The sequence below is a fragment of the Papaver somniferum genome, chromosome 2 (assembly GCF_003573695.1).
Source record: "Papaver somniferum cultivar HN1 chromosome 2, ASM357369v1, whole genome shotgun sequence".
Taxonomy (NCBI): Eukaryota; Viridiplantae; Streptophyta; class Magnoliopsida; order Ranunculales; family Papaveraceae; genus Papaver; species Papaver somniferum.
The window spans coordinates 185,938,012-186,010,100 of NC_039359.1; the positions used below are offsets into that span (position 1 = coordinate 185,938,012).

A 72,089-nucleotide genomic window follows, 5' to 3' on the forward strand; every position below is an offset into this window, starting at 1 on the left:
TTTCAATTGAATCTTCCAGATATCCGTCGCCCGATCCCAGAGGAATGAAGTTTTCATCTTGATTTGGTGAAGACAAGATATGATTAAAAATATCCCTAAGTAATCCCGAATTCCTAATTTTGTAATCTAATTCAGAGATGTCTTGGTATTGATTTGAAGAGAAAGTAAGAGGAGGCGGAGGGGATTCATAGATCCTAAGGCGTTTACCTAATACTGAATTGGTTGGATTAGGTGATTGAAAGGCTGCATCGAGCATAAATGGATCTTCATAAGATTTGTTAGAAGAGACATCAATAGGAATGGGTTGAGAAGGTATTACTGAGGAAGGAGATATAGAAGAATCATAAAATTCATTTCCAGCATCAGAAACTGTTTCTCTGTCTATCTGTTCATTAATAAGGACTTTGAACTCCGATGCCCAGCTCTGCGATTCAACCTCCGATTCCGATTCAGGACTTTCGTCATAAATATACTCTAAGCCAAAGTTGTACTTGACTGCACAAATTTCTTCTACATGTCCAAGACGTTTGCAGTGATTACACACACGGTAAGGCGGATCCATGTAAGTAAACGCAATGATATATTCAGGGTGGTTGCCAACTTTAACTCTTGCGGAAGTTACTAGTTGTTTTTCGATATTAATGTCTATTCTAGCAAAGACATATTGACCATGTTCTGGGTGAGCATTAGTTGGATGAATCTTAGTTACGAAACCCAAGTGTGTGCCTATCTGTGCTATGATAAATTCTTCATAATGAAATGGTTGAAGATTAAGCAGTTTAACCCAAACCACAATAGTTTTCAGAATATTTTTTTCAATTATCATTCCCGGAAACCATCTTGCCAAAGGAAAGGCATCCCCATACAAATGCCATGGTGCATTGACAAGTATGTTGAACATGGCCTCTTTGTCCGAGAATGAAATTATGAAAACGTTGCAACCTATTTGTTTAGTTTTAAAAACGTTTTTCTTTCCCTATCTCCACTTTAGAGCTCTTGCATTGTTAGTTTTTGAAAATGAGGTTGTCGAAAATATCCTAGCAACGATTGAATTTTCATGGTTAAACCCTTTTAAACTAGGCACGGGAAAAGGTAGAACTTGAGTTTTAAGACTTTTCCTTTTAGTCGTTTCTTTACCCATCTTAATGGGTTGCGAACTCGTTTGTCCAAACAGAATAAGTTGCTGCAGAGACACCATATTTAGAGTGAAAAACAAAAATGGATAAGAAGATTAAAGATGAAAAAGACTCTGCCTAGAAGAACCTTCTTTAAAAGTGAAGACCACTTAAACTCACTACTTCTTGAAAAACAGACCACTTTAAGACTCGGGTTGAACTGAAAGAGACCTCACAGAGGCAAAAGAAGTTTTAAGAAGAAAAAGACAGAGAATGAGAATGTCCCCTTTACTTCTCAGTGTTGAAAGCTCTGTTCCTTTTTTTTCTTTAATTTTTTTAAAAAAAGAAAGATAACCTCGTAGGCTAGGAAAAGAAAACGTATCAGCTATCTAGGATGATGTACACCAGCCAAAGCCTAACACGTGTTTTGCAAGGCTGTCATTTGAAGTTTTATATTTTATTTGTTAATAGAGACTTAAATTTCTTTTTTAAAAAAGTCTTTAGATGATAAATGAACGAATTATATTTTTCCACGTATTGTACTCCCCATTTATTAGGAGTCTCTTCGACAAGTACGTGTATGAAAGATGTTCTGCCCATAACCATAGGTGCAAGCTTGCGAACGTTTAACCTCTACTTGGGACTCTCCTTTAGATAAGGGTTGTTCTTTGCCAAGTAAGTTTTTGAACAGCCGTAAAAGTTGAAAGTAATTTTTCTTCTTTCATTTTGAAATGGTTTATCAAATTTGAAATGTATCCGTTAGAGAATATTTTCATTCGAATTTCTTAATGAGCCCCAAACTTTTAATAAGCCCTTGCAAAATTTAAAATTCCTAAACCAAGAACATTCAAACAGTGATGAAGACATTGTTTCTACCCAATACTCAAGGCTAGAAGAAATTTTCTAAGATTTTCTTTTGTTGCTAGGCTTTTCGAATTTCTAGATTGATTTAAACTTGTCTACACTAGCAATTAAATGTGGAAGACTAAAATGTTTTTCAAAATAATTAACCCAATTTAAAGCAAGAATACGAAGTGTTGGTAATTCATAACTAGATTCATCCCCTCTCATCCTATGATCGTATGATATAAATAGTTAGTTCCCTAGTAATCAACTTACCCCAATTTCAGAATCCCTACCTTCATATTCTCTTATTCAAAATCATGGCGCAACTTGTTTTCCATTTTCAGTTTACCTTACCATCCGGCGGAATCGTATACTGTGAAGTACCATCGGCAGAGATCGAATAAAAGATTCAAGATTATTATGATCAAGTAGGCCAACCAGAAATTATTGCCTAACCAGTGCCTGTTATTGAACCAGTTTCTCTAAGGGCTTATGTTATCAATGATCATGAAGATGGTTTTATCATGTCTTTGGATGTATGAAGATTCCATAAATATTCTAACTTATATGAATTCTCTATTATGTTTCCTATGATGATGAAGTAATGATTATGCAGAAAGTTAATGAAAGATTGAGTAAGTTTCTTTTTATGAAATCATCTTCAAATAGTGCACTTACAAAATTATGAATTTTTGTATGTGTTTTAATTCTTTATAAAATTGATGAGCGAATCAGTATGAGATTTTTTGAAAAATAGATTCCGCACCGAAGAGGAACTACATATCTTCCCATCTTTCAATTTAAGATTAGAGATCCGGGTTGCTTATTTCTGAGATTAAACAGAAAAAACCCAGGTAATCTGAAATTTACTCCTTAAGTAGCCGAGAGAAAGTTAAAGAGAGAAAGTTGAAATGTGACACTAGGAGGTGATATTTCTAATTGTCAAGCTGAAGACGGCAGAGACATACGAGGTTTGTGTATTCATCCACCTACCTCTCCACCCACTTGCCTTTACCAGCATAAATAAACCTATTCTTGCCAGCATCATGCATGCCAATATGCCATGTTCTGTATGGTTCCGTCGACCACTGCGTACAAAATTCAAAGAATCTTTGACCATTTCCATAACTAACCATTATTGTTTTATTCATTGCTAGTTGCGTTAACGTCTTGATTCTATTTTGGGCTGTTTTAACAAAGAGTTGTTTTTTCCTTTGTTCTTATTGGTCGAAATGCCACCAAAGAAAATAGCCGTGCTGCACAACTAGTTGTTTGCAAGCTAGTTATAATGGTCACCATAAAATTTGCAGGCTTACTCCCAAATAATCAGTAACTCTTATGGAAAAAGAGAGTAAGAGACCTATCTACAAATCTGCAAAGTCTTTACACAATATGTAAGTAAAAATTCATGGGCCTAATTAACCTTGAAAACCCGTATGCAAGGTTAGGGTTGGCGAGGCATATACAATTTTCATAAATTCAGAGAATCTAGGCAATGCAGGATTTTACTTAATACCCTTTTTACACAGAGTCGGGGCCAAACAAGACCTTACTGACACACGAACAAAGAAGAAGAAAATAAACAAAACCCTTATCGGGCTAAACAGTTAAACAATGTCGACACACCATCCAAACATCTGCTTCGGTGCCATGTTAAAGTGTATGAGCCTAACTAACTTTGAAAACCAGCTTATAAGGTTAGGGTTGCCCGAAACATATACACTTCACAAATCTAGGGAGTCTAAGAGATGTCAGACTATACTTAACACAACAATATGCAAATAATAAATGCTCACTATCTATATTGCGAATAACCATCGGAAACCGAATCAAATCAAGAAAGAACCCTCGTATTTGATAAGGTCCCTCTAGATTGGTAGGTCTACAAAGACATGTGTGGAGGTTTATGGAAACGAAAATGATAGTCCACGAAGAAAAAGCATCGAGAGTACATCGTGGGAGAGGGTGGTGGGACCACTCCAGCCCCATCCCTATCCCAATGTAAAGAAGGGATATTTGAGACTGTGAGATCCCCCTCAGTACACTTCTCGTGCAACCCTTCGGTGTACACTTCTCGTGCAACCCTTCGGTGTACCTAGAATCACCCTTATAGGATAATTCCCATAGTAAGAAAAGTCTTCATGTATATCTTTCAACATGTAACCTCGTCATCTGCCAGTTTGAACTTTCTTAAACAAATGATTGTTAGACATAAGGTGTACATACTACTGTTGCGAAGGTTTAGTATTTCATAAGAGAATTAATCACCGAAAAAATCAAGTTAATTTTATCCGGTTATTTTGGAGCTTATCACTACATGACAAAATAAAACATTATAAGGTAAAATAAAAACTCTTTAGCCAAATATTTTATTTAATGGCTAATTTATCTCTGATTAATTAGTGTTAATTCGGATGAGTAATAGAAATTTAATCAAGTTAACCCTGAAATCAACTAACGTTAATTCATCATCAAAACATGAAAGTTTTGATATTTTCTTTTGGCAAAAATCAATCGAGAATCGGTGGATGTTCGTGCACTCATGTACCGATTTTATGTTGATGTTTTAATTCATGAAGAAAACCAAGAATCGGTGCATATTACTTACTGCATAGTACGATTGTAGGAATCCGTAAGAACGATATATGCACATATACCGATTCCAAAAATGCAAAAAAAAATAATCGGTTTATTCCATGTTAAAAAGTATACAGAAAAATTTGATATTTTTTCCACTAAGAATCAATCTATGTACACATTTACATGAAATTATTCTAGCAAAAAACTAAAAAGAAAAAAAAAACCTAAAAACTTGGTATAAAACCCAATTTTAATCCATACTCGAACTGAAAATGAGTATAAATCATAGTACTAAATTGGGATATAAAAATTTAGTAGTAAAAATTTCATTAAGAAAATTGGGTATTTTCTATAACCAGAATTGGTCTATGTGGGAAAGAACTAGAATCGGTATACGTTAATGCATATATAAATCGATTATGGTTGATTTTCAGAAAATTTTTGATGAGGAATTTTCAGATATTCATAGTTAATTTATTGTTGAATCTCAATTAAAAGGAACTGGTTCAAGGGATTAACTCAATAACCCGAATTTTTTTTGTCTGATTTTTTCCTTTTGAGAACCTAAAAAAAGAAGAAATTGAATTGTTGCTTGGGATTAGGTTTTAGTTTTTAATTTTGATGGAATTGAGAAATATTATGTTTTGGTTGAAGATTTTGATCAAAGATTAACATAAATGATTTTGGTTTTTATTTGTTTTATTAGTGTAGAGGGTAGTTTAGTATTTTCAGACACTTTAGACACCCACTATAATCTTTTTAGTTGCGATCAAAATTTTGATAGGCCCCAAATCAAATGGTTAGGCCCGAAAATAGCCACGTAATTTTAACTTAGGTTCGGAAAAGACAGTAGCGAAGTGATAAAATATAACAATGTTAATGGATCACACCTCATAGGAAGTTATTTATTTGAAAATTTGGTGTGTATTACAAAAGCAGAATCACCGTACAATTTACGAACAAGCAATTGCGGTGTACAGAAAATAATTGGGAGATATTTTCATGCCAGCAGTGAGAAACCATGCCGATTTATATTGCCGGCATGAACAGGTAAAATATCCCCAAATAATTTCCAGTAGACCCCAATTGCTAGTTTCAATTTACAAGTTACAAAAATTAGAAAGGGATCCTAGACATTAACAATAAGACCGTCAATGGGTTTAGTTTCGCCCGATTACCACTTGATTTACACCTATTTATAAAAGTTCCAAGGAAGGGTCGAAGGTATAAAAAAGTCGGCCATCGGGTCTGGATACTCATTGGGTCCTTAACAAACTAATTTCATTTATAAAAAGTTCGTTTATCTTCTTTACTCTTGATTTAAATCTAATACTCCATCCGTTTCACTTTAGAAGAGGGTTCAAGAATATATTTTTGTTCCATAGTACTCTTGGTAGTTTCTCATAAAGCCACCAACAATACCCTGCATTTTATCATGGAACTATAAGTTTATTTTTAATGGTTGAAGACTTTTCTCAACTGCATAGTATAAAATGTTTCATATTTCTCTCCATTTTTTAGTCTTTGTTAAACTTCCAAACCATCATCTAAAGTGAAATATAAGGAGTATATTTTTATGTTTTTTATTGTTATTCCACCGTTAAAACAATGGAAAATATAAAATCTAAAGTCAAAACTAGTCGAATCTTTATACGATAGAACTTTGTTAAATTCATCCGCGATAAATTAATAATTTCGCTAAAATAATATTTTTTACCAGTCCCAACTTGAATATTTTTTGTCAGTCCCAACTTGATATTTTTTGCCAGTCCCAACTTGAATATGCTAAATTAATAATCCCGCTAAATTTATAAGATAATAAAAAAAATTAAGTTTCCAATAGGGCACAACTAATATATAAATTCATAACCATGGTAACTTATCTTGTCTCTCATTTTCTCTCTCCAAAACAAAAAAAAAAAACTCTATCCTTCATACACCTCTTAGTCAGATTTGGTCCTTTTTGGACCAGATCTGAGCAAGGTTACTTTTCCTTTTTTAGTTTTAATAAAAAAAAAAAACATGTTTTTTTAATGTTTTTATGTATTTTGGTGTACTTCTTCGCCATTTGGGGCGATTTCTTCAAATCTTCATGGCTGGATCCTGGCTTGTTATTCTCGATTCAAAAACATCAATCATTCAACACGATATCGCTTTGAATCTTTCTTTAATCTAAGATGTTAGAGCACTGCTCGGTCGAACTCGCATGCGTTGCTATCTCAAGCATGTTTGCCGATGTTAGTGATCAAAACTATAAGTCTTGATTTCTAGTCTAATATTAGCTAAGGTCTCGGACTAGGATAAAAAATGTAGTTGAGCTCAAGACTCCATGGCGATCATCATACAAAGACGAAGAACTACTCAAGGAACTGGTGGAACTTCATCGACTAAAAGGTATATCGAGACTTGAACTTATCTATCACTCAAAAGTCTATCTACTATATCTCCTATCTTGAGACAAAAGTCGTTTTTCTATATAGACTTTGATTATACACATTTGCTATTTCGAGCCGAGTTTATCTCGCTTATATATTTCTCGAAATATGTGTTGGTAAGCTTTCTCTTTGGTTAAGTTCATCTTTACTAGTGACGAAAGTCATGTTAAGTTTCAATCACTTGAAAATGGCTTTGACGAAAAATGGTTAGTGAACAACAACTATATAACGTTCTCTAAGAATGTTTCAATGATTGAAATGAGAGTTTAGATTATATAACCATTGTTGGATATAAGCATTATGTGGTAACTCATACATGTATAGGTCCTTATTCCTTGAACCAAAGTATGCATACTTTGCTGCTCAGGAAAACCGGAACAGAGTCCGCGAACCTAGTACGCGTACTGTCGGGGTTCTCTTCCCGAGAAAATCTGCTGGAGTTTGTGAACTATTTACAAACTTATTCCGGGTATTTAAGTCCGCGTACTTAAGTTGGTTATTTTATAAAAACGATTATTCGTGAACTTAAACTTATATAAACTAAAGAATGCAAGTTTGCAAACTGTGGCTATAAAGTTCATGAATCAATTCGAGTGAATCAAAATCATTTTTATTTTAATTGTGTCTATTATAAAGATCTAAGCAATTGAACAACTCTCTAACTAGTTCATTCGAGTCATTTGAACTAGTTGAGGTAAAGAAGAATATGGTTGATATGAAAGTGCTCATATGGCTAACCATTTGGTTAACTACTGTTGAACCAACTAGATGTACATGTTTGGGTATGGTTACACGAACCTATATAAACGTGCATTTCATTTGTGTGTAACAAGCTAAGTTTCGATCTAACGGTTGAAAGATATTAGCTTGAATCTAATCAGGTTTTCATCTAACGGTGAATATTGAATGCTTTGTTATTAAGCTAACTTTGATTGCAAACCCTGATTTGAAAGAGTATATAAGGGAGAACTCTAGCAACTGGGAAACCTAATCCCCACACCTCATGTGTGATACTAGTTGTATTATCTAGAGTCGATTCTCCTTTAACCTTAGGTTTCTACCGAGACCCTGTAGGTTAACGACTTGAAGACTTCATTGGGATTGTGATGCCAGACTGATACTACTTTCTCGTAGTTGTGTGATCTGATCTTGATGTTTCTATTGTACTAAGTACAATCGTAAGGATTGGCTTGAGATTGATTTCTCCGATAGGAAAGATATAAAAGTAGTCATAAACATCTTCGTCTCGTCGTTTGTGATTCCACAATATCTAGTTTATCCATCATACGATTTAGATTATTGTGAGGTGATTGATAATACTGAGTTGTTCTTCGGGAATATAAGTCTGGTTTATCAATTGGTTCATGTTCACCTTGATTTATCAAAAGACGGAACAAAAACTCGTAGGTATTTCTGTGGGAGACGGATTTATCTATTACCGTAGACTTTTCTGTGTGATACATATTTGTTTATTAAAGTCTTAGACTTTGGGTCGTAGCAACTCTTAGTTGTGGGTGAGATCAGTTAAGGGAATCAAGTGTGTAGTATCCTGCTGGGATCAGAGACGTAGGAGCGCAACTGTACCTTGAATCAGCGTGAGATTGATTGGGGTTCAACTACAGTCCAGACTGAAGTTAGTTTGTAGTAGGCTAGTGTCTGTAGCGGCTTAATACATTGTGTTCAATCTGGATTAGGTCCCGGGGTTTTTCTGCATTTACGGTTTCCTCGTTAACAAAACTTCAGGTATCTGTGTTATTTCTTTTCCGCATTATATTATGTTATATAATTGAAATATCACAGGTTGTGCGTTTGGATCAATCAATTGGGAAATCCAACATTTGGTTGTTGATTGAAATTGATTGATACTTGAACATTGGTCTTTGGTACCGTTCAAGTGATTTCTCTTGTATTCAATTAGACTCGCAGATTTCTATTTGCTTGAGTAAGTATTGAATTGAGATAGAGAGATATAACTCCTTGATATACTTTTATTAAGATTGAGTCTGACTGTCTAGTTGATTCTCTTAAAAGTATATTGGAGCTAGTCCATACAGATTGCTAATCGAAATATTAGGTGTAGTTGTTAGACCCCCGTTTTTCATAAGAGATTTATGGCATCTGGGTTCGTTTGATTATACAAGATTACGGGCAAAGTACTCCTTTCTTTCAGGAGCATCTCTTATCGAAGAAGAAAAAAATCAGATTAAATGGTCGGAATTGATTCCGGATAACACCATCATTCTTCCCTACTACATAAACAAAAATTGGGTATATTTACGGTTTATAGCTCTTTATCTTTGCGATATACTTGTAATTGGTATCTTTAATTGTATTAGGGCATAATTATCTTGTATTTTGATGTTTTTGTTATTCTTGTAAGCGATCATGTAACCAGTATTTTGATTTGAATGAATTGAAATATGTTGATTGACAAAAAAAATATATATATATATATAAATTCATAATCAACGTGATAACATTAGTAGGAAATACCATATGGTCCTAGGAATAATATATTAGAGAGAGTCTAGTCCAGTTGACTCAGTCATGTGTCTGTTTGGTCCTATTAGGGAAAATATATTATAGTTTGGTCCTAGAAATTATGGTTTGGTCCTATGGTGATGTCATGGATGATGTAATTTTCATTGTGTGGTGGCAGAAATACCCTTATAATATTGTTTGGTCCTATAAAATAATGGTTTGGTCCTAGGGTGACCACATATATACCAAAATTACTAGAAAATATCTCATTCTCAGATTTACTTTCTCTCTCATCTTTTTTTCTTTTTCAGATCTACTTTTCTCTTTTTTTTTCCTTGATGATTTGATTAGATTTGATGTTGAAGACGATGACGAACCCGATCTACTTGATGAAGACAACGACGATCTCATGTTGTTGCTGCTGCTTGTGTTGAAGATGAAGATGAACTCTGTTTATAGGGTTTTTTCTGTTGTTGTCTTGATAAAGAAGAAGATGAAGACGATGATGTTGTTTGTTTTTGTTGAAGACGACGTTGAAGATGATGAAATCGATGAAGATGATGTTGAAGACGACGATGAATATGATGTTGTTGAAATCGATGAAGAAGATGAAGATTTGGGTGTTTTTTGTTGCTATTGTTGTTGAAGATGAATGACGACGATGAATTTTGATGAAGTTCTTTGCTGCTGCTGTTGTTGAAGATGAAGATGATGCTGCTAATGTTTTTATATGGAGTTCATTCCAGAAATGAAGTCTAGTTTATACAGGTTTTTATATGGACTTCATTTCTGGAATGAAATCTGTTTTTTAAAGTTTTTATATGGACTTCATTTCTGGAATGAACTCTGGTTTCTATAGGTTTTTATATGGACTTCATTTCTGGAATGAAGTCTGTTTTTTTAGGTTTTTATATGGACTTCATTTTTAGATTGAACTCTGGTTTGCATAGGTTTTTATATGGACTTCATTTCTGGAATGAAGTCTGCTTTTTTAGGTTTTTATATGGACTTCATTTCTGAAATGAACTCTGGTTTGTATAGGCTTTTACATGGACTTCATTTCTGGAATGAAGTCTGTTTTTTTAGATTTTTATACGGACTTCATTTCAGGAATGAACTCTGGTTTGTATAGGTTTTTATATGGACTTCATTTCTGGAATGAACTGCTACAAGAAAATAAGTAAAAATTAACATGGAAGGGTACTTTTGTCAGTTTAATATTTTTAAATAATTATGGACCAAAGAGTAAAGGCGTTTTCCTAAAGAACCAAACAGACATGGGCCCGCCTAAAAAAAGACCAAACGATATTTTTCCCATAACATTATAGTATGGTGCTTATTAACATATGCATCTACCATAACGTTATCACGCTGATTATGAATTTATATATATATATATATATATATATATATATATATATATATATCTTTTAAAAACAAATAACAGTATGGTGCTTATTAAAATATGTATCTACCGTTTTTTTTCACATTTATATTACATTGGACTTCATATTTATTTTTATGTACTCCTTTGAGAAGTTCTGAAATGTTTTTATTGTGTTTTCTTTTTCTTATTTTAATTTTAACATTAAAACATATACATTTATACACATAATATGTCATAAAATATTTAAAAAATAATTTGAATTAGAAATTTAAAGTTAAATTTAGTATGTTTCGATATAATAATAACTCATTAATTTATCGATATTTTTTTTTTCTTATTTTGAGGGACGAATTGGTGCAGCATGGGGTTGAATTTCAATGGATCGTGACAACAAGTTTTAGTGATAAATTAATACTTTGCTAAATTAGATAGAATTTAACAGTCCCAAAATTGTTAATTTGTCGACATTTGACTTTATTGTTGTTTTCATATTTCAGAAAATATAAACTTCATCAGTAAAATTATTAAAAAAGTATATGAAAGTAATGTCCATGAATTTGTAGATTTTAAAATGCTATTCGGCTCCGTATTTTGTACCTCCCTACAATCTAAACCACACATCTGCATCGGGATCCGCATTCAGGTTAAGGTGAGGTTCACCATTCCCCTAATGTGGGGTTTCGAATCGCTGCCGCCGTTTATTCCACCCAAGCCAAACTTTTAAGTGATCAATCGGGCCCGCAAATAATCTCGGTTCCCCAAATCGACTGCTGGAAATCACTCATTACGGAACGTAAAATTCACATTTCCTATCGTTCGGGTACCCTCGTTCTTTATGCACATAAGAAACACGTAATGCACAAACAACACATCGCTCACACAGTTAAAACGCACTAACACAATAACATAACATATACTATTTCCATCATATCATCATCATCTGATTCATCTCCCATACATCTCCATCACCATCATCATTCCAAATTCACCCTTTAGGACAAACTTCAAAAGGATAATAAAATAATAACAGATATTTTCAATTAAATTCTTCTTTCTTTCTTTCTTTCTTTCTTCATATCACAAAAATATAGGCTTTCTTTCAACTTCCTAAATCAACAAATGCATAATAGTTATAATCTGATCAAACGAAGAAGATTAAGAAAACCCTAGAATTTTATATCTGGGCAAAGTATTGTTTGGTTGTTCTTGATGAAGCAGAGTGTTAGATATCAGAGGATGTTAATCCTCTGTTTACTTTCAATCTCGGTTTTAGCTCCTATCTTTTTAGTTTCAAATAAACTCTCAAATTTCTCATCTTCTTCTGGTAAGAACAAATCAAAATCTCAGATTTTTTTCATACTGCTCCACATTTTAGGTTCTTTAATTAATTTGGGTATTAATTGATTTCTTTCTTCTGTTTCAGGAGATAAAGAATTTGTTGGGGATTTACCTGGAATTGTATGAATCTTCAACCTTATTCGATTCTTTGTGTGTATTTTTTTTGTGAATTTTATTATAGTTTTGAAGATGTTTTTTTGTTGTCTAAATCTATGCAGAAATTCAAGACAGATAGTCCTAAACTAAATGCTGTACAACAGGAATCAGGGGAAGGTTTGAAAGAGCCTGTTTTAGTTGTGTATAAAGATGGTGATTCTATTAATTCTTTAGCTGATAGCAATACAGAAGGAGGTACTTCAAATCGTGTAATAGAACGTAAAGGTTTGTATTCATTTGTTTTTTGTTCTTTTCTGAAGGTTTTTGATTCCATTATTCCAAGTTTTCTACTGAAAATTACTCATCTTACATTCTTACTTGGATTTTATTGTTTAAAAGTTTCAGAGACTGATTATGATGTAGATGGAGGAAACCAACTGATTCAGATGAAAAATGTATCTGCTCCTTATGAAAGAAAGGTATGATCTTTTGTAAACTGAATCAGAGTCTTCCTTGCCTTTGCAAATTTAGCATGAATCATGAGCTCGATATGTTTATGGTGGAATCTTTTTACCGATAGGTTTAGAGGGTGGCTGGTGGCATTGATCTCTGGCAGTAAATTTTTTTTTTTTTTTTTTTTGGATTAGAGTATCGGGTAGATATTAGGCTCGAAAAGGTGTTGTTAAGATCCAGATGAAATTGGGTTCAGGATCTCTTGTGTTTTTCTATGAGTGAAGGAAATATTGGTATTAAATTCCCAGAGTAGAAACCCCAATTCACCTACTCATAGTTGCTTGATTGACTTGCAATGCCTTTTGCGTTTCTGGCTCATGACTTAACAGTGTCCACGAGACAGTAATAACATTTAAATGTTTGGACTTTTCGTGGTAATAACTTGTGTGCAATTGATTGATTGGTGTTGCTCATGTCCTAAACAATTTTTTTAATCCCAATCAGGAGCAATTGCAGCAACCAACTGAGAAAAGAGAAGCTCGGAGAGGGACTGATGAGAAGGTAAAAGAGGGTAAAGATCAGGTGATCAGAGCCAAGGCATACTTGACTTTTGCACCACCAGGTAGCAACTCCCACTTGGTAAAAGAACTGAAGTTGAGGATAAAAGAGCTAGAACGATCGCTGGGCGATGCAACAAAGGATGCAGATTTACCAAGAAGGTATAACCTCACTTAGATAGTTTGATTCTCCTTTCCCTTTGAAAAGTAATGCAGAACATTGAAGTTAAGCCGACTAGTCGAGGGGGAAAGGTGATAGTACGAATGCTATCCAAGAATAAGGTTAACATATGCGGTAAACATGAGTCAATAAGAGATTAATTATGTTTTGCATCTGAGACAAAATACTTTGCAGTGCTTTGCAGAGGATGAAATCCATGGAAGCTACTTTGGGTAAAGCCAGCCGTGTTTACCACGATTGCTCTTCCATGGCAACCAAGCTCCGCGCAATGACATACAATACTGAAGAACAAGTTCGGGCACAGAAAAATCAAGCTATATATCTTGTTGAGCTTGCTTCCAGGACTACACCGAAAGGTCTTCACTGCCTTTCCATGAGGCTCACCGATAGTTACTTCTCACTGCAGCCTGAAAAGCGAGAGTTCCCAAACCAGCACAAGTTAAATGACCCTGATCTCTATCACTTTGTTGTATTTTCTGACAACATTCTTGCAAGCGCAGTGGTTGTGAATTCCACCATCTTTTCTTCTTCGGTAAGATCATTGATCCTTTCATATGCCGTTCTTTTTGTTGTTTATACCTAGTGTTCCCTTCCCATCCCTCTTATGGGGCAGCACATTGTAGTGAAAAAGTTTAGAAGCACCAGGATAGCAGTGAAGTGTTTGCTTCTCTTTCTTCGTAAGTAGAATATCAACCCATTTCTCTTGTCCTATAATCGGGCGCAACTAGATGCACCAGATAGCAAGGAAGTGTCTCACTTTTCCATTTCCTAAAGTAGAAAATTTCCCTGCTTCTCTGTTTGCATGTGTCTCTAGTAGCTCCATATGTGTCACTTCCATATGTAAGCTCGCATGTAGTGAATACTGTGTTATCAAAGACTCTAACCCTGCTCGAATCTTTTTCAGGAAAAGGAGAAACTTGTCTTCCACGTGATTTCTGATGCTATCAACCTCCCTGCAATAAGAATGTGGTTCTTGCTAAACCCACCTGATCAAGCTACTATCAATATCCAGAGCATTGAGGATTTTGAATTGCTAGCTACCATGTATGGCTCAGCGTTAAATATGCAAAACTCTCGGGACCGTAGATACTCTTCACCATTGAATCATCTCCGGTTCTATCTGCCAGAGATGTTCCCAGCTCTAAATAAAGTTGTGCTCCTTGACCATGACGTGGTTGTACAGAGAGATCTCAAGGGATTGTGGCAAGTAGATATGAAGGGGAAAGTCAATGGAGCAGTGGAGACCTGTCGAGAGGGTGATACCTCATTTCGTAAGATGAATACGCTTATTAATTTCTCAGACCCAATTGTGGCGGAAAGATTTGATCCTGAAGCATGCACATGGGCATTTGGGATGAACGTGTTTGATCTACGGGAGTGGAGGAGAAAAGATTTGACAGCAGTCTACACTAATTACTTAGAAATGGTAAGCAAGCTCTCGCCTCTGTTTTCGTATTCATGGTATTGGAATTGACATCTGGGATACAATTTCTTGTATTCTGCCTATTTGGGGGGATTTATAAAGCTTGTAAAAACTAATCGAGTGAGGAATTTGCAGGGGATGAAGAGGGAGTTGTGGAAAGGTGGGACCTTACCGTTGGGTCTGGTTACCTTCTATAACCAAACGGTAGCTCTCGACCGCAGATGGCATATCCTAGGTCTTGGATATGAGTCAGGATTAGGACGTGGAGAGATCGAAAGGGGAGCTGTAATTCACTACGATGGTGTTATGAAGCCATGGCTGGAAATTGGAATTGGGAAATACAAGGGATACTGGAACAGATATGTCAAATACGATCACCCTTACTTGCAACAATGTAACATTCATGAATAGATAAATAGGTTTAAAGGGTAGAAAATAATTCTTAATCCGTTTACATATAATTGCTTCATTTTTCAGAAGCTGCACAAGTGTCACTTGATTTTTCCTCTGTCCTATTATAATGTAAATTCAACTTCTTTCACTACTTGTTGTTACCCCCGCCCCCGGCCACAATCCTTAGAGCTGAGTCTTTTTTTTTTTTTGGTAAACTATAGCCGGGTCGATTACTATTAGTGGATGAGATTGAATTTGCAAGTCTTCCACATTTTCTTCCTTCTTTTCCTTTTTCATTTCTGTGAATCTAAATCCTGGTACATAATGTGACACGTGGAGAATATTAATTGGGTGAATGAAGATGAGAGAATTTGAATGTGATGGAGAGAACTCATCTGTATATCCAGTTGTCAGGTTCGCACTGCAGGACAGTTTCTCATAATCAATTCTTAAGGGCAACTCCTCTTGATCACGAAAAAGAACAAACACTAGCAAAACATTGAGGAACAGTCGAGCGGTTTTCTTCTATCTTTGACGCCCTCCATCACTTCTCTTTGATATTCTAAGAGAAAATGGCCACCATCACTGCAGCCACACCAACTTGCTTATCAGTGGTAGTCAGTGCTGGCGTTGTGCAAAAGCGTAGCCTTAGGACCGTAACCCCATCGGTTCTTGGTAAGAGGTTTTTTGGAATCACATAACCTACCTTAATCATTAGTTAATAGCACTTTTGCATGACAGTTGTGATTACAGCATACGTTTTTTGTATTGACGATTAAGTGTGATTAAATGGACGTCAGGATTGCCAGCCATGGGGAGGAGAGGACGCATGAGATGTTGTTCAACAGTAGAGAACAACTCATCTGCGAGCAAGAAGAGCTCACATGTCAGCCTAACTGCAGCCTTAATGGCAGCGACAAGCGCGGTATCAGCAGTGACAAGCCCAGCTGTAGCTCTGGTTGATGAGCGGATGAGTACCGAAGGGACTGGTCTCCCCTTTGGTTTGAGTAACAACCTTCTTGGATGGATTTTATTTGGAATTTTTGGTCTGATTTGGACTCTTTACTTTGTTTATACTTCTACCCTGGATGAGGATGAGGATTCAGGTTTGTCCCTCTAGGGTAATATGATACACCCTTTATTAAGACATGGAAACCCCTAAGTAATAATGTGTTGAATTTTGGTTACTTGTTTGTTCTATTCATCCACATATAACAGAGTTGTAGGCTTGGAAAAGAATTTTGTTAAAAGTTTATAAACGACACATTGGAATAGACAATAGTGTATATGGTCAAGAGAAGGAGCCTGAATTGTAGTCATGGAATGATAAACTGGAATGAAGGAAATCTAGAAAAATTGCTTAGTATTTGTCTCTTAAAATATGTTCTCAAACTCCCTCTTTAGCCGGAACATTGCATATCTTCCGACCTTCATCAATTCTGCCCCATAAAACAAACCATTTGATGAATATGAGGAAGCAACTACTAAAAGGCCGAAGAAGAAAAACGTTCATAGCAGCTTTCATGACTAATCACACGATTATTTTATACATATATATGGATAGTACTTTATCTGAATCAATCATTCCTATTGGTACCAGAATATATGATTTAAAAAGCCCGAGTTTATGTCCTACAGAACAACTATTGATCACTGGTAGAAGACGGGGTTAAACCTAGTTCTTTGAGATGTTGTGGTGTTTCAGGTGGATGATCTTCGTGGTTTGGTCTATCTTGTTGAACCCAACGGCCGTCATGACTCCTCACCATCCCTTTGTTTTCATCTTGCCTCCAATGAGGTGGAACCAAGTAATGATCTTTGAGAAAATCCGAGGCCTTGTTTACCAAAGCTGGATCTCTTCCACCTGCAAGTACAAATCTCTTTCCCTTTCCATGGTACCTGCAATCAATTACATTATTATTATTCCCTTCCCTGATGTATGGTTTTCCGTGAATGAATTGATGTTAATAAATGGAAAAAAAAAAAATAACACTAACCCGTCCAGCAGATGCAAGTGAGCTTCCAAATTATGAAAACAAGAAGGATCATTAGTATCTTCCAAGAATGGAGAGTTCTTATGATCAAGAAGAAGCTCGACTCCCACATGCGAATAATTCCATGGAAGTCCCTCGGCAAGCTTTTGAACAAGTGGCGGCACTTTTTCGTTAAAAAATATACCGGGTACTTTGGGTACGGTATCGTGAATGTTTACAACTCTCAACACTTTAACTCCTAACCCTTCTAACCTTTCTTTAAATCTCTTATTTCCAACTCTAGGTCCAGAAAATGAAAAAACAGACACGGGGACGGCTTTTCCGGTGTCAGTCACATTGACACCGGTTTCAGCTATGTCATACGCACTTAAAACCGCCAAGGCTGCACCTAAACTGTGCCCTGTGATAGAGATACTCAGTTCTTCACCTGGATACATTTTTATTAACCTTCTGATTTCAGTCAAGATTTGTTCTCTTGCTGAGTACTTGCAAAACCTACAATTCTCTTCTTTATCAGTGTAAACATCTAAGAATCCTGATTCAACTTTAACCATTGGATCCGGACACGGAATTTTATCTGATTTGACGGACCGTAAGAAGTCCATCAAATCGGCTATCCATTCTAGCCGTGTCACCGTACCCCTCCAAGCAATTGTTATATCACGACGTCCTAAACGGTTGGATGTTTCATCGTTGGATACAGCTACATACCCCATCCAGTTCGCATTTCTACTCCATATCTTAGACCATCTTGATTTCTTGAAGAAATTCGGAAGATTGATATTAGTTGTTGCATAAAGATACCGCGTCACGTCATATCCACGGTCTGCTAAGCCTAGACAGTCGAAGAATTTGCGACGTATATATCTACAACTACCACAGTATTTCGAATATGGATCGTAATCAAAAGCATCGTAGCAAGCTTGAGCCATTTCTCCGTACCTTATTAACTCTGACCGTAAAATTGAATCCATTGGATCAAGTAATCCGACCCAATCATCTTGACCATGAATCTCCTCCCAACGATCTCGCAGTTGTTTTTCTTGTTTCTCAATTGTACTAATATCTGAAGTTTGATCTTCTTCTTCCCCGAGCTCGATAATAGCCGATTTTAAGCTGTTATCTTCGGTAACTGCCGACACTTTTTGTAACGGATTTTGTGTAACGTTAATGCCTTGATAGAGCAAATTGGTACCGGAAACAGTAGAGGAATTGGGTCTTGGCTTGAATGAAGAAGGGGATGGTGATGGAAACGTATCGTACCCGTGTCTTACTGTTAAAGAAGAGCTCAACTTTGACAAAGAGACGGCCATTTTCTTGTTCTTGAGAAGTTGAAGGTGTGAATGTACTTAAGATCAATGAATAATGAGAAGCTGCATGGTAGATTCAACTTAAAGCGACGGTGAGATTATAAAAAGAGAATGTGATGCACATTTATATCATTTCCTGTAGGTGGTTGCACATGCAAGTGTTGGACCAATGGACCGTGCACAGCGAGGTTATGAGAGTTTTGGTGACACGTCAAATCTCTTAGTTTTGCTATTGTTGACTGCGATTTTCTGAATAATTGCTAGGGGAAAGCTATTTTTACTAAGAGGCAAGGGAAGAAATTTTGCTCTCGCACCAAGAGTATATTTGAATTAGTAACTTTAAAACCGTTTGATACACAAGATATGATATCAGCAAATTGTGGATTTTAACCACAATTATCTCTTTCGTTTTATTTAGCAATAGATATACGTGTTACGTTATCTCTTCCATTATGTTTAAGATGAGCTTAAAATAGCATTTTTTTTGAGATGCATCATATATACATTATAATCTAAGTTTATTCGTTTTCAAGATTCATATCAGTTTACTCATATACTAGTATTCCAAGAAACACATCTTTTAATTTCAGCAAGTTCAGAAACAAGTTATAAATTATAAGCTTGATTCAAATTCTCATATGCAACATAAAAATGAATCAAGAATTAGGACATTGATGATGCTGGAAATCTTCGCAATCTTCTTTGATACATGCGATGGTGCATTTAGATTTTGATCTAACAATCATGAAAACTATTTACAAATTTTGCTCTCACAATTAAATTTTATTTACAACTCTTGGCTTGAGAACATTATCGATCAAGGAGCAGTAGAGTACCCTCGTAACCGTTATGTTTATCCATATGAAATAACCATATAGAATCCAATCAGGGAAATCGGAATTTTAAGTATCACAGTTATAGTATATCGTTTAATTAAGTATGATATAACCATATGTAAGCATCACAAATCCACAGTAAGATATAGTATTTCATTTAACTAGATTAGAGAAAATTTTAAAACACGAGGAAGATAACTAGCGTTAAGTCACAGTTTGTATATGTCACGTCTTGTGCATCTAACGGTGGAAATGCTACTAGTTCAAGATATGCTCTCGTAGTGAGGGAGCGAATCTTTTTCTGAGGAAAAGTAGATTTCAGAACGGATTTAAAATAAGCTTTTCCCTTATCTTTGTGTTCTTTAATTAAGCTTCTAATGTTTCTTGATGCTTTTCAGAACTATATCTTATGAAAGCAATACTATAAAATCTCATACATACAATATTCTTTTGGGAAATGGGTGATTGAATGCAGACTGGAATGTGCACAAACAAGTTCCAACACTTGCACAATATTGGATTTTATAGTATTCTCCCACGAAGGACTACTAATTATGTTTCTCAAAAGGATTCCCAACGAAAAAGTATTCTGCTACTGCTTAGGAATACTCTTGGAGTTGGAGCACAAAAATAATGTGAAATTCCACTTAACATAAACCTAGTAATGTTCAGGTTTCAAGTTTCAGCTTAATGAAAGAAAACTTTGATTAAAATTAAACTTTTTGACTGAAAATCACCTCAAATAATCAGTTTGCTTTGCTTCCAAATAGATGGTAGGATAACTGAAGAAATTGACACGTTTTGGACAGTGATATTTATTATCATTTCGGTGTAAAGCTTTGTCCCTCGTGCAAGTGATGTTATGAATGGCAATGGATGGCCATGTATTATTCTAACAAGTAGAGATCAAAGTAATATACTAACAGTTATTTGTTGCAACCTGGTTTCATATATGGAGCTGAGGTCCTCCCACATTTTGTGTCGTATATTATCAGTGATAATTGTGATCATTATGCTTATGAAATATTTGATGAAAAATCAAAATCACAAATGATTATCGATACGAGGAAAGTTTTTTCATCCCAAAATCGGTTTTCCTTCTCGCAAAAGTGTTTCCCCCTAACAATTATCCTTATCACAAATGTTTATATAGATTATGTGATATTTTGTTCATTTTTTATGACTTTTAAGTCGCAAAATGGTCGTCATAATTGTCTTCTCGCGCCTATAAAAGGATATTAGTCACAATAATGAAAAATCTTACTCAAAGTGCTACCATAACATTAATAGTGCGTCCAAAATATAAGGACTCTGTGAGGGTATCAACACTTCTTAGTGGTGAATTTCATTTCTACTCGGGTGTTGTTAGTTTTTTTAGCAATTACAAAACTAGTTATTGAGTCATCACTCGATTAATTTAATTGTGTTCTTAAATAATCTAAAAATCAATCATGAACTTTATAAATAATAAAGACATGTGATGTCATGATTAAAAATCCAAATAAATTTGTATTAGTAATAAAAGTTCATGTTCAGAACTTCGTATTCATCCTTCATTAACAACGAATAATTTACTCATTTGTTTTACTAAAACCCGTGGAAATTATATAAAGAAATAAGAAGAAAAAAAGCAATAGAGTTATCGCAGTTTCCTACTTTCAGGAGGAACCCCTAATAATCATGTGTTATGTGACGAACCGGAAAATTTACGCCTAGCGCACCTGGGCTCGCAGGCCGTACCTTTCCCGATGCGCCATGATGATCCTACGATCCAGGTCTTTAATCTTGGAAAACGCACGTCCATTTGCCCATGCAAGCATGCTCGTGGAGCATGATGCGGCTAACTTAGCTTCCACACCGCTCCAAACTTACCCTTGTCCGCAAAGGGGTATAAGGCCTTGAAGGTTATGGCCGATACACCTAGCATGCATCACTGGCTTCTCTTACCAACTCTGTGTAGATTGATAGGAATTATGAGCATCCCTTTGCTGGCATGCAACTAAGTCTCATCAAGCTTGGTCACAATCATCTCTTGCATCGAGCTACCGAGCTTAGATGATATGAGAGGCCAACGTGCTGGACCGGCAATGCTGCAACTCATTGCGACTGCCTGGACGCACTATAAAGGGATCAAGCATAGACCGTAGTTCATCCACGAAGGGGCGGAAACTTAAGCAAACTCATCTGCAAGGCTGTGGCATAGAAAAACTATCAATGGCCTAGTCCGTATAGGCTATTACGTCATAATGCATAATGATTATGCATTATCGGGTCCGAAATATGGCATAGTGATGCCTAAGCATCAAATGCCCTCTTCGCAAGTCTACGCAGCTATAAATGAGGCTTACGCATCATTTATACTCTTCCAACTAAGCTATGAAGCTTACTTGGTACATGGTCTGCATATGCACCTTCAACCGACTACCCTTTCCTATATATGTTAACTTGCAATTTCTACAAGTTAGAATTAGGGCCAAATTGACATGCTTGTTCACTATTCATGTACAATGATTGCGCGCAATATTTGCATACAATTATTATGTACAATGATTGCGCGCAATATTTGCGTACAATGATTATGTACAATGATTGCGCAACATTCGTTCGTCCAGATCTCTCTGGCCCGATGCACAATGATTATGCGATATTGGCTCTAGGCCAATAGCCTTCATAATGCAATGATTACGCTACAAGCTCAAGTCCACCTACCCAACTGGCTTAATGCATCATGATGATGCAACATTGGCTTTGGGACAATATTCCTCTTAACGCGACAGAAACTTGAGATGAGGCTTCATCTCATGCCATGGCGCATCTTTTAGCATGCGCCGTGCTAAAAACACGGGGTGTTACAATATTCACCCCTTTAAAGGATTTCGTCCCCGAAATTGAAAACAAAAACTATTGTGAAAAATCTCTTCGGTTTGGATTTCCTGAGAAAAAGCCTCATACCAGATGCTCAGAAATCACGTGTTTCTTCAGTTTGTCGTCGAGCACCAATTAGGACCTTCTGAGCAAACGTCATATACCGCCTGCCCAGGAATCCAAAAAGAGTCCACAACTTTATCAAGAATCTCAAGTGGCCAATGCCAAAAAGGATATCTCAACAAGGTATCCTAAATGTGCATCCCATATTACACACTCAGGGATCCCTAAAGTTCACAAAGTTGGTGCCAACAAACTGTAGTACTGTGTGGAACAAAATCTAGTTACCCACCTTCCCTGACGGTCATCCAGGTTGCCACTCGTAAGTGGGATGCTAGCCGGGCCTGAAAACGCACACCGTTGGACAGTTTCCAACGTGTGGGGATGATCAGTCCCATTGCCTACCAACCGTCCCAGACGGTCTTCCGGATATCCACTTGTAAGTGGGGTGCCACTTAGGCCAGGCAAACACATAGTACGTAAACAAGCTCAACTCGATTTGCAAAGTAACTGGCATAACAGTTACCAACTCTTTCGCGAAAAAGTTGGCCTACTCTCCAACTTAAAGTTTTCCATTAAGGAAAATACTCGCCGACAAGCCATTCCCGCACAGTCCCTAGAGTTATCTCAGAACTTGGTCTGATACCAACTGTGACGGACCGGAAAATTACGCCTGGCGCTTCTGGGCTCGCAGGCCGTACCTTCCCCGATGCGCCATGATGATCCTACTGTTGATGGTGGATTTTCAACAAAGGGCAAAACCGTAAAATCATGAGGCATGTTTTTGACAAGTCTTTCAAGCATGCAACGATTCATATTTTACGAAGCCATGATGAGTATGTTTTCGAAAAGCCTCCACTATCTGAGCGTTTCGATTCCTGGCATTTCATCGTGACCTCTGTGCAGAATAACATAATTGGGCGGTTCTCCGTAGATTGAGAGCTTAACGCCTTCAGGACGTCGGTGATACTCACTGTTCCCTGACTGCAGGAGAGAGACCCACCTCCACATAGAAGAATAGTTGGGCGGCGGATGCCTTCAGGACGTCGGTGACACTCACTGTTCCCTGATTATGTGGAGAGACTGTGCATAGATTCAGGAGGTTCTCCGTAGATTGAGAGCATTAACGCCTTCAGGTCGTAAACAACATCGTGACTCCCTGACTATGCACCATTCAGAATAGATGTGACGCTTTAACTGGATAATATCTTTTCTGCAATAGATTAATTCTGCTGTGACATTCACCACTGAATTCCCAGAATAATCTATTATTGCTCATATTCCATGGTCGAATCCACGGCCTGATCCCATGAAATGGTAATAACAATTTCTCTTATTCCATGGTCGAATCCACGGCCTGATCCCATGGAATTACAATAACAATTGCTTCAATTCTATGATCGAATCCACGGCTTGATCTCGTAGAATGGAAATAAAACAACTGTGTTATCTCATTACTCCGATTTCATGATCGAATTCACTGATCTCATGAAATGGTAATGGATAATCTTAATTACTCCAATTCTATGGTCGAATCCACGATCCCATAGGCTGGTAATGCTTGTTTTATTATTCTGAATTCGTAGTCGAATCCATAGCTGATCATGCGAATTAATAATGAACAACTATTCACTTTTATTACTCAGTTTCATGAATTATTCTCCACTGAATTCATAGATTAGTAATAAATACTCAACAACCGGGCATCTGGACCATCACTGAGTAAGACCCACAAAAATGGTGCGAGTGTACTCGACAATGATGCACGACTGAGCACCCGGATGCACGACCGAGTGTCCAAAAATATGAAATAATGAGGAATCCTTCGCAAAACAGGAGAAAACAATAAATATTAATAAAATAATAAGAGACGCCCAAGGCCGGGCCTACCAGCCGGTCGTACGGCTGTTCCCTAGCCATTGTCGGTCCGTGCCTCTCCCATTATTTTTTGTTATTTCGTGAACTCACGAAAACTCCTTGGTTTTAGCAACTTTCCTTGTTTTTGCAAAACCCGTGAATTCTCCATAACTTCGTGGATTCACGAAATAATAAGGAGAGGTGTGCGGGACCGGGCAACCTAACCGGCCGGCCATGCCTAAGTCGTGGCCGGTCCCACACCTCACAATCCTTAGAATTTTATAATTATTATTCCCTAATCTCACGAAACTCCTTCGTTTCAAAAAAAAACTCGTGGATTCTCCATATCTTCAAGGATTCTCCATAACTTCAAGGATTCATGAAAAATAATAAAATAGGGAAAGGTGTGCGAGACCGGGTAACCTAGCCGGCTGGCCATGCCCGGTCCCACACCTTGCAATCCCTAATCTTGCATAATTATTATTTTCCTCAATTCATGAAATTCCTGGGTTTGAGCAAAATTCAGGATTTCTCCATATTTTCTCAAATATTGCTCAAATCACGAAAAACCAAAAGCCAACATAGTCACACGACTTGCTAGCGTCTCACGGCTATTTTAATATTTTTAAAATATTGATGAATTGAGCATACATGCTCATTCCAACAAAAATCGAGAATTCTCAGTCAAGATGAAACTCTTCTGAAAATTCACGATATTGCTCGAACGCGCATCAGAAAATACTGAAACCCTCAGTATGGAAACACGGACACCACGGAAACACGTGCACGCCTTCATGACCGACCAGGGTCATTCCTAGGGCTTGCACAAGTCCGGTCCCACACGTTTTCATAATTCTGACCTAATTTGCTCAAATGCTCATACTGGGCCCGAACTCTCTCCAACCAACTGGGGGATTCTCCAAATGACCAATAACTGGTCCCGTGACCACTAAGAGTCGGTCCCTTGATCTCTTGGTCGGTCCTCATATCTCATACCTAGGTTTTATCACCTAATGCTGAATCCAGCAATATTTCAATAAATGATGAAACCTGCATTTAATCATCGTTCTTTCACCAACTCTCAAACTGAGAACCCTGGTGCATGCTCACTCGAGCACCGGGCACCCATGGACGCTCATCATCCCATGTGGTCGGTCCCTCCTCACTCATGACCAATTTTCAGCAATTCGCCAATTGATGAAGGATTGATAAAAAAAATTAGGGTTTCGAACAAACGCTCCACGAATCACCATTCTGAGCAAGTTCAAACACAAAATAATGTTGATTCATCAATCAACATCCAAATTAATAATATTCGATAATTCACCAATATTTTTGATTAATATTTTATTGGGTTACGACACCAGTAAATAATTCGTCGAGTTGAGCAATACTTGCTCAGTTGCTCGAATATTTATCCAACCATCAATGTTCAGTAATTCATCAGTAGTTTGTCGAATTGAGCAATACTTGCTCAATTGCACGTCAAATTACCAATATTCAGTATTTTGTTGAATTCAACACTTGCTCAGTTGCACGCTAAAATTATCAAATTCGTCGAATTGAGCAATACTTGCTCAATTGCTTGACAAACTCTCAACATTCGGCAATTCGTCGAGTTGACCAATACTTGCTCAGTCGCTCTAGTCAGTAATTCATTGACATCTCAGAGAACTACGTGTTCAATCCATGAATCGATGAGCATTCACCACTTATGCTCGATTCAACTAAACTAGACTCACAGTCTAAATCAGTCAACAACTGACTAACTAATACACGTCTGCCTTACAGACTCCACGATTCGTGAAAAATCAATCACGTCACAAATGGGGGATATCACTTAGGGTTTTGGTCAGGCGGTCTACGGCACGTGGATTCATCCACAACGCGAAATATGCGTAAGTCATATAAACGGTTGAAGGGGTTAGCAAAGTAGTGGGTGCACGATCAGTCAAGTCTCCGCACGATATGGAACTGACTTTACCACGATCTCCCATTTTCCCACTCTTTCACTCAAGAAACCGTCACACTTACAGGGATCAGTGGTACATCATTCTTCCAATATAAATAAGTCTAAATCGAGGACATCAGGATATCATCAATCATCGATTATCATCATTATCCGTCAACAACTCGATATAAACTTATTCACAGAACTCAACTTCAGCAGTTCAGCAATATTGCATAAACCTTCAACACACCCACAATCCTTGATCATCACTGATCCCACACAACTCTCAGCTTCCCTCTTACAGATTAACCCATCTTCCTCTTTGCGACCGAATTGACTCTGGAACGTCCATTGTCTTGGTTTAGGCCGGAGTCATACAGATTGATTTCCCGAATCTAAGCACCCCCTTTGCAGCGGTGCATCTGTGTGAGGATTAACATTTTGCCCGGCTGAGGAGTCTCGACAGCACGCTCGACTCTTCACTTTCCCTAGCTGCGTGCGCATCTCAGAAGCCTGACTTTTATCCTAGTTTGACGTGCTCGTATTTTTTCTAAAGGGTCATGAACTTTCAAAGTGTTACAAGTACAAACACCAATTGAGGCACGTCAACAAACTTCAACGAAGAGCAAATCAGTTAGCAAGTAAGCTTAAACTTGCTCCGAAGACCGCTGAGGTATGTAGGATTTTATATTCTTCTAAGAAGTTAGTTTCCAAGGATAAACCAAGACCATTAGAGAAGAAATTACGGTCGAGTCGTTTTGATAGACAGAGGTCTGTGGATTCCTCTCAAAAGGAAAATGGTGGATAAATCGTTGTTCACCGCAACACAACTTGACTGTGTTGAATTGAAAATTTTGTCTCATGTGCCTGATCAAAAGAGACAAGATTTTGTACCTCTTAGGATTTAGGAAAAGTTTTTTTTTTTTCTTTTCTTAGTTTTTTTTTAGAATTCATTGTCTATCAATAAAGGAGGGTTATTATCGATAATTTTACTCTTTATAGGGTTAAGAGTTGGAAGTGTACAAACCTGTTTAAAGGTTTCGAAACCCTACATTCCTTTTTCCTTCCTTGAAGCTTCTTTTTATCTCAATACTACTTATTGAGATTGTGATTTCCTCTCACAAACCCATACGCCTATGGATGCTCCAAGTACCATGTCTTCTGATGGAAAGGATGTTAATATGATTTTCAAGCCATCAATCATGAAGGAAAAAGATAAATCTCCTTTAGCTCCGACATTGAAAATAAAAAGGAGGAATCTGAGGTAGCCAATAGCCATTCCTTCAAACTCTCAGAAGTTTTCTGATGTTCTTGAAGTGATGAAGGAGATGCAAAAGGAGATTCAACAAATAAAGGCTTTTGTGTATAAGACTCATGAGATTCAGAAGGCCCTTATTCGACATCAGCCAAGAAGGTTTATTGATATAAACTCCTACCTTAATGAACCTTATGTCCCAATGGATGTTGACGACAAGGAGTTCGGGGACGATAAAGAATTTTTGAAAGGTCTTATTTCCTAGTAAGTCTTCTATTTTCTTGTTTCTTTTAGAAGAATAACTAGAGTTTGGAATAGCCATTATTGTGTTTACACATATCTATGTCCAACGTTTTCATCTTCATGTTTTTAGATTTATTGGTTTAAATTCTAAATTTGTTTGGAAGATGATTTTTGCAGTATTAATCTTTATGATTTTGTATATTGCAATTTCTTATGGGATATGTGTGTTTGCGTGTGTGAACTGTGATTGTCCCATACCTTGTCGAAAGTTAAGTCCTTTATATGTCAATATGCATGTGTTGATAAAAGAAGGAATGAACTTTTGACAAATACAAAAGTTAAGCCTATTATGTCAATTATTGATGGAAGATAGGTTAAAATCTTTTGTTTACAAGGATTATGTCTATTGTATGTCATTGTGCAAATGGTGATGGAAAATAGAATGAGTCCTTGCTTATTCCACGGTATTAGGTCGATCTCCGATCCACGGTTTTTGTGTATATACTGTGTTGTTCCATAAGGTGTATTATGTTGAGCACTATCGACTGAGTTGATTATTTTATGATTAACTTAGTTATTCCTCCATATATTCTCTTATGTCGAGTATGACCAATTAAATTGATTATTTTTTGTGGTTAATTTGGTTGTGTATTCCGATTAGATTAATTATGGGTTCTCTTGTGGTTAATTTAATTGGGTATTTTTTGAGTCTCCATAAGTACACTTATGTTGAGCATTTTCGATTAAATTAATCATGAGTTCTCTTGTGGTTAATTTAATTGAGTATTTAGATTCAAATTCATACTTTTATGTGATTTGTTGTGTCCAAAGAAATCTTTCTTTTCTTTTAAAATTAAGGTCGCTCTTGTTGTTCTTTCGGGAATGACATTTAATGGAGGAGAGTTCTTAATTGAACTTGTGCTTAATCGCCAAATCTTTATGGGGAGTGCGGTTGTGGAATATTATAGGGGTTATCTTGTATCTTTAAACTCCTTGATGAATGCATTTAGCTTCAGATTTATGATTGCATCTAAACAAGATGATATATGCTTACTTTTAGTCATGAAACATCTCTTTAGTAAATTTCATTAGGACCCCGTTCTTGTACCTTTGCCAATTTTATTGACAAAAGGGGGAGAATTAATAAGTAGTTCACACTATAAATACATATGGTTTTCGGATCATTATGTAAGGGGTGGTGGTTTCCATGTGAGATGGAGTATTGACTAAGGGGGAGTGATACATATCACCATAGTATTGTTGTTGAAGTTGTGATACAATTGAACTTTGATGCTGTATAATAATACTATGACACTGTATAACAATGATTGAGAATTCTTGTTTTCTCATTGTTATGACTACGGATTTTTAACAATGGTGATACTAAACTTACAACCTTTGGGATCATTGGAGCACTTGGAAGTGATGAAGATTTCGAGTAATGTTGAAGATTAGACATGTGGAATAGGAGCTACAAAAGTTAATTCATTTATTCTTGTATTTCATATGTATTGATAGTTTTGTCACTAAAATTGACAAAGGGGGAGATTGTTAGAGCATTGCTCGGTCGAACTCGCATGCGCTGCTATCTCAAGCATGTTTGTAAATGTTAGTGATTAAAACTATAAGTCTTGATTTATAGTCTACTATAGCTAAGGTCTCGGACTAGGATAGAAAATGTAGTTGAGCTCAAGATCTCCATGGCAATCATCATACATGACGAAGAACCACTCAAGGAACTGATGGAACTTCATCGACTAAAAGGTATGTGGAGACTTGAACTTATCTATCACTCAAAAGTCTATTTATCTCCTATCCTGAGACAAAAGTCGTTTTGCTATATAGAATTTGATTATATACATTTGGTATTCCGAACCGAGTTTATCTCGCCTATCTATTTCTCGAAATATGTGTTGGTAAGCTTTCGCTTTAGCCAAGTTCATCTTTACCTAGTGACGAAAGTCATGTCATGTTTTAATCACTTTGAAAATTGCTCTGATGAAAAATGGTTTGTGAATAACAACTATATAACGTCCTCTAAGAATGTTTCAACGATTGAAATGAGAGTTTAGATTATATAACCATTGGTGGATACAAGCATTGTCGTGGAAACACATATATGTATAAGTCATTCCTTGAACCGAAGTTTACGAACTTTGTTGATCAAGAAAACCGGAATAGTGGCGTGAGCTAAGTCCACAAACCCAGTCTGTGAACTGGCGGAAGTTCTCGACCCGAGAAAATCTGTTGGAGTTTGTGAACTCCTTCCGGGAACTTAAGTCCGAGAACTTGAGTTGGTTATATCTAAAAACTATTGTTCTTGAACTCATGTTTATATTAACTAAGGAATGCAATTGTAAACCGTGGCTATAAAGTTCATGAAACGATTCGAGTGAATCAAATTGTTTTTGCTTCGATTGTGTCTTGTATAGTTACATAAGATCTGAGCAATTGAACAACTCTCTAACTAGTTCATTTGAGTCATTTGAACTAGTTATAGTGAAGAAGAATATGGTTGATATGAAATTGCTCATATGGATAACCATTTGGTTAACTATTGTTGAACCAACAAATGTACAAGTTTGGGCACGGTTACACAAACTTAAAACGTGCATTTTATTTGTATGTAACAAGCTAAGTTTTCGATCCAATGGTTGAAAGATATTAGCTTGAATCTAATCAGGTTTTTCATCTAATGGTGAATATTGAATGCTTTGTTACCAAGCTAACATTGATTGCAAACCCTGATTTGAAAGAATATATAAAGGAAAACTCTAGCAACTGGGAAACCTAATCCCCACACTTTACATGTGATACTAGTTGTGCTAAGCTAGAGTCGATTCTCCTTTAACCTTTGGTTTTTTCTTCTAAACCAGGTTAACGACTTAAAGACTTCATTGGGATTGTGAAGCCAGACCGATACTACTTTCTCGTAGTTGTGTGATCTGATCTTGCCATTATCTATCGTACGAGTTCAATTGAAAGAATGGGCTTGAGATTATATCTCCGATAGGGCAAGATAAAAAGTAATCACAAACATCTTCGTCTCATCGTTTGTGAATCCACAATATCTTCTTTCGCCGCGCCGATTAACATTATTGTGAGGTAATTGATAATACTAGGTTGTTCTTCGGGAATATAAGTCTGGGTTATCAATTGGTTCATGTTCACCTTGATTTATCAAAAGACGAAACAAAACTCGTAGGTATATTCTTGGGAGACGGATTTATCTATTACCGAAGACTTTTCTGTGTGATACAGATTTGTTTATTAAACTGTTCGACTTTGGGTCGTAGAAACTCTTAGTTGTGGGTCAGATCAGCTAAGGGAATCAAGTGCGTAGTATCCTGCTGGGATCAGAGACGTAGGAGCATAACTATACCTTGGATCAGTGTGAGATTGATTGGGGTTCAACTACAGTCCAGACCGAAGTTAGTTTGGACTAGGATAGTGTCTGTAGCGGCTTAATACAGTGTGTGTTCAATCTGGACTAGGTCCCGAGGTTTTTCTGCATTTGCGGTTTCCTCGTTAACAAAATTCTGGTGTTTGTGTTATTTCTATTCCGCATTATATTTTGTTATATAATTGAAATATCACAGGTTGTGCGTTGTTCAATCAATTAGAATATCCGACCTTTTGGTTGTTGATTTAAATTGATTAACACTTGGATATTGGTCTTTGGTACCATCCAAGTTATATCTCTAGTATTTGATAAAGACTCGCAGATTTCTATTTGCTTGAATATATATCAATTCGAGAGATTGAGATATAAACTCTTTGACATACTTTTTATCTAGATTGAGTCTGACTATTTAGTTGATTATCTAGAAAGTATATTGGAGTTTTTCCATACAGATTGCTAAGCGAAATATTGGGTGTGGTTGTTGTACCCGCACATTTTCAGCTTAAATTGATGATCCTTTGGCTGCAATTGGAAAAAAGCGTAATGCAGACTTAATGATGTTTGCCATGAATGGTTCGGGTCCTGAATTTGATGTGTTTGTTATATCCTCACAGAACAGAGAAACACCATATAGTTTTGGTGAACTAAAAGCAAAACTCTTGTCCCATGAACAGTTTTTGAGTGAAAGACATCATCATACTATTGTCTATGATGCACAAAATGATATTGCTATGTATGCAAGAAATAATTCAAATGTTCATAACATAAGAAATGGTAATGGAAATGGTGGAAACTATAGGCCTAGTCAGTATCAACATGGTTCTAGTTCAAATGGATCTACTGGTTCAAGCTTTAATTCTAATGGAAGACCTTACATTGACTACTCAAAAATGTTCTGTCAGATATGTAAGAAAAAGGGTCACTTGGCTACCAAATGTTTCTTTAGGTATCATCCACCACCAACTGGAGCTTCATATACTTATAATAAAGCACATTATGCAAATTCTGATACTGGTGCAAGTGGTTTAATTAATGTTGTTAGTAACTCAAGTTCTACTCAGCAAGCTTTTACATGCCTTCATGTTAATACTACTGCACTTAATGATGAGCCATCTACTTCTAATATTGTGCGGATTACTGATAGTGGTGCTTCAACTCATATGACTGGAGACAGGGCTTTGCTTCAAAATACTTCTGATTACAAAGGCAATGAGCATGTTCAGATTGGCAATGGTAGGAAACTGTCTATTTCTCTTACTGGTAGTACAGTTTTTAATACTTCAAAGACTAGTTTTAGGCTAGACGATGTTTTACATGTTCCTGAGATGAGACACAATTTATTATCAGCAGATAAATTTACCAGAGATAATGATTGCTATATTACTTTTGATCCTTATGGTTATGAAATAAGAAGCTTGAAGGATCATGTTCTGTTAGCACAAGAGAAGATGATAAATAATTTGTATCCCATTACATCTACTATGATGCAGTTTGGTTTTTCATCTCTTGTAGCTTCTTTAGATACTTGTCATAGTAGGCTTGGTCATCCATCTTTAAAAATTATTCAAAGTCTTAATTCCCGTAAAAACATGGTTCTTAAAAATTCTAATTCTTCTTCTTCCTTGTGTCATCCTTGTCAACTTGCAAAAAGCAAGAGATTTCCTTTTCAATTATCTTTATCACATGTTTCTTCTCCACTTGCTTTAGTTCATTATGATGAGTGGGGTCCTGCTCCTGTCACCTCATTGGAAGGATATAAATACTATATTCTTTTTGTTGATGATTTTAGCAGATTTCATTGGATTTATCCAATGCAGCTTAAAAATGAGTCTTTACAATGCTTTCAACATTTCAAAAACTTAACTGAGAATCTTTTTAAAACAAAAATAGTTGCTTTTCAAACTGATGGTGCTAGTGAGCTAGTTAAAGTCCTTTTTTAAACTTTTTTGGAAACATCTGGCATTCAAATAAGAATCTCTTGTCCTAAAACTCCAGAACAGAATGGTCTTGCCGAGAGAAAGCATAGAAACGTTACTGAAATGGGTAATACTTTGCTTTTTACTGCTTCTTGTCCTAAAGAATACTGGTATGATGCATTCTTAGCAGCTACTTATTTGACAAAAAGAACTCCTACTCCAATTCATAATAATCAATCTCCTTATCAAGTTTTGTACAATGAATGCCCAGATTGTTCTTTTTTAAGAGTTTTTGGATGTATTTGCTATCCTTTTTTGGGTCATTATAGAACTGACAAATTGTCTCCTAAATCTGTGAAGTGCATCTTTATAGGATATAGTACTTTGCATAAAGGGTACAAGTGTTATAATCCTGATAATAAGAAAACTTATATTTCAAGATATGTTGTTTTTGCAGAAAATGAATTTTATTTTTCTCCTGCTCTTGAATCATCTTCTTCTTATTCTCCAATCATATCTGACATTTCTTCTTCATCTTGTCTTAAGCCTCTTCCTTCTTTTACTATAGTCACAAGATCAAAAAGTGGTATTTCAAAACCCACATCTTTTCCTGATCATGTTTTACATCATTTTATTACTCATCCACTTCCTACTGCTTTTTCATCTTTACTCCAAACTCCTTCTGCTCCAACAAGTTTTAAAACTGCTATTCAAATACCTGATTGGCAAGTTTCTATGAAAGATGAAAATGAGGCACTGCAAAGAAATGGTACATGGGATTTAGTTGATCCAGAACCACACATAAATATTTTAGGTTGTAAATGGGTATACATGGTTAAATTTAATTTAGATGGTACTGTCGATAAATTAAAATCTAGATTGGTGGCACAAGGTTATAATCAGTAGGATGGTATAGACTATGGTGGAACATTTAGGCCTGTAGTTAAGTCAACAAAAGTCAGAGTTGTTTTGTGTATTGTTGTTAATAAGGACTGGCCAATAAGGCAATTGGATGTGTCTAATGCATTTTTGCATGGTGATTTAACTGAAAATGTATACATGAAGCAGCCACCTGGATTTTTCAGTAAAGAATTTCCTCATAAAGTTTGTCATTTAAAGAAAAGCTTGTATGGACTGAAACAAGCACCAAGAGCTTGGTTTCAAAAATTTAGTTCTGCTTTGATTTCTTTTGGATTTGTTAGAACTGTGTCAGATTTCTCTATGTTTGTTTATTTTACTGGATCAGAAATGATGGTGCTCTTATTATATGTTGATGACATTATATTAACTGGTTCATCAAATGCTCTTCTTGATAAATTGGTTCAGTTTTTGGGTTCATCTTTTGCAATGAAGCAATAAGGTGATTTGCACTATTTCTTAGGCCTATAAGCTATAAGAACATCAGATGCTATTAAGCTGACACAGAAGAAATACACAATTGAGTTGTTATCCAAGGATAAAATGACAGAATGTAATCCATGCACTACTCCTGTGGCTAAAGGTCCTATAATTTCAATTACAGATGGTACTCTTTTGGCAGATGTTTCAGAATATAGGACTATAGTAGGAATGCTTCATTGTTCTGGAACAACTAAACTTTATCTTTTGAAGATATACTATAATTGACTGATTACCCTTTCTAATTCCATGTCATTGTGTTCTTAACATGTTTTTCCTAGCAAGATACCGAGTTCTAAAGCTAGTATGCAAGAAATCCCATATCCCTTTTGAAGTGCCAAGACCAAGAACATCACCACTAATAGTTTCAGTAAATGTTGCTTTAAGACATGTGGAAACAAACCTGTCTAAATTTCTCCAATAAACCCATGGTGGATTAATGGTTTCAACCCCATCAACAATTAACTTTTGTGGTGCTTCAACTAACTCACCATTAACATATCTAAAAAGATCGGTGGAGATCAAAACTCCTTCAAATTGGTCACGCCATACTAAGTAATCGATCCATCTAATTTCATGGGCACAAAATTGGTGATGTTGTTAAAAGGTAGAGAACTAGAACTACCAGTTCCAACGGAAGTCGACATAATTCCTTGATTTGAAAATTTTTCTTGATGCAGATTTTGAATTACTAAGTTGTTGTTGTTTTTCTTGCTGTTGTTGTTAAATTGGGTGTTATGAATTTTCCGTTTATTTGTATGATTTCCAGATCCTGTTGAGACCATAAAATTTTGATTGAAACCCTAAAAAGAACTTGGGAGAAACTTATTGAATGATTATTACCCAGAAGCTAAAAATTGTTGAGCTTAAGTTTGATGAGGATCGATTACCAGTCTGATACCATGAGAATTGATATACTTCTCATGATATTGAAGAATGTTTTCAGAGAAGAAATAGATGAGAGAAAACAATTATTGTTGTATTGAATGTGTAAGAAGAATACAAGATAATCTCCTACAGAAGTTATTCAAACATATTTAATGTGCCTTAGACAAAGACAATTTGACCTCTATAGTCAAAGTCAATTGAATTGACTTGACTTTAACAATACTGAATATTCCTAATAATAACCTCCAACAACAACCATCTCCATTGATTCATAACCCAGGTACATCTCCCATCGTCTACAACCACAAAATGAATACCAATGACCACCGTTGTTTCTCCTTCGCTGTTAACCAACTCCATTATTTTATCGTTACTGGTTTCTTGAGCAGCAACTAATCGACCCCAACTCCATCATCTTCTATGTTGCTGATTATATCGAGATGAAATCACAACTACAAGTTCCATTCTCTTACATTAACAGCACCACAACGTCATCATCATTGCCTTTTAATTAATCTCAGTAGCATCATCATCACTTCCATGTTCTTCCATCGAGCAACAGACTCCTCCTCGATCTCCATTTCAGATGCAAGCAGAGACCACATATTCCTCCATTTTCCATAAACCAATCATCACTCCCATGACATCATTCTCGTAAACTCCCATCAATAATGGCAACAACCATTCACAGCTCCACCGTAACCATGAACTGGTCGTATGGGTTGCATGGGAAAGATGATGGCGCCCGGAGTAACAATACAAGGCGCCTTTATAATACAATAATACCCTTGTCAGTCTTGGAGACTTGACAGACTAACTTTGAACCTTGGTTGCCCCAAATAATTCAAGCGAGTGCCTTTAAAAAATTTGTACTTCATCGCAACTTTGCTTTGCTTCAAACACCCATAAAATCTTCATGCTACATCGGATTGACCTCATTATTTTGCCGTTTTTGTCTTTTCGTACTCTTCGAGATGATAACAAGAACTCCTAGAGTTGAACGAGTTACATATGGTCTTTGGCCCTTCTCCGCTTGCGGATAACTTCTTTTATTGCACAATAAAGTGCAAATTCGCTTTTTTTTGATGATTCACCTAGCAAAACATAAATAAGACAAAACAAACGTAACACACAAATAATTTACAAGAAAATAGCAAATACTAGCATGGAATCGACACTAAATATATGAAAAATATGCACTTAACCATTAACATCTGATTTTGTTTAGAGTTTGCGAACTATTTTCTCTTGTTCGTGAATTGTGCAATTTTAGACAAGCTATGTTGACACCAAGAGTACTGGCGTTCGTGAACCATGTCTTTCATTTTGAAAAATGTAAGAAATTTCGACTTTGCTGAACTGTAACTTGCTTCAGTGATTCACGAACTGTTTGGTTAAATCTTGAGCTTATAGTACACGGTCCTTATTGACAAAAATGTGTATACATCATTCTTCTTTGTATTACAAAGCAAATTTCACACACGTTTATTGTTTTCCATTGTTGGTACGATGCTATTGTGAGTAAGTTAATTATTTCCCTAATTGTGTAAAATCTGAACTTTAAAAGCATATTTTTTTTGGAAGTAATTGGTTACCATTCTTATGGCTTATATCAAGGAAAAGAAACTATATTGCTAGAATATTCCAAACTATGAAAACTAGTTTACTTGAGACCATAGTAAAAAAGCGGGTTTAAACATAATTGAGATTACTTGGGATCAAGATAATTCGTAAACATGGAACTAGTTCAGGAACTTATTTATAAATGCATGTAATCATTGCTTGAACTTTAAGTAAATTAACTTTATTCATAATCAGAAACAGAGGATTCTATGCAACTAAGATTCTCAATCCCTGTAGTTGTTACTCCAAGATTCATCCTCCATAAACCTAGGTTTCCTCAGGAAATATAATTAGGTAATGAGTTTTAAAGTCTTCACTAGGGATTTTTAAAGCCCGGTCAGATTAACTTTTACGTAATAGATTTTTGTTATCCAAAATCTTATCTTGATCATCGTTGTTCTTGTTTATTTTAAAGGTTACACTCTTTGTTGTATGGATATTCAATGACAATATTGAAAAGGAACGAGTAATAAGTGCACCCCCAACTTTTTCATTTGTGAAAATGTGTTGTCAATCATTATAGAATCTATGTTAGGACACGTAAGTTTGTACTCAAGATTTTAAGACGAGAAATCCATATGATGATTAAGTGATATACAAATCTACAAGATCGACCTAATATGTACTTAAACCTTCAAGATATAAGTTCAATCAAGAGAATGTCTTTTATGATATGTATTTAAAGATCCAAGTTCAACAAAGAAAATCTTATAATATCTTTACAATCAAGATAAAAAAATATATAGGTTGATTAACATTCTACTTATAATTATCTCGATTATAATGATAACATAATATAAAGTGGAAAACAAATAGCAAAAGACACTACAAATTTTGTTAACGATGAAAGTTGCAATATAGCAATAAACCCGCGAGACCTCATCCAGTTTGAGCATCTTAATGTACTAAGCTGATACAAAAACTAAGATATTATTAGACTTCGGACTGGAATGTAGTTGAGACCTAATCAACCCTCCGGGCAAACCAGCTTCAGTCATGCTCCTTGATTCCCTTGGATATCGCAAGATCATATGCACTTGATTCCCTTAGATGACGTACTTTACATACCTATACGTTGTTCCATATTTTTTCATGAAGATTTCTACCCTACATCCAACATCAGATATGTTATAATCAAAGTAATGATTTTTATTTTTTTTGCATTCATGAATCTCCAGTTAAAAAAGATATCAAGCAAGCCTCAACAATTAGGGTAACTTACTCTATTCAAAAATTATAGAGATATCTAACTAATTCCACCTCACAAGGTCTATCTAAATCAAGTTTATATGTTACTCTTATGGAACTACAAGATCAAAGACGAATAACTTCTTGTAGTTTCTATCAATATTATTCCTCAATCGGTAGTTCCTGAATGGTCGTATAGCATAAAATATAAACCTTTAAGATATACAAGAACTATGATGATCAAGATAAGACTCCATAAAAATATAAAAGATAGTATGACCGGACTTCTTGATTACCATTGAAGTATTCTAAGTCGTAAACCTAATTGTTAGAGCACTGCTCGATTGAACCCACAAGTTTTGCTATCTCAAGCTTGTTGTCAATGTTAGATGAACAAAAATGTATCTTGATTTCTACTTTACAAATCAAGTCTCGAATTAGGTATAAAATTGGTAGTTGAGTATCAGACATCACCCTCGAAGACTGAAGATCGACGAGAAAATGTGGAGAACTTCATCAACAAGGTATGTGAAGAATGAACCATTCTATTTACTCACAAGCTTTACCATTCTATCTTTTTGAGATTATGTTGTATGACTTCTAGTAGATTAATTGCAAGAAGAAATTTTGAGTCAAGTTTATCTTGTTAAACATCTCGAAATATGATTTAAACAATGGACGTTCATTGGTCCTTAGTAATATTAATTCGAAATAATTTATTGTTCAAGAATTAACTTTTTGGATCATTTGAAAATTGCCCAAGTAATGATTTTATCATTTGGGGAGGTTTCGAACATCACAAAGATAAATTCAGAACTTCTATAATTTTGTCTCAGGGTAGGTTGGGTAACAATCTCGCAAACCATAGATATATGACTTTCTGGAATACTATAAGGTTTGCGAACTTTACCAACCCGGTTAACGAACCATGGTGATCTGAATTGGTGAAACTCTAACGGTTGGCGAAACTAGTTCACGAACCGTAGTGCTATGAGTTCACGAGTCATTAACGGTTGGCAAACCCGTTTCACGAAATGTAGTACCCGGATTCATGAATCCTTGGATTTTTAGCAGAGGCTCAAAGACTTATTTTTTAAATATGTTCAACATTGCTATGAATCTAATAGACACCTCTAAGACATCTATGATCATTAAAACACTTTTTGCACGTGCATCAAGATTAAATTCTTAAATGTTTAAATGAACACGATATTTCTTATTAGTTCGAACGACATACTTTCCAAGAAATATCATTATACACGGTTCACGTACCTAGACCACTATGTATGTTCTTCTATGTGATTTCAAGAAAAACTTCTCACATGCTTACTGGAAACACTAATTTAGAGTTTCGTCTAAAAATTTAAATGTTTGCTTGAATATCAAGTTATCTTATCTTGAATTCTAATCAACCCTCAGCCTTGAACATCTACAAATAGAGACACTCACTCAACTAGGAAAATCAATCCCTGGCACTTTGTTTGGTCGTCAATTGCTAGATCGTCATCTGTTGAACTAGAATTTCTCTGAGAAACATAATTAGGTCTACGACTTAAAGACTTCACTTGGGGATTCTTGAATCCATGTCCGACTATTTTTACCTTGATAGTTCGTGTATCTTGATCTTTATTTTCTTGTTATCGAGGTTCTCGTAATCTCTTTCAAGTAAGATAAATAGAAATCACAAAGTTCTCTCCGTCTCAGACTTTTTAATTCCTAAAAATAGATATCTAAAAACTATTGATTAGTTTGCTAGATTTTTCTATGGAATATTAATTGACACGTTTTAGACAATGATGTTTATTATCATTTCGGTGTAGTACGTGTCAATTTCTTCGGATATCCTACCATCTGTTTGGAAGCCAAGCAAACTGATTATTTGAGGTGATTTTCAGTCAAAAAGTTTAATTTAATCAAAGTTTTATTTCATCGAGCCGAAACTTGAAACCTGAACATTATTAGGTTTATTTTTGTGCTTCAACTCCAAGAATACTCCTAAGAAGTAGCAGAATACTTCATCGTTGTGAGCAACATGATTAGTAGTCCTTCGCGGGAGAATACTGCAAAATCCAATGTTGTGCAAGTGTTGGATCTTATGTATAATTATAACTATGTTATTTTATTTGTTTGAAAAAAACCTTAAGCTATAGGTGCTTGTTTGTGCACATTGCAATCTGCATTCAATCACTCATTCCCCAAAAGAAATTATTGTATGCATGAGATTTTATGATATTGCATTCATTAGTTATAGTTCTGATAAGCATCAAGAAGCATTAGAAACATAATTAACGAACACAAAGATCTCCGAATATAATTGAGGCGACCGACCGGAGGGCCCGGAGGGAGGGAGTCCCTTTTATGGCCAATCTTTTGTAAGATGACGCCTAACAAAAATGTGCAATTTGATAAAAAGATTGGAAATTGTTACCGTTAAAGAACCGAAAATTCCCTCCCTTCTAATCCAATTATTAGAACTCCTTATGTATCTTATTTTCACGGATATAATTGGCAAGTAAACTAGAATATGATATATCCAAAAATTTGTGGGTTGGAATTTTACAAATTTTATCTTGTTGGAAAGATTTTAAAAAGATCTACATAATGAGTACAAACAACAATATCTAGTTTAGAGTTTTTAAGAAAAATTCAGAGGTGTTTATACTTTTAGACAGAATCAAGTAAACCACCACAAAGGATGCGTAACACACTATGCAACCATATTTTGGTTTATGCATCAATTAATTTTCCGCTGCAACTGATAGAATGATGTATATTCCTAAAAGTATCGTCACTTCAATAAAACAAAGATGTATAACGCGTTATGCAACCAACGATCTTTCACTTTTCTTCGGCCATCCCTCCCCATTGTGACATCGGTGTTCTAGTAATTATACAAACAATATACACATCATTTTGGGAAATGATTATTGACAGGGGAAAAGCTTGTTTTAGATTCACCCTAAAATTGGTTTCCCCTCTAATAAATGTGATTTCCCCCTAACAATTACCATAAATTTTCAACGCAGTAAATGGGCTATATAGCCAAAAGGGTACTTTTTCTGGGTCAAATGACCAAAAGAATCTTTTAATGGGGAGAGACGTTACTACTATTTTGTAACCGTCACGATCTTCTTTTCTCCCACATAAAAAATCACGATCTCTCTCTTTTGAAAAGAAACCACCAACGTTCGTCATCTTCTCAATATCAGTAACAACAACTTCCTCCACCGTCTCCCCACCATCAACACTACCTGAAAACGTTATCATCCACTGTTTCCTCACCATCATTACTAGCAGAAGTTGGTTATCATCCATCGTCTCCTTACTAACATCAACAACAACTTCCTCAACCGTCTCCCCACCATCAACACTACCAGAAATTGGTTTCATCCACCGTCTGTAAAACACCATCAAATAGGGTTTCATCAACACTACCAGAGAGGTTTCATCTACCAGAGAATTAGGGTTTCTATCATTTCAGTGTATTGGAAGAGTTAGGGTTTCAATTGATCCATATAATGTCTCCTAAAACTAGTAAGTTTTCAAACCCTAACTCTGTTTTCTTCTTATTTTCAGAATTGCATGATTAATTTGTTGAATTGGTTGTTCTTATTTTCATTTCAGTAGATTAATGTGTTGAATTGCTTGTTTTATTTTCATTTCAATTAGTATGTTTTAGATGAAATTGGTTTGTATCTGGTTATTTAAGTATTTTCAATGTTAAATTGATTGAAGTGAATTTGGGTGAATTTGGTTTTCAACTGGGTATCTAAATTGTTTCAGCAGGTTTAAAGCAGGATGAAACTGGTTTCATCCGTTGTTAATCTGCAGTGTATATTGTTTTAGCAGATTAAAGCTGGATGAAAACAATTTCATTCAGGTTTAAAGATACATCTGCAGTGAACATGAGACTACTGTTGTGGATTTTGGTCATAATTTTAACAAGATTTAATTTGGTTGTTGTATGAAATTGTATGTTATGGATTGCATCTGGTTATGTATTGGATTGATTGCATGAAATTGGTTTGCATTTGATTACATAATAGGCATAATCGAAGTGATGCTCAGCAGGTGTTTGAAACTGGTTTTCATCTAACTTTTAGTTAGGATGTAACTGGTTTGCATCTACTGGTGGTCTTAAATTTAATGATTATGTGACTAATAACATCATACTGTAATGGAGTATTTAGGACATAGACTAAATTCAGATGATGGATGAAATCTGTATAGTTAGGATGTAGACAATATGAGTTGATTCATTTTGGAAAAACTAAACTATACATCTCAGTTTAAGTTAGGATGTAACTGGGTAAACACGATAGAATCTGTGTAGTTTTTTGTTACTGGGTAAACAAGATGAAACTGAACTAATCACAGCATTAATATGTGTAGTTCTTTGTTCTGGTTAGTTCTTTGTTCTAGATATAATTGATTTATTATGTTATATTCATGGATGAGATTATTGTCAGACAAGCCAAACAATAGTTTGTATGTTATATTCATGGATGTAACTGGGTTTCATCTAATACCTGCAGAAACTGGTTTTCACCTAGCATTAAAGATGGGATATAATTGAGTTTCATCCATATGATTTAACTAGTTTTATCCAAATTGTTGCAGGAAGCAGCAGCAAGAAGAGTAAGAAGAGTGTTAGAGCTGAAAGAATAACCAAGAATAAGCATGATGTGAACGTGGGTGGTGAATCAATCACAAGGAATATGGATGATGTGGATGCCGCAATTGTTGAACACAAGTCAGAGAAAATGGAAGGAAAGAAAACGTTCCGATCAAACATGAAACCGATAGTTGAAGTTTTGGGTTCACTGCAATTTACTGAAAGACAAGAGGTTGTATTAAGGAAGACTAAGTTTTGGAACTTTATTGAGGCGATCAAACAAGGAAAAGTGGGCAAGGTCGAACGTAGCAAAGCTCCAAGGGCGTTAGAGTTCATCATAAGAATTTTTGACCCGAATGAGTTGGCATTCAAGATTGGTGATCAAGTTTTCAAGACCGATGCAAACCATCATGCTGTTGTTTTCAAAATGCAGAGAATACGTATGATTGAAGAAGATAATAAACTTTATGGACCAAAAGAAGACCCTAGTTTGAAAACTTCTGAATTTAACACAAAGTACTTTCTGGAGCCAAAGAGAAGGGATGATGAGAAGAAAAGGGAAGGTGAAAAGAAGAAAGATGGAGCCAAAGAGAATAAAAGGAAAGAGAAGAATACTGGGGACAAATTGGATAAGAAATACATCACTAAAGGAATAAAGACTGTTATTAATCAAGGAGGCAAAGAAGAAGACTTGGCGATACTTTTGTTGTTGTTCATGTTCTGTACAGTCTTCTTCATAAACACCGGAGGTATGTATATCCACTACAAGAATTTGAACTGCCTATAGTCAATCGACACCATTAACAGAGTCTCGTGGATGGATCTCATCCATGAACATCTAATGCAAAGCGTTAAAGCCGTACACAAGACACCTTACTCTATCAATGGTTGCAGCTTCTATTTTCCGATGAGTATCATCTTCCATCTTTTAAATATATTTTTTCTTACATTAAATGAATCATGTGGTGAGTATCATCTTCTATCTTTTGTTGTTGCAGTTATGGATTTTTGGGCAAATGAAAGACAATGATGCATGGCCAAGGTTAGCAAGATGGGACTTGTATAAAGTATCTTGCAAAATTGAGGGGAAGCTTGAAACTCTTTCAAGCAATCAGGTAAAAATCTATCCCTATTATAACTAGATGAAACCAGTTACATCTTATGTTGATTTAGTTTAGATTCATTTTTAAAAATCTATCCCTATTATAACTGGATAAAACCAGTTACATCTTATGTTATTAATGGATGAAAACCATAAAACCAAGTTACATCCTGTGTTATCTGTGGATGAAACCCAGTTACATCATGTGTTATCATATGATGAAATCATTCACATCCTGTGTTAACTGAAATGTAAAATATATTTATATGTGTTTGCAGGTTGATGATTTTGTTGGCAGCTGGAGTGAAGAGAAGAAACAGTTATGCTTGTTTAATGAGGAAAAATAAAACAAAGATGAAGATGATGTTTCCAAGTTGAAGAATGAACTAGATGAGAAGGACAACATTATCCGTCACTTTAATGCCGAGTTGGGAGCAAGGAATGCTGAGTTGGAAGCAAAGGATGTTGAGTCTGATGCAAAGGATAAGATAATCTCGGACTTGCAAAGTCAAGTGGAAGCCTTGAAAGCGCAACTCAAGCCTTAGCCGGAAACTCCCAAGCTTCACCTCTTGATATTGTTGTTCACTCTACAACTGAGAACTTTTTCAATCTTAAAATCACTCAAGAGATAAATAAACCAGCGGAGGGTGATGTTCCTGAAGACGCTAGCAAGGCAGGTGAAACCAGTGGAGTCGTAAATCAAGATGCTGACAATATTCCTGAAGCACAAATTGTAGCAGCAGAACCTCCAGCAGAAATCATCGAAGAAGAAATTGTCGCAGTAGAACCTCTGGCAGTTATGAATCAGATTGGATCGATTGAGAAAAACGTGAAGCATACATATAAAAGGACTAGAAAGAATTATGGTTCGGACTTTGTAACAGCTGAGGATGAGCGTGCAGAGAAGAAGAAGGAAGATAAGTTGAAGAAGTTAACGAAGAACAACAAGTTGTGGAAAAATTACTTGAGTAACAGAGAAAGAGAAGCTGAAGAAAAGTTAATAAAAGAGTACTTTGGAATTGGAAATATAAGGTACGTACACGCATTCTTTCGTTGTTTTTTTTCTTTTCATTCTACCGCAAGCGTTTTTGTAAAAGGACTGCTAAGTTTAAAATATGATGTAACTGGTTTCATCCAGTTAAAAAATGAAACCCATGTGCTTGTCTGAAATTGGCTGAACTTGTTTAAATGCAGCGACTGCGTTTGCAAAAGCAATATAGGTGTATGTATTACTGGAGAACACATCCAGCAACTTGTTTTCAATCAACCATTGGTGAACACTATTATGGAGTTCAAAATCACAAAATGGAGACAAATGTTTGAACCTGGCGGTGATACCAAAGGATACTTCAAGTCGATCTTTCTCAACGCGCTTGCATGGATAAAACCTGATATAAACATTTGAATCCTACATTTTAAAATGAATGAACTAAGGTCTGCAAATTTTTTTCAGCTTGATGTCATTGCTTGCGGGAGATGAGTTGAAGGCGGCAGAGATGATAAATGCTGAACGAGAGAATATTGATGTCGATACGCATCACTTGTTCACCCCGATGGTGAACGTGAATGAACATTTCACATTGCTTCACCGTGACATCCATGACAGATCTTGGACACACTACAACTCACTCCTTGGTTCTTCAAACTATTTATACGACGCTAAAATAATGGCGCAAAGAGTAAGTCAGCTTCTTAACCTTCGTCTTGAAAGTACTAGTATGGATGACATTGATGTGGTCGTGAAATCGGATTGTCACAACATGGCGAAAGGTAGGTCGTTAACTCTTTGAACTGAAATTATAACATACAAACTGAAACGAAGTTTGAACTGACATCACATTTTCATTTGTCTTGCAGTCCCGATTCTTTAGTGTATGTTATCTACTTCATGGAATGGGCAATGACAAACGGTTACTCCTTTAAAGACAAAGATACTGTAGGAGAGGAGACGAGCGCAAAACGAATCGATCTCGCATATGAAATCCTCAGTGATGAGAATAATTGCTGGAAAGATTAATGTATTTAGGTTGTTTAGAATTTTTTTATCAATGTAGTTCATTAGGAAATACTTTTTTTTTGTTGAACTATGTCTTCGCGTACATTTATGAATTTGCAGGTTAATTAAATACGAATTTCTTTTCTGAAAATTGCATGCACTTCAATTTTCTGATAGTTTGAATATAATGTTCAGATGGAATATGCAGGATGAAACCAGAAATGATTACATTTTTTTGTCATAATATACAGGATGTAACTGGTTTCATCCTGTATAAAACTATTCTCAGAGTTGCAGGTTGAATTTTTGTTTTTTGTCAGAATGTAACCAGGCTAGGATGAAACTGGTTACATCCTAGCCTGTATAAAACTATTTTCAGAGTGTGCAGGTTGAATTTTTTTTTTTTGTCAGAATGTGAAGGATGAAACCAGTTTCACCCTGGCCAAAAATCTCATTTTTTTCCAAAATAGGCAGGATGAAACTGGTTACATCCTGTACAATTAAATTTGAATCTTCGCAATCATTCAAATTTTACAGTGAAAACTGAAGGGAATGTACAATTTAAAAAACAACAGAAGACTATACAATATATACTATAAACTGAAGAGAAATACTTGAAAAAATAATTCCACAAGATATGTTTTTATGAGACAAAAAAACAATTCAAGGTAAATACTAGTTGCAAAAATATAATTCCAGGTAAATAAGTCTTAAATGTGCAATAAGAGGCTGCAGAGAAGAATAAACTAATAAAAAATAAACTAATGAGTCTTAAGACGCTGCACAGAAGAAAGAAGATGTTCTTAATCAGCTTCTTAACGTTGCTTTTTTGCGGGAGGATAAGGACATGTCGTCTTATTATAACGTGCCTGAGTATGGCAGTTACCGCATGTAATTGGTCTCTTGAAACTTGCGCTACCAGTGTTAGGAATCCACTTCGTCTTCGGCCTACCAGGTTTTTTTCCTAAGACAGTTGGTGGGTACACGAGCTGTCCAGTAGCAACATCAATATGCTTGTCGTGATCGGGAATGGGCTTGATAGGACGATCATACGAATCACGGAAGCTTAGAATGCTGAAATACGGATTAATGTACTCGTAAACATTGATGTTAGCTGAAACCATACACGCAATAGCGTGATCTCAAGGGAACTGCTCCGTAAACCAAACCCTACAACTGCAGGAAAACTTCGCAATATTAACAGCAAAAGTGTACTTGTCGGCCTATACTTCCCACTCCATGTCACCAGACTTGGTTATTATACACTGAGCACCAACACAAATGGAAGCCTGCACCTTTTTCTCTAGCCTGGGTCAAATGAATCCTTTATACTTCGCCCCCTTCGACTTCCTTTTACTCATCTGATCCATTATCTCAAGTTTAATCCAGTTAACTAGTGTTGGAATAGGCACACCTTCACATTCCTAATCCAAAAACTGAATGACTCTGCAATGTTTGAACACATGTCGCCATAACGAAAACCTTCACAATGTGCATTGGACCAACATTCCACTGGAAGTTCACTCAATAATTTGTGAAGACCATCACATCCCATATCTTTTAACTTTTGCATACCTTCATGAAATCCTTAATGCGTTGATGAATAGAAATGTTGTTTGAACAAATCCATTGCAGCACCATGCTCTCCCTTTTTATTATTGGTCTTGCTGCGGACATTGTTCTTCAAATGCTGGTAACACCAACCATGATGGAAAGTTGGAAAAACATCAGAATCCCTTGGATCAAACCCTCATGGCGATCCGAAATAATAGTTAGTACACGAGGACCCAAGATAGATTTTCATTTCTCCAAGAACCAATGTCAATTGTCAATAGTTTCACTTGAAACGATATCGTATGCCACATGAAATATTCCTACATAAACAAAACAAACAAAAAATAAATAAAAATCATTAAACTGATTGAAACTGCTATTGTACAGAATGAAAACCAGTTTCATTCTCTAATCTGACTTCACCGATTAAGGATGAAACTGGTTTCATCTATAATCTGACATCAAAACAAGTTCTGAATTTCTTTCAAATTTATAATTTGACATCAAAAATGAATCTAAACTAGAAGACATACCATTATTTGCATTTTTCGCGGTAGCCGCCATAAGACAACCTCTAAATTTTTCAGTTAGGAAAGTAACATCCAAGAACAATACCGGGTGATAATACTCGAAACCCGAGATGTAAGCATCAAAGTCTAAGAACAAACACTTAAACTCGTCCACTTCAATAACTAAATCAGCCCGACTTCCTGGATCGTTTTTCTTCACGGCTTCACACCACCAAACCAAGTCAGTGTATGATTTAGTGTCCTCGCCATACAATTCCTTGAAACATAATTCTCTCCCGGCATGCGCCTGATCATAGCTCAATGTTAACCCATAATCACTTTTAAAACCATTAAAAATATCCCTGCATTTCTTGTTGGGATTCTGTTTGATCTGGTCAAATATTGAGCTATTGACAAGTTCGCGCGTAACTGGGTCATCCTTTGTTCCGTCACTATAACCAGCACAACATGTATGTTCACCATTATAGATTTTGAGGAATAAATGACCCTTCACATTGGAAGTCTTCGGAGCTTCATGGGACTTCCAGTCGCATTTCAATTTCTCCTTGTGAAAACATTCCACCGTATACCGTTCTGGATTGCTCTTGATGACTCTAACCTTGCGACCAAAAAAATGGTTATATTTCTCAACAACAAGACTAGCTTCATCTCGTCCTCCATAAAAATCTTGACCAACACCTTTTATAATAAACTCCCATTCACCTGTCTTGCAAGATCTTTTAACTGACATCTTTTCATTGAATGTACGTTCTTGAGACATGGGGATATCTTGAGATGAGGCAAGTTCTTGAGAGGAAGGAATAAGTGACTGATCTGAGCTATTGTCTTTACCTAAAAGCAACCCCGTCATTGTAGGTTTACGAGTAGCTTTACTGCTATTCGGAAGATGACGAGGAATAACCAACTGATATGTGCTAGGGTCTGATGCTAAACGAAACTCGCTCATTGTAGGTTCACGAACAAAACCAGGAACACGAAGAGGAACACGTTCAAATAAACGAAGCTCCAAGAAAGACAACTGCTTAACAATACACAATGATAAGAAAGACTAAAGCTTCACATCACTGTCAACAACATTGCTTCTCCCCTCATGGTCAAATACAAACTGAATTGAGTCCGTGAAATGTTATTCCAATAAGAACAAACATGCGACTTCAACTCATCAACTGTTGACTTCACATTAACATGGTATGGACATGCATCAGTATCCCGGATAACCACACAAAGAAAATGAGACCATCTACAAGGAATATATAAACAACATTTATGAATCTGGATGTATTCAATTGAAAATAAAAAACAAAGACAAAAACCAAATTAAACAAACAGGTTGACTAAAAATAAAGGAAAATAAATCAACTAGCCTAGCCTTCACCATCAGGTGCATTCACTATTGGTGTAAGACGAGCTAAACTATTACACTAACCTAGTAGTTATAATAGTTCATTCGAGGATTCCAGACATCGTGCTGAGTTCGTAGAATTGTGACACTCATACTCATCATACCAGTTAGAGCTTTCTTCTATGCAAAAAAAGTAAGCCAATGCAGTGACTGATGCTAGGACAATTCCTTACCCACAAAAGCAGTACATAAAAAATAATAATTCAGTTCACATCAAAATTGAACAGACAAACTAATCACTGGAAATTCTAATATGAAACTGATCTCAGGAAACTAAATACATGATGATATTATACCAAATTGAATACAATAACATAAGAAACACACATGATGATATTATACCAATTCAGTTCACATCCAAACAATGAAAAACTAAAATCCTTAACTTTCAGGTAATCAATTTGGTTTGCATCTGTGTATACTGCATTGAAAAAAAGATTATTACCCTAGAAAACATGATTCGAGACATAACAAATAATATCATCACGTTTATAAGCACCAACTAAACCCAAACTTGGTTATTAGTAAAACCCTGGATAATCGAAATCAACAACTAAAACCAAAAGTTAACAAAAATCCCATAATAAAAATTGATAGAGAAACTTCAAAATCGACAAACACAGAAACGCGTTACAACAATTAGACAAAAACCAAACCAAAATTGGATCAGTTGAAACTTCAAACTTGCTGATTTGATGATATTAGATGATTTGAAAGTAGAGTATTATAAACTTTGATTCAACAATCGTTAATCACCATGATTGAGCTCCCAGATCTGAAAAGAAGCTTGCAGGTGAGGAGAGAAAAAAAAGAAACGAAGCTCAGCTCGTTATTTTGCTTCACGAAGAGAAGAGAAAAAAAAATATGTTTAAAAAACGTTGTTTAAAAGGTTGAGGGTTATTTTAGGTAGGACACATTTTTTTTTCTTTTTTCCTGGGTGAAATATCCAAATTGGCTAATTGAACAATATTTTTCCAATTTTTGTCCATGTAAACAGTATCAAAAGGTAGAAATCTATTTCATCCAAGAATTATTGCTTTTGATCTTTTTAACCAATTTAGTGTTTTCAATGACACACTGAATCTCTTATATAATTGTGAGATTTGCAATTCAATAAATAAACAAATTTCCCCATTCTCTCATCAACAATTACAGCTAAATTTTTTTTATCATCAGGGAAACTAACTTGCTGAAACAATGTATATATGTCCAAGCTGTCCTCGGTTACCTGAGTTCAATGTTCATCTACTCATCTCTGTCCACTGTTAGGTCACCAAAATCGCTCCCAACAAGATTTTTCATCTTCAAAAAGACCTCATTACCCTTACTAAATCACCTACTCCTCCATTTTAACGCTCAACAAAAGCTATGTTCGCGGTTCTTCTTTTCTAAAATAGTACTCTCTCCGTTCCCTTTTAATAGGCTGGTTTTGTTTTTGGAGAAAATTAAGAAAATTAAGTGAACTAATCATTGAAAGTGGTCTTCATGACACTTGTCAATAAAAGAAGTGAAGTGCAATGGTCCCCACGACACTTGTTAGCAAAAGAAATAAAGTGAAATGGTCCCGTGACACTTGTCATCAAAAAAAGTTAAGAGAAAAGTAGTCCCATAAAACTAAAATAATATTTGACTTCCCAATTAGAAAACAAGCCTATTTTTTTGAAACATTTATTTATAGAAACCAGACTATTAAAAAGGAATGGAGTGAGTGAGTATCTAATTCCTTGGATAAATCTACTACCATATAATATCGTATACACAGAATCTCATATACATCCACCTCTGATTCAATCCAATTCATCCAAAAACACAAACCCCTCATCATCTCCACGTGCGTTTATAACCCTTAGAGCGTCCACAGTGGTGCGAGTATAACCAAAGACCAAAGACTAAAAAAAAAATATCAAATTTGGGTTTAGTCCGTCATGTGGCGTAGGGTGAAAAGAGTATATTTGGTCGCGCGTTGATAAACATTACGCCTAGGATCAGGCGTTGGTAAAGATAACGCCCGAGTGGGGCGTTGGTAAAGATAACGCGCGAGTGGGGCGTTGGTATAGTATACGCTTCAGAAACAAAAAAAAAATAAAAAAAAATGGGGCGGAGGTATAAAGCCCGCCCCATGCAAGTTTCATAAATTGTGAAAGTGGGGCGTTAAGTATATGAACGCCCCATTTCGCGCGTTGTCTTTACCAACGCCCCATCGGGCGTACATTATATCAACGCCCCGTTTCAGGCGTACATTATATCAACGCCCCTTGTGTAGCGGACATTATATCAACGCCCGATGAATGGCAGAGATTATATCAACGCCCGATGTGTAGCGGAGATTATATCAACGCCCGACTATATTTGGATTTGGTCTTGATCGCAGACCAAATTTGGTCTGGATTTTACTCTTTGATCAAATTTTGATCGATGGTCCGTCCCACTACGCCAACCCACTCGACTGAAAATTTGGGTTTACTCGTCCATTGCAGTTGCTCTTACTCACCATAACTATTAGTGGTTCCTATGGTACTGAATCAACTTGCTTTTATTACCGTTCTTACAGCAAGTACAATAACGGCCGAATATTTCTGTAATTAATTTAAAGGATTTTTTAGTCATTAAACCAATCACGTGCTACTCTAATTTCTTTTAAAACAGTGGCGCGAAACCAATCTAATCTCCCGCGCCTTTCTCCCTCCATACAGCGATTCCATCCTTTATTTCTTCCCCCCTCCTCCTTCATTTCCCAATCTCTCTCTCTCCCCCAAAGATATCCCCACCGTCCGGAACCCTAAAAAAACCAAAAAAATGGAAAAAAACCAAAACAACCAACACCAGCAATCCCAAATCCACCACCACTACTACCAACCACAAAGTCCACTCTCAATGGCGACAACACCAATGAGTTATTCCGATCTAAGAAGAGCAAAGAGAAGAGGAAATTATATGTGTGGTAGATGTGGACAACCTAAAAAAGGGCATTCTTGTAATATTAGTATCACTGATACTACTAGTAGCAATAATAATAATGGGAACACTAGTGGTGGTGGTGGTGCTGGTAATACAGTAGCAGTAACGGTAGCAACACCATCAACAGCTGATTCATCGATTTTCTCAACACCTTTGCATCAACGAAATCCACCTCCTTTTCATCTCCGCCGTGCTCTTTCTTTCGATGATGTTGTCGATGATAATGAATCTGGATCTGATGATAATCATAAAGATTTTGAAAATGAGGTTGAAGTCAATCACCATCCTCACCATCTGAAGTATCCTCATCCTCATCAGCCGCAGCAGCAAAATCAGAAGTATTATCACCATCATAAGACTCCGCAGCTGGAGCAGAAGCATCAAGTTGTTGTACACGTACCTATAACGGTGGTAAAAGAATTTAGGAATGTTGGATTTCCTGGAGGGAGTTGTCTATGGGAGATTTTGCGTAGATTGCCTCCGCCAGCTCTACTATCGGCAGCCAAAGTATGTAAAGGTTGGAGAGATTGTTCGACGAAGATTTGGAAATCGGCAGAAGAACTTAGACTTAGGGTTCCTGTCAGAGCTAAAGTTTGGTTTATTGGATCTGTTTTGCAGAAATGTACTGGGTTACTTAGATTATCTCTTACTATGCAAAGGTTTGATTTCTATTTATCTCGGTTTCATCTATTGATTTTCGGCGGTGAAAGTGTTTTGGGTGTTTAATCGAGGGTTTTGATTCTGTGATGCAGTGATGTTGATTCGACGATGTTTGCTTGCATAGCGTTTTCATGTCCTAATTTACAATCGATGGAGATTCGCACAACGGATAAGGCGATTAATAGAATTACTGGGTAAATATCAACTGTATATAATCAATTTCCCTTTTCCCTTTTCATTTGGAAACTTGGATTTTTCTTTATTGTTAAACTGGATCTTAGGATCTGTATGTTTACAGGATCTTTTGTGTTTGTCCATGTTATTTAGATAGTTTTAGATCGTAACATTTTTGGTTGAGAGTTTGATTGGTTAGTCTAATTTGACTTTGATCTGTTCGTCTGTGATGCGTAGTCCATACCACTAATTTCCTTTAGTGGGTTTCCATTGTATCTATTATTATTATGTATTGTCTGACGAGTAACTAGTTCCCCTTTTTGAGCGGACCTCATTAGTATGAAATCCTTGAATTCTGAAACAGGAAATTTTATCATTTTAAAGTTTTCATTTTGGTTGTATATCAGGGATGAATTGAGTCGTTTTGCTGCTGATAAGAGGTTTCTCACGAGCCTTAAGATTGAAGGGTGTTCCAACTTGGGTTCTCTTACACTGTCATCTTCAAGTCTATCAATACTCTGGATTTCAGATCTTTATTGTCTTTCTAAGATGGTAAATTCCCTCTGCCCCTACAAGCTTTGTTTTTCTTTCCGGTGGCATTTCAACTCCATCCTATACGTTCTCTAGTCTTTCTTGAATAATGGATTACTTCGATAAAAAAGTTTCTGTACATTATTTTTAGGTTTTCAACTGCCCCAATTTGAAGGAACTTTCTCTTGATTTTGCTCGCCAAGAAAATGATTCTACCGATGTTACCACCATGGTGGATTCTTTGGGAAGGACTTGCCCGAACTTACAAAACATTCATATTGCATCCCTCAGATTGTCTCATGCTACTGTACTTGCATTGACTGCTGCAAATATGAGGTTTGTCATTGCTCAATGTAGTATCTTAAGTAACTGCTATGTTGAAGTATACTCTCAATTAACATTATGTGTCTTTGTTATGTAGCTATTTGCGTATGCTCTCGCTTATACTTGGTTCAGGAATCACAGATGCATCTGTGGCATCTATTACGTCAACCTATCCAGATCTCGAATTGCTCGACCTAAGCGGGTAGGTTCTCATACTTGGTCCCAGCTGCCATTAATAGATCTTGAAAGGACTCACTAAATGTTAGTGCTCAATGATTTTGGTGTCGCACATGTAAACTGTTCATCATGGTAGTTTATGAGTTGTTTGGGATGTAGAATTGAGTATATATTGGCCACTGATGATTGCCTAAACTGTGATACTCCTCTAAACCAGTGTTTGTCTAAAGATTCTTAATAAGAGTGTCTGAATGATGTATTAATGGGGCAATTCTTCTAGATTTGAAGGTTTGAAATACTCAACTTTTGGTTTCAGGTCAAGCATCAGCGACGGTGGCATTGGGATGATCTGCAATGAGTTACCTGAGTCTCTATGTAGACTCCTACTTGCCCTTTGCCCTAATATTACATCAAGTAAATTTTTACAACCTTACTAAAATTCTTTATTTAATCTGCCGAAGTGAACAGTTTTTCACCAGCTTCTATCTGCTCATCTGTTTGCCGGATTAGGTGGGATTCAATTTGCCGCAGCTCGATTACCCCATCTTGAACTTATGGACTGTGGAATGACGTTATGTGATCCCAAACATGAAGACGTGAATGCTAATAAAGTCTCAATCAAGGAATACAAAGATGGTAAATCCAACTGCTCACTGAAACCTTTGAACATCAAGCCAAACGTTATGAACCAGAAGCTGATTATCAAACATGCAAGTCTGAAGAAGCTTAGTCTCTGGGGTTGTTCTGGTTTAGATGTAAGCTCAACTTTACAGACTACAAAGATTTAGGCTTCTTCTATTTGGTTTCTGACTCTGTTAAAATACACATGCAGGCTCTTTATCTGAACTGTCCTGCGCTTAATGATCTCAATCTAACTTCTTGTACAAACTTACAACCAGGTATTTGATTTGACCTTTTCGTTATAAATATCCAGCACTTCATTGACCGAGAATCTGATTGAGGGTGTTTTCATGTTGTTTGCAGAGAGATTGTTGCTTCAGTGTCCTAGTCTTGAAAGTGTGCATGCTTCTGGATGCAAAGAAACTTTGGTGGGAGCAATTCAGAGCCAGGTAACTGATATTGCCTTGCCGTGTTATAAATGCTTCTGCTTTTCTCTCCAATGTGGCCGAGGTCAATAGTTTAGTTTATTTTTTTCCATCTTACTATTTTATGTCAGTATAGTTGAGCAAATCACCCATAAGAATGACCCGCTTTACTACTAATACGAAAGAGTGCACATTTGTACATAAGAAAATTTATTTCCTGCCAGCCACCCCGAAGGATCGTTATATCTGAAGTATGCCTGTAGTCTCCGCACCAGTGTACAAATTTGGAAATAGAGATGTTTCCCATTGGTTAAGGCGTATATCAAATGGTTTCATATCCTGCAAAGTTTCATCACTTCATGTAGTATAGGTTGGAAAAAAATGGATATTATTCTAGTTTTGTTGTAGTGTTTCGCTGATGAGACCATAATGACAGGTGAACTTCTCTTCCCAATTTAATTTCTAACATCCAAATCCACCTTAAATTATCTCTTGCAGGTCTGCAATGATTTTGCCTCTTTAGATGATCTCTTCCCATGCAAGCGCATGGCTGATGGTTCCAAGAGGGTTCGAGTTCCAAACTTTCTCGACCCACAGGTACTACAATACTCACTTAAGCCGACTTGTTGGCTGTTTTTACAAACTTGTGCTGATTATAATCTTGTTCCCAAAATCCTTCATCTGATCCTGCAGGCACCCGAGCTTGAGAAGAAAAAGAAAGTCCGGCGGCAGCAATGTTCGGTGCATGTTAAGTAGTTGATTTATTTCTTTAGTTTGAAGGGTTTGAGCCTTTTCTAAAATAACCCCTCACATGTTTGTAAACTAGCAAATATAGCTGTGATGGGTTGATGGTGATGTCTTAGTAGAAATAAAATGTACTTAATCCTTGCCATACACCACAGACCAATCAGGATATTATGATTGTCAAGATTGAACACATATAGGGACATTAGGTAATTTTGATGATGTCTAGGGCTGGAAAGAAAGCCTTTAGTGCAAGGTTTTTTCTCCCTACAATAAGTGATCTTATTTGATCTTCTCTATTTTTATGTAATACTTCTATTTCTCCCTTCTGACTGTAAAATTAAATTGTGGTACCAAATTTTTAGAGCAGACTTATTAAAACTGAAGATCTGTAGTTCGTGTGATATAATGTTTCCTAATACAAACAATTGTTAGTAAATTTACAGGTTCAAGTTTTCTTATTCAAGTTATTGTTTCTTCAATGTTTCAGTGTTGCCAAACTGTTTTAGCATATTTATAAAACTAGAGAGTGAGTATGATAACAGGATCGCTCCTCTTTACCTTAAAGGCTAGTGTCTCTACTATGTTACAGCGCTCGAATAAAGATTTTCGATGCCTAGGAATTAGATGGGTAATCATATTCCTAAAATGAATTCCAAGAAATGGATACCTTGATAACAAAATAGTGTTTGGTTGGATTAATTGAAACATATAACATTACTTATATATTGAAAGAGGTTTTTGTACCTGTTAGATTTTCAATGCCCAGGAATTAGATGGGTAATCATACTCCTAGAATTGAATTCCCAGAAATGGATTCCTTGATAACAAAATCGAATTTTGGTGGATCAATTGAAACATATAACATTACTTATATATTGAAGGAGGTCTGTTCAACTAAATTCAATGTAAAGATTTTGTATTTGTTTTTTCTTAGTTCTTGTTTTTTATCAAACGTGTATCCTCAACAACTAATAGTAGTGGAGGTGGAAGAGGAAAATCGGATGGAAGCAGAGGCAGAGTTGGTGGTGGAAGAGAATCAGGTGCCTCATCGATATTATGTTAATACCCAAAAATTACTCTTAGGTAAAACAATGTACTGTCGGAGTACTTTCTTTAGGTTCGAAAATCAAAATCGTACAAAACGAGCCTAAACCAGGAAATTGGCCGTTCATGTTTTGCTTCGGTTACAAAGAGAGAAGATGGGTTGATCTTAGGGGAAGGAAAGCAAAGAAAGTTGAGCAAATCATCAGTGATTGAATTGTAGAGTGTGAGGTTGTCGACCTATGAAAGAAGCAGAGCTTGAGAATGATAAGCTTGTTCTGTCTTCTGAATAGACAAAATGGTCTATTTATAGTCGTAATGAACACTCACTATTCCCTCGTAAGTAGTGGAGATCGTAGAGAGATTGAAATATGGAAATATTGAAGATAATGGTATGGTTATACCCGTCATGCTAGGGAGGTTTCTAGCAATCCGTAAGCCACCACTCTATTACTTTACCACTTCCTTTAACCGCTCATAACTATTACCACTACCTGTTACTTTCTTATCATGGGGAGTTGCCATGCCGCATGTTGTTGTAAACCACCAGACCATTTCCCATGAATAATTCCCACATGTAATGTGTTTTGATTTCTCGTAGGAATTAGTAAAGTCATGGATTGTCTCTTGTCTTGTCCAGGTTGCCACGATGTACCTGACTGAGTAGTAGCCTAAGCTAGCCAGACTTTGTCTAAGTGACATAGATTAAAGAGACAACTCAGCTTCAAGGTTATGTGTGATTAATAAAATTTTTGACGTAAGATGGCATTGCAAACAGGCCCACAGCCACTTAATATGCTCATGGCCTATTTGTGGCATGTTAGTAGTATATTCATGGCATATGGCGTGTTTGTGGCATATCTGATTATGCTAGCCATAATAATACGCGAAGGTGCCATAGCAATAGCCATGGCCTGGGATGCACGTCCAATTTGGCCAAGGCTGGAAGTTGGCCAAGGTGGCTTGGGAAGTTTGCTGGCACGGGGCACCAAATCGATAGCTAGCCAAGTCGTAGTGCGGGGAACAACCTAGTTAATATCCATCCAAGTCGTGGCGCGGGGCACGACCTAGTTAATAGCCAGCCAAATCGTGGCGTGAGGCACGACCTAGATATCCAAGTGGGGCACGACCGAGTTGGCTAAGTTGTGGGATGCTAGTTGGCTCGTGGCTGTGGCCACAATCTTTGGTGGGACGCAACTGGTGGCCATGGACACGACCATTAGCTTAGCGAATAGATTGGTGGCCATCGCCACAACCATTGGCCTTACGAAGAGATTGGTGGCCATGGACACAAACATTGGCTTAGCCGAAGAGATTAGTGGCCATGGGCACGACCATTGACTTAGCCGAGATATTAGTGGCCATAACCACTGCCATTGGCTTAGCCAAGAGATTAGTGGTCATGGCCAGACTATAAGACATGACCATATTGGCCTGGCTATGGATCACGACCAGGTTATCCTAGATATGTGGTGCGACTATGCCGGCCTGGCTATGGAGCGCGACCATGTTGGCGCTGACACTCTGTTTGTAACTTACAGAGCATATTCGAGGAATTGCTGTGGAAGTTCTGCGACTCAAAGTGATGTTCAATGTAATTTCGTACTAAATAGTATGCTTCTAATAGTACTTTTATTCAAAATGGCATAGTAGTTTATTCTAAATATTTTATAATTTATACTATCAGTGTACACTGATGAATACATGATAATTCATATGGCCGTACATAAGATAATGATAGTTTAACCGAGTGATTCTCTAAAATCTTACAAACATATTCAAAGCCAGTGTGGCCATTAGCTGGATACGTATTCTCAATTCTCTTGCGGAATATGATGTAGAAGTATGAATCATAATTTTGATGCCGGGTCAGAAATTCACACATATTCATAAACATATATAGAATACCGAGAGTTCAGTTGGGTGAAGCCCTAATACATATAGAATTGTAAATATGTTTCTATAGGTTCAGAGACGATTTTACAAGTTTTTCCCTTGTCAAAAAACCACCATCAACACATTACCATCGTTACCGTATTCATATTCATCATCATCTTCGTCACAGTCGTCATCATATTCATTGTAGGACAACGAACAACTACCTATTGATCATATATTATGCGGGCAATAAATTCCATCTCCACAACCACCACATGCACCCTTACAACCACCAGAGTCTCCCACATTATTGTATCCAAAAATCCCAATGCAACCACCGCCACCACCATTATGAAGAAGAAAAGAGAGAGACGAGAGACGGATAACCCAGTCGATAAAACAAATGAACCTCTTGAAATTAAAATCCTAGGTGTCCCTTCTTGTAGGTGTGCAGTAAAACCCAAAGTACACCCAAAGAACAATCCTAAGAATATTATCAAGATTACCAGTCAAGTATATTAGATTGAAATTCACGAGTGAACAAGCAAAGTAAATGACTCAGACGATTTACGTGGTTCGATGTTAAAACCTACGTCCACGAGACTAATTTCACTGGATGATGATTACGACTCTTAGTAAAGCACGTGACATCTCTTAGACTTTCACTCTATGAACCCTAAACTTCATTGCCTGCAATAGGACAACAGAAGCCATGCATGTTGCCAAAATGTTCTTTAGAGATCTTTATCGAATGCATGGGTAACCATCCTCCATTATTTCATATTGGGATACATTTTTCTTGATACATTTTTGGCGAAGTTTATGAAAGTTTTTGCGAACCAGTTTGAACTTCAATATTGCACACCATCCGCAACAGACGGAAAAACATAAATTGTCACCATTCAATGGATAATCTCCCGTGAAGTTTGGTTTTTTCTAACACTAATACATGGGACCAATAATTTTTTTCGGCATTAGAGTTTTCCCCAGTCTAAAATTTGAATAAGTTCTCAGCAAGAGCTACCAAAGTGTACGACAAAATTCAAAATATTCATGTTGCTGTGCACATGAGACTTGTTGAGATTAATGCGAATCATAAAGTTACAACATACCGAACTCGTCAGTTACTTGAGTTTGATCTTGGTGATCATGTTTGGTATGTCTTTACTAAGAATGGTTTCCCTTCCGTGGAGTACAACAAGATATTCCCTTGCAAGAAATGACCCTTAGAAGTGTTGGAAAAGAAATATTCAAATGCCTACCGTGTTCGATTCCCAACTCTTCAATGTGGATAATGATGAAGTAGAAGAGTTGGTCTTGGCCTACTTAAAAACCCGAGACCCAACAGTGGTTAAGATGCACAAATAGATACGCAACTAAAGATTTTTTATTTTAGGAGAGTCTTATTAGTTTGATTTTTTTTATTTCACGTTTTAGAGTTTCGATTTCTTCGAGTTTAGATAATGTTTATCTTTTCTTTGCTTTCAAGTGTCGGGGTTCTATTTAAGTATCTCATTGATGTTTTTGTGAGCAGTTGATTAATAAGAAAAAAAGTTAAAACTCATAGTAGTTTTTGTGTTCAATTTCTGTTATAATCCGTAAGACTGCATCATTTATTTTACGGAATTTGACGAGTGAGAGTGTATTCATGTTCAAAGAGGAAAATAACACCATATAACTATTAGCAAAAGAATCTTATTATCCATCTTATAATTTTTTTTATTGTTCCTTCCATGTTAAATGATTTTTTCATCTATATCCCTGATACAAGTCTTCAAACATTAATCTCTATTAGTACACTTAAAAAAATGTATATCCCCTGATAATATGCAAGGATATTGTTGAAACTTTTGTGGGAAAATATCAATTTTAACAAGTATTAATGGACTACACCGTAATGTACCAAAATAAAGTAGGTTAATCCGGATTCAAAAATTACTTTCCCCTCTCTGCTCTTCTAATGGATATATTTCTTCGTCCTCATCCTGCATTCACATTTTCATCTTTCAATCGTAATGGGAGCTGAGTAAACTCCTCATCTGGATTTCGATCCCAAGCTAGATGGGGTTCAAGTTAGGGGGGAGGGTATCTATTGTAGCTTTTATTCGGTTGATTTCGAAATCTATAATCTGGATTATAACCTATCATTTTCATCTTTTCATTTAACATACATAAAAAATCTATATTAGTGCATATTCATACATCCACTTTAGCATTCAAAATAGGTTCATTGATTGCATTCATACAGTTTTTTAATTTAAGCATATCATTCATCACTATATTCTCTGTTGCATAGCATAAAATCTCATTAGTGCTTTCTCAGCATTCGTGGTTTGCGGCCTTTGTTGTTTGTGGCTTAAATTTAGGATATATACTACTTTCAACTTTTTATCTACTTGAATCTTTAATTCTTGTAATGCTTGCTTCTCATTTGATTCTGATTCCACCTTTTCCTTTGGGTTTGTTAATTGAAAATTTTATACAAAGTCTAATTCCTATTTCCTTCTAAGTTTTCTTTGGTAGCAACAACATCATCATTAAAATAAACATACTAATTTCATTAAAGTTTAGAAATTCATCTACTAAGAGAATACAAAGAAAACTAGGAAATAGTTCTAAGATAAGTTGGAGATTCAATAAGAGTTCTGAAAATCCTTTGGGAAGTAAAAAGCTAAAAGAAAACTTCTCTTTCTGATTCCTTATAGTCCTGCCTTCATTCCTCGTCCTCTGAATCCTCAACTTCAATCAACCCTCCTTCTCGTTCCTGTTGATAGATAGATGATTTCTCATGGACATAAGCATAGTCCATACCGGGAGGATACTCGGTTAAAAAGTAGTTGGAGGTCACCGGAACTCCAGTAGTTAATCGAATATGTAGGTCCTTGATTGCATGCTTTCCCACTCTCTCTTTCTCTTCTTCGCTCAGATTGCACAGAGCCAATCTTTGAGCTTGTGCTGGATATACGAATGCCTCTCGATTGAAGACAGTGCAACGAAAATATTGCATCCGATGAAGCTGTCCCTCCTTGCAGCGTATTACCTTAGTAGATGAAATAGGAGCACCTAACGGAATTCTAAAGTGGTTACAAGCCATTTATCCTCTTTTATTTTCTATGGATTATCTTGTTATGCAAATATGGTACTTGCAGTAGGATTTTATAGTAATGATAAACTTTGATTTCCCTTATGCATTTAATTCTAAATCTCTTTATAAAGTTTGGTTCATGAATTTCAGACGTCTCATCTTCTTGTGTTCTTCAATTCGTCAGTGTATTTCCGATTAGTGGCATTTGTTTTAAGAGAAATAAATTAATTTAGACAACTTTCAATCTCTCCATCTTCTGATTCCGTCTAGCCTAGCCGGAGTAGCATGAACCTAGCTTGTTTTGTTTCTCTGCTCTTGTATAGTCTTGTCTCTGATTTTTTTGAGACTTTTCTATCTCTCGATCTTCTCTAACATATTATTAGGTCTTGTCCTAGATACAAAATGTATAAATCTTGTCTTAGATTTCGTATTTATGACTCTTGCTGTAGAGACTAATTTTTAAAAACTTGCTTCTCAGCTTTTTAGCATTGACCAAGGTATTAATTGCATTTTGATGAAATCTCTGAATGATTTATCTTAAATTTGGTTGTCGTGTTTTGATTGGTCGAGGTTGATTAGAATCAGATTTTTTTTCACTTGTTTAAGGTTAGTTTTTCGAGGTTTTTTTTGCTGTTGGGAGAAAGTAGACAGCTTCTTTTTAAACTAAACATATATGTTTGTATGACTGTCTGCATATCCTCCTCTGTTTCCTTACCTTCCTTCATTTCTCCTTTGCATGCTTTCTTCCATTATCTTTTTTCCAGTTTTCATCCTAAGTCAAGATGAGTAGTTATGATTTATACAAACATTTAAGTGGTCTCTCCGTAGCTAAGAGATATGCAAACTACACGAATGTGGGTATTATACCAACTCCACCTGCCTTAATGAGAGAATTCGGTATTAAAGAGAATAATATCCTTGCTAGAGTATTCTCCACACAAATCTATAAAACAGAAGATATAAGAGGAGTTCTGCGTCACTTCTGGGGTCTTAACATTGGTTTTTAAATTCGTGATGTAGATTCAAACTTGTTTATTATCACTTTCAGAACTGCGGAGGACTTAAATGGATAATACTCAATGGGCCGTGGTATCCTTATGGGAATGTTTTATCTGCAAGATCAGCTTATCCAGGAATGCAAATCTCTTCTAAAGTTGTTAAGGAAATACCTCTCTGGGATAGTATCTCAAACTCCAAACAAGAACACAGACGAGGAGAGCGCATAAGTTTAATAGCAAGTAGAATATGAACAGTGAGTAGAGTTGAAAATGGGAGTTTCGATTATGAACCAAGAATCTTGGTTTGGGTAAACATTGAGAGACCCTTAGTCATGAAACTTCTGGTAAAGGTGGAGCACTTTCCAGTTCGAGAGCTCACTTTCACCTATCATAACCTACCATCAAAGTTTTGTACCCACTGCTTTCGCTTAGGTCACAAAATACCCAACTGTGCTACTCGAAAAAATCGTCCTTTAGAATATATTTACGATATCTCAATGCCTTCCCATGGTCCTGCTGATGATATCTTCTGGCTAGATAACACTCCCATTCAGATATGGAGCCCACAAGACAAAACAGATGCTCATGGCAATATGCAACATGTAGAACCCTTCTTGGCTATGCCGGGAAATAGGGAAACCATTTTTGAGCTCTTTGGCGAATCTCATCCTGCTGCTGAACCAACTAATGATGCACCATTGCATTCTGAACAAAACTATGAGGTCTTAGGGCCAGTCACTTATGGTGAAGATATGCCGGAAGCTTCTAATACTATCCTAGGAAAAGAACTTACCCGTTTAATATGCCAGAAAATTTTATACCGATCCATGGTGAGGGTTCTGAATCGGGTGAGTCTGGTAACTCGGAAACTAGAAGGATTCTAAGCTTAATGGTTCCAATTGAGAATGTTATGGAACAAGAAAGGGAGTTGGAACCAGTTCAAACTAATCCCAATACTGAGACGGAACCCGTATTAGTGTAGGAGATTATCATTTTCTTCTTCTCCTTTTGAAGATGCCTTAGAGAACCTTGCTTCCCCAACCTCTGCTGAATCAACTGCTAATTCAATCTTTGCTTCTCCTGATAGTTCAGTTCAACATGTTAAAAATGCATTGCATACATCACCTGCATCATCTATTGCTCATCCTAAATCTGCATTCAAGTTATCAATTCCAGATTTTCAATCATCCTCATCTTCTGAAGGCCTAAGAATCTTGGTTTAAGATTCGGATAATTTGTTTCCTATTGATCAATATGACTCTAATTTCAATGAATTGAATCAAGCTACAGATACTCATTCACCAGTTCCCTTCATTCTTGAATCCCCATCTGTGCAAATGGTCGAAATTCAGGTACCTTTAAAAACCTAATTTTTCCTCTTTAATTTGATCTGATTAAATTACACTGCTTTTCTGCTTTCTGCTTTAATTATTGCTTGCATGTTTGATTGCTTTATTTGTTTAGAAACTGAGTGCCCTTTGTCTAAAACCTTGCTCTGCATGCTTGTCAATTACTAATGCTAATTAGAATCTGTTAAATATGAAAATCATAGATTGGAACCTTCAAGGGGTGAAACCCCTTTACCCAAAACCATCTTAACTAATTGGTAAGTAGTGACAAACCAAAAATTTTGTTTCTTTCAGAAACAAAATCCAAGAGATCCTTAGTCAAAAAAATGCTTAAAGAATATCCTAATACTCGTATTGTTGATCCTAAAGGGCTAGATGGAGGACTACCATTAGCATGGGTACACGGATTTTACTTTGAAATTGTTCAATGGAACTTAAACATGATCAACATTCTAGTACAAACTAATCCTTCTTCTGAAAAGTGGTTGCTAACATGTTTTTATGGTAGCCCTTACCTCCACATTAGAAAATAAGCTTGGAATTTTTTAACTGACATTTCTGAACAGATTGACAAAACCTCTATGCCATGGATCCTTTTAGGAGACCTGAATATGATATTCAGTCAGGAGGACAAAATAGGAGGGTTACCATTTAAATTCACTGATTGTGAATTCTACCATAATGTTCTTTCAAATGTTGGTCTGTTAGACTTAGGCTTTAAAGGTTATGCATTTACCTGGAATAATCATAGATAAAAAGAAGCTAACATACAAGAGAGGATGGATAGAGCTGTAGCTAATTTGGAATAGAGCACTAAGTTTCCTAATGCAGAATTTACTCATCTAGTGGCTGCTGGCTCAGACCACTGCCCTATAGCATTAAAACTAGATACTTCCAGTAGTAAAAACTCTTATACATTTAAATTCTATGATACTTGGCAAAATGAGAGTTCTTCTGTGCAAACTATAAAAGATTCTTGGGATCATATCATTAGAGAAAATCCTACTAATTCCTAATTTTAAACCTTCAGTCATTACAAATCAACTTAGATCATTGGAGGAAGAATATCTTTGGTCTTCCCTCAAAACATATTAAGTAAACTCTGTCCCAAATTACCAATTTAACCAACTACATATTTGTGCATAGAAAGGAAGAAAAAATTAAGGATAAACTTATTCAGCTAGAAAGTCTGTATGCAACACAAGAAGCCATAGCAAAACAACAATCTAGAGACAACTTAGTTAACTTAGGAGAAAAAACCACAAAATTATTTCATACTAAAACCATGAAAAGAAGAAAATGGAACCACATTGAATGTTTAAAACGATGTGATAATACACTAACTTTTAATAGAGTGGAAATGCAAAAATCTCTCTTTGATTTCTTCCTTAACCTTTTTTCTGCTCCTTATCCTCCCCCTCCTCCTAAATCTTTACTTTTCCAAAACATTTCTCCATGCATTTCCTCTGCCGAGAATCTATCTCTTAGCTCTATTCCATCTCCTGATGAAATTTGGGAAGTTGTTAGAAAGATAAAACCAAATAAATCACCAGGGCCTGATGGATTCCCTGCCAGCTTCTTTAAACTAAATTCGGAAACTGTTGGAGAACAAGTAGTTGCTTCCATTCAACATTTTATTTGAATCAGGTGAGTTGCACCTTAATTTTAATAAAACATTCTTATTCCTCACTCCTAAGAGTAGACACCCCACTGATCCTAGTGGCTTTAGGCCAATTGGATTATGTAACATCATATACAAAATCATAGCAAAAATCTTATCGAATAGGATAAAGCCTCTTCTTAATAATATCATCTCTCCATTCCAGGCAGCTTTCCTTTCTAAAAGGCAAATCTCTGAAAATATTATAATTTCTCAAGAGATAATTCACTCCTTCAACAAAAAGAAAGTGAAACATGCTGGGATGGGCATCAAGATTGATATGTCAAAGGCTTTTGATAGAGTAGATTGGAACTTTTTAATTTATGTCATGAAAGCTTTTGGTTTTGATAATAATTTTTGCAACCTCATCCACCAATGTATCTCAACCTCCTCTATTGCTGTCTTACTTAATGGTAGTCCTGGTAATTACTTTAAACCCACCAGAGGCCTGAGGCAAAGAGACCCTCTTTCTCCTTACTTGTTCATTATTTGCATGAAAATATTTTCTAGACTTCTTCTATCTAGTGAAGAGGATAAACTTATTAATGGAATCAAAATTACACCTAAAAATAGTCCAATTTCACATCTCTTTTTTGATGATGATTGCCTTCTTTTTATTAGAGATGATTTTAGAGTGTCATAATATCCTTGCTCTTATTGATTCATTTGGAAAAGCCTCAGGGCAGGTCATTAACTTTGAGAAATATGAAATCTTTTTTAGTAAGAAAGTTCAACCAAAACATCAGATAATGATTAGTAAAATTTTAAAAATTAAGAAAATTAACCCTCAGGATACCTACTTAGGAACCCCTCTTTTTATTAGTAAGGCCAAAATTAAGCTCTTTGAAGGATTAGTGGAAAAAATGGAACATAAAATTCAAGGATGGATGGGCAAAGTTTTAGCCCAAACCAGTAAACTGATACTCAATAAGTCTACTTTGGCTAGTATGGCCAGCTTTCAAATGAGCTGCTTCATTCTACCAAAGAAAATCACAAAAAAGATTGACTCTCTACAAAGAGATTTTTGGTGGGGGAAGAAAACGGATTATAAGGGTTATTACTCTATATCTTATTCATGTATTTGCAAGCCAAAAAGTAAGGGAGGAATAGGGTTTAGAAATGCTCATTTTTTAAACTTAGCTATGATAACTAAGTTGGCTTGGAGACTCCTAACTGAGCCTACTGCTCTATGGGATACTCGACTAAAACCTAGGTACTTTAAAAGTAACTCTGTTTTCAAAGACAAAACCCCAACTACAAGTTTTTGGATTTGGAAATACATAAGTAAGGGTATACATTTGGTGGAACAAAACAGTATTTGGGAAATAAGAGATGGGCATAGTACCAATATTTGGGATGACAGATGGATTGCTGCATTGGAACACAACCTTAGTAGTCTTAGAAACACTACTAACTCTCACTTAACACTTGTGAAGGATCTAATCACGAAGAAGTGGAACTCTACTTTAATTTTTGATTTATTTCCTGAGCCAATAGCTAAGAAGATCATTAACACTAGAATAGCTAAAGATAAACCTGACACCCTTAGATGCCTTCTTACTAAATCTGGTATTTACTCAGTGAAATCTATGTACACCAAGTTAACTGAGAGAACTGTGAATCACTACAATTTAGGGCAACCAGGCTCTTTCTGGAATAACTTATGGATTCTTAATGTGTTACAAAGAATTAAAATATTTGCTTGAAAGTGTTTACAAGGAGCTCTTTCAACAAATTTGAAACTGTATAAGTTTATGGACGTCATCCAACCCAACTGCTCTTTTGGATGTAATGCTGCTGAGTCTGTAGAACACTTATTTATTTCATGTCCTTATGCAAAGACAGTTTGGGATCAAGAGCCATCTCCTGTTACTTTGAACTTTAATAGTACAACATCTTTTTTAGACATTTTGCAGGAAGGAATGAGGAATAAAAACCCTAAACTTCCTATAGAAATCATGCTGACAAAGGCTTGGTTTATTTGGAAAGAAAGATGCAATAGAGCTTTTGAACAGAAACAACAATCTAGTACACAAACAATTTAGAAACACAAAGATTCCTAGATTTTTGGTATAAGGACAATATCCCATCTAGACGTTCACCTTTGGACGAAAATAACTTATATAAATGGAATCTACCTAGGAAATCTCATTCTACACTCAATATAGATGTAGCTTGGGTTTCCTTGAACTTGCCAGCAGGTTTTTCTTTAATTTTTAGGAATGATGCAGGAGAGTTTGTACTTGGAAAGGCATGATCAATCTCAACAACTACCCCTGAAGAAGCGGAAGCCTTAGGATTACTTCAAGGAGCGCAATGGGCAGTGGAAGAAAGACTGACAGATTTCACAGTGGAGGGCGACTGCAAGAACCTATTTGACTACTTGAATGGGAAAGCTTCTCAATCGGAATGGCATAATCAATCTATTTTAGATGAAGTCAAAAGAACCTTTAATTTATGTCATAATTTTTTGGGATTTCATTTTGTTCCTAGAACTACAAACAATGTGGAAGATATTTTGGCAAAGAAAGCCAAGTCTTGTAGGGATATCCTCGTTTGGAGGAAGAATCCACCTTTTTGTATTATCAATGCACTAGAAGTAGATAAATCAAATGTTAGGGTGGCAGTTAATCCCCTGACATTAAATGGCTCTACTCTTACCAACATAAGGGTTACTAACTCCCAAAGTTAGTTGGTCTGAATTACAGGTAACTTCCAAAAAAAAAAATGAACTACACCGTATTATAGCAAGTAATGGGATGGAAGGAGCATTTTTGTTTTATTTTACCGGCTTAACTAGTTTTTTTACATAACAAGTGATATAAACTTTATTCTTCGGGTATAATTGTCAAATAAACTAAAATATAACATATCTATCAAACTGTAGACTAAATTTTATAAATTTTACCTCGTCAAAAACCTTTCAAAGAGATTTATATAACGAGCACAAACAATAATATTGAACTTAAATTTTAGGAAAATATCAGAAATGATTCTTTTTTTAGGAACAAACGTCGATTTTGTTTGTAAGAGGACTAGAAGTAACTCGTGCTGCAATGACACTATTTTAATCTGATATGTGACTGATGTAACATTTTTCTTTTGGCCTTTCAATCGCTCTGTCCCGAGATACTTCTCTGTTTTGTTGTAAGCCAAAATAATGTTCGTGCGATAATATTAAAATTAGACATATACGTCCCATCGATTCACCTTGCCACCAACAAATCCAATTGATGCATGTACGGTTTCATTGTAACTTTTCATTTTGAACTGTTAACAAAATGAGTAAATGTATGGTTAGGTATTCTAGTCTCTTATTTGTGTTTAATCGGATCTTGAAGGATCTTATTATCATGTTTGTAACCGTAATAGATATGCACACATGTTTTTTTTGTTTTTTTTTTTGTTTTAACATTTAACGTTACTTTTAATATCCTGATTATAAGATGATCCATTAATCGGCATTTGTGCCTAAAATAATAATCATTTCTAACATTCTCCTAAAAAAAATTAAAGTTAACATTTTCGTTTGCAGTCGTTGTGTAAATTTCTTTGAAAGTTTTTCAATAAGATAAAATTTGTAAAATTATGATGTACAATTTATTAAAATATATAAATATATTTTACCTATTTTGATTTATATAAAACTATACCTGAAGGAACGCTATCAATATTGAATGCATGAGCAAGGCTCATGGTGGAGCCATGGAGAACTTCCATTCTCTAATTTCAATGCCGCCCGATAACTTGGAATTGATCATGAAAAAGCATATCTAATGGTGAAAGGTACAATGTGTTTCAAAACGTCATTCCAATTTGAGTCCAACTTTGACCCACAAAATCGAAAGTCAGAATGAAACAAATAAAATTTAGAAAGAAAATAAGTTATAAGATTGAACATAATTAAAATTACGCTCATCGCGATTTGGAATGACGTTTTAGTTTGGATTCCAAGCTATCTTCCATAAAATATTAAAGCATGGCTTCGAAAAAATGTGGAAGAACCTAACTTGGAAGCTACAATCTTGGAATAGCTTGGATTCCACTTGTTATACAAAAAAAAAAGATTGGGATCTATCTGTGATGGATGTAAAACATGTTAAGGGTACTTGCATCTTCCTCCTATCTTTTCGTAATTTCAAAAAATTATGAGTTTAGTAATGACTAGGAAATCACCTTGGACTTCATAATAGGCAAAAAAATAAGAAGCAAAAGCATGAGGCTAAAATCATCTAGTGATAACCAGTAAGACGATATTCGGTGAATTTCGTAAGGTCCATAACTCCCAGGTTTACCTAATTGTATATTTTCTTTCAAAACCTACACTTTGACTGTCTTACTCCCTTGTCCAAACAACTTCGAGATGAGACGGTGGTGGTTAAGACTTATTGCACGACCGAAGAGAGTCTTTTATGTGATTTGGAAATGTAAGCCTATCCGTCACGATTTTTCCGATTTCATTTTCATTTGATCAAATTGGGTCGTATTTGATCGTTTTCTTTTCAAAATTAATTTGATAATAAAAGAGTTAAAGTCCCTGATTATTATGAAGCCACATAGGCTCGATCTATACACATCAGATTCCTCTTCAAACGAGATCAAATGAAAACAAAATTAAAAATGTAATCACCGCAGTTTTAGTCTTAAAAGATAGCAGAATTCTGCAAAAAAGATAATTTGCAACAAAAATATGCTTTTATAAATCTTATAAACTTTAAATTATGAAATATTTACAATGCCGAAGAAAGGCACAAAATGTGCAAATAGACAATAACTAATCACTGAATGCAAACATGTTTAGTACGTCATATTTTCCACAAGGAAACGACCCGACAGAAATCTCAAACAACACTCTGCTGTCAAATACAAAGAAAAACCTAGGTGCTGCAAAAGGGAGATGTGCATACATACTGCATGAAGTGCTATGGGACTACAGGTCAACAAAAAGATCCTAAACACAGGAATCCCCATTCTCTCAAGCATTCAGTATGGAAGCTGTCGTACCCACAAAGCTGAAATTTTCAACCACAAGAACGCTATCATCCAATTCAAGAAGCAATGATGAAGCTATCTTAAGAGCCATTGAGGAAGTCTATATCATATCTGAAAAGGTGGGAAGAGGATCATACAAGCTGAAAAATGAATACGGTGAAGAGTTGAACGTAGAATATCAGCCATCTGAAAAAAAATTTTCAGTAAGGCATAAGAACTACTATATTCTTTATGAAATAAAAGTTGTAAAGTGCAACTTAGAGTACAACTCACTCAGCTCAGTTTTAAAACCAAGAAAAATAATATGTTAAAAGTTATCATCAGAAATATAACTTCGGATTATCTTGACTAAATAAAGTCTAAAAAACCTACCCAAAATTTACATGGAATTGGATCCAATATTTAGTTGACCCTCATCCCCCGTTGACCTATTCTCACACTATCTTACAATTTCGACACTATTTGTTTTTATATATCTAAACAACAATGAATTTGAAGTTATTTTTTTTTGATTATATGTTCCTTTTACAAAACTCACATTCCCTCCAAAAAAATCAATGCATTCTGATATACCAAACTTTACCATCTATCAATTTTAAAATTTGGCTATTAATTTTTAATAACTAATATTTATAGTATTTGGGGTTACAAGTCTTGAATTGCGTCCGATTTCATGTTTTATATTGGTCCTCCTTTATATATATATATATTTTTTTGAAACAATCCTTCCATGTATCCTTTTGTTTGTATGGCTTGGATTTGCATTGAGCGAAGGATTTTCCAGCAATCCTTAGAACTTCAAAAAGACTAAGCATTGGTGTTTGAGAAATTCATGAACAAATTAGTATTTCGTCATGGGAGCATATCTCTTAAAAAATAAAATTTATTTGAAGTTTTATAATCGCTCCTTATACCATTCTTATCCCGGTTACGAAAATTTGGATACTTCAACTTCTAAGGCTTGGATTTGCATTGAGTGGAGAATTTTCGGGCAATTCCTAGAACTTCAAAAAGACAAAGAATTGGTGTTTGAGAAATTGATGAAAAAATTACTCTTTTTTCATGGGAGCATATCTCTTAAAAAATAAATTGTTTGATATTTTGTAGATCACTCCTTACACCATTCTTATTCCAGTTATAAAAATTTGGATATTTCCGGTTATGCGAAGTTGAAAATTGTAGCTCAATTCGTAGTTGT

The 72,089-nt window shown here is 35.9% G+C and overlaps 4 protein-coding genes across 5 annotated transcripts; 3 read left to right on the forward strand and 1 right to left on the reverse strand.

Moving 5' to 3' along the window:
* The first annotated feature begins 11,784 nt into the window (after positions 1-11,784).
* On the forward strand, positions 11,785-15,454 carry LOC113350002 (probable galacturonosyltransferase 6). Of its 2 annotated transcripts, none has more exons than XM_026594058.1 (8): positions 11,785-12,168; positions 12,268-12,302; positions 12,401-12,563; positions 12,684-12,757; positions 13,236-13,450; positions 13,644-14,001; positions 14,374-14,895; positions 15,028-15,303. In XM_026594058.1, the coding sequence occupies exons 1-8, from the start codon at positions 12,054-12,056 to the stop codon at positions 15,301-15,303; spliced, it is 1,758 nt and encodes a 585-aa protein (XP_026449843.1). In that variant the 5' UTR covers positions 11,785-12,053. The 2 variants fall into 2 exon arrangements, with proteins under 2 accessions (XP_026449843.1, XP_026449840.1); XM_026594055.1 differs by having other exon boundaries at positions 11,789-12,168; positions 12,678-12,757; positions 15,028-15,454.
* Positions 15,455-15,710: 256 nt separating this feature from the next.
* On the forward strand, positions 15,711-16,638 carry LOC113350004 (photosystem II reaction center W protein, chloroplastic-like). Its single transcript, XM_026594060.1, has 2 exons — positions 15,711-15,960; positions 16,086-16,638. Exons 1-2 carry the CDS (start codon positions 15,858-15,860, stop codon positions 16,403-16,405), a joined length of 423 nt encoding a protein of 140 aa, XP_026449845.1. The 5' UTR covers positions 15,711-15,857; the 3' UTR covers positions 16,406-16,638.
* Positions 16,634-18,974, reverse strand: LOC113350003 (phospholipase A1-Igamma1, chloroplastic-like). The gene is made up of 2 exons (XM_026594059.1): positions 17,283-18,974; positions 16,634-17,184 (listed from the first exon to the last, which is right to left on the reverse strand). Exons 1-2 carry the CDS (start codon positions 18,590-18,592, stop codon positions 16,929-16,931), a joined length of 1,566 nt encoding a protein of 521 aa, XP_026449844.1. The 5' UTR covers positions 18,593-18,974; the 3' UTR covers positions 16,634-16,928.
* A 33,055-nt stretch (positions 18,975-52,029) lies between these two features.
* LOC113350005 (F-box/LRR-repeat protein 17-like) lies at positions 52,030-56,299 on the forward strand. The gene is made up of 11 exons (XM_026594061.1): positions 52,030-52,888; positions 52,982-53,083; positions 53,471-53,615; positions 53,746-53,930; positions 54,016-54,120; positions 54,412-54,509; positions 54,606-54,850; positions 54,928-54,994; positions 55,080-55,165; positions 55,640-55,738; positions 55,835-56,299. The coding sequence occupies exons 1-11, from the start codon at positions 52,068-52,070 to the stop codon at positions 55,895-55,897; spliced, it is 2,016 nt and encodes a 671-aa protein (XP_026449846.1). The 5' UTR covers positions 52,030-52,067; the 3' UTR covers positions 55,898-56,299.
* Positions 56,300-72,089: the final 15,790 nt, after the last annotated feature.

Bases quoted from the DNA above. Each gene is read 5' to 3' on its own strand.
- LOC113350004 (XM_026594060.1), top strand. From the start codon at position 15,858: ATGGCCACCATCACTGCAGCCACACCAACTTGCTTATCAGTGGTAGTC. The intron at 15,961-16,085 runs GTAAGAGGTTTT...AATGGACGTCAG, and splicing joins CGTAACCCCATCGGTTCTTG to GATTGCCAGCCATGGGGAGG.
- LOC113350005 (XM_026594061.1), top strand. From the start codon at position 52,068: ATGGAAAAAAACCAAAACAACCAACACCAGCAATCCCAAATCCACCAC. The intron at 53,616-53,745 runs GTAAATTCCCTC...CATTATTTTTAG, and splicing joins TTTATTGTCTTTCTAAGATG to GTTTTCAACTGCCCCAATTT. The intron at 53,931-54,015 runs GTTTGTCATTGC...TTTGTTATGTAG, and splicing joins TTGACTGCTGCAAATATGAG to CTATTTGCGTATGCTCTCGC.
- LOC113350002 (XM_026594055.1), top strand. From the start codon at position 12,054: ATGAAGCAGAGTGTTAGATATCAGAGGATGTTAATCCTCTGTTTACTT. The intron at 12,758-13,235 runs GTATGATCTTTT...AATCCCAATCAG, and splicing joins CTGCTCCTTATGAAAGAAAG to GAGCAATTGCAGCAACCAAC. The intron at 13,451-13,643 runs GTATAACCTCAC...AATACTTTGCAG, and splicing joins GATGCAGATTTACCAAGAAG to TGCTTTGCAGAGGATGAAAT.
- LOC113350003 (XM_026594059.1), bottom strand. From the start codon at position 18,592: ATGGCCGTCTCTTTGTCAAAGTTGAGCTCTTCTTTAACAGTAAGACAC. The intron at 17,185-17,282 runs GTTAGTGTTATT...AATTGATTGCAG, and splicing joins CACTTGCATCTGCTGGACGG to GTACCATGGAAAGGGAAAGA.